Genomic DNA, 72089 nt, shown 5'->3' on the forward strand with positions numbered 1-72089 from the left:
ACTCCCTTCTATGACTTGTCGACGAGTACACGTGTCTCGTCGACGACGACACGTGTCTCGTCGACGACGACACGTGGCCAGCAGTCTATATATGCTTAAATCAAATTTTAGCAAGAATTTCACTTCTCTCCCTCACTTTCTCTCTCTAAATTCGGCCCTTCCTCCTTCTCTCTTTGATTTCGGCTCCGTTTTAGCCCGTTTTGACGATCAGAAGTTATTATAATGATCTAGGGGTAATTCTCTACAAGTTGATTAGAACGGATTGTTGATTTGTAGTCCTTGGGTACCACCCTAAAATCAGGGCAAGTGAGTTATTTTAGGGTTTAAATGATTATTTGGAATATATAGACCCAGGAAATGTGTTAGATGATAAATATACTGGGGTTGAGTTGATTGAACTGGGGGTAATGCGATTTTAGGGTTTGGAGTTCTAAACGTCACGAGCATGGTTTAGGATTTTCAGTAGACTTCTTAGGAAGGTAAGGAGATAGATTAAGTCAACTATTTTCAGAAAATTAATCATTGAATATACAGTATTTGTTTCATAAAGGTATATATATATATATATATGAATTAGTATAGTTTTTGGGAATACTGATGTTAATTTAAGGAAACTTTAAAAACAAATTTAATATTATTTTGTCAACAAAATATGTTTTCTCAGGCTAGATAATATATTACAGAGTAGTACTCACTTGTGTGTGGCATAAGTATAAATTTTACTGTAAATAATTGTATGTCAGAATATTTTATGAATTCACAGCACAAGCATGATTTGACAACAGTTTTTAGAAAAACTATAAACAGTACAGAAATTATATTTTCAGTATATTATGATATTAAGCCAAAGCAAATGTCATGATGATCAACCCGCGCGGATGCCATGATATTCAGCCGGCGCAGATGCCGTGACTAGATATGTTTATAAAAAATATTCAGAAATTGTATTATTATGACATATTTTACACAAAATCATGAAACAACATTATTACAGTTATTAATGAATTATATTATACTGTAACAGAACCCTGATGGACTAAGTATGTTATGAGCACGGTACCATTGCTAGCTAGTCAGATCAGATAGTGTAACCCCTGTGTGCCGACTTGAGAAGTGTTACAAAGAGTAGGATGGGTGGACTAGGTTGGTGTTAGCTGACAGTGCAACCACACTATTCAGAAAGTGCTGGGTCGGAGGCCGATTAGCCCCGAAGTGTTGCAGAAAGCAAGATACCCACTGTGTGCCGACCCGAGAAGTGTTGTAGAGAGTAGGATGGGCGGACCAGGTTGGGTGGGCAATCATGCGTAATTATGTCATGTTTGACTTAACCTGGTTTAACCTGGTAGGTCAACCATGGTTAAGTTCAACCCTTGGACCGCACAACCCGATCATGCAGGGTTAATTAATGATTTAGCCTTCCATCCAAGGTATAATTTCAGTAATATACATATATAGCATATGATTTATATGTATACATAAATTCAGTATGATACAGTATGTTAAGTTGATTTACGATTTATTCAGATTTATACAGAATAGTTTTACCTGACTTGTCAAATGTAGTTAAACTAAGTACATATTTTCCTTGCTTATCAGATACAATTTATCACGAACAGTATATGTTTATAACACAATAATACTCATGTTGTCACACACTGATATTAGTCTATCTCCCTTACTGAGAGGTGTCTCACCCCAACAATACAAACATTTCAAGAAACCCAGATAAATGAGCGGAGCGAGCTCCGAGATAGAGGAGACTGATAGTGTTACCCTAGCTAAAGGATAAGTAGTTGGGTTGAGATCAGGATGGATTTTTGGGGTATGACCCTAGGATATTTATGGTTATTTTTGGGATGTATATGTGTATTTTTTGTTATAGTAAAACTCTAGTATTGTATAATTGCCTTTAGGTTATCCATAACCCCCGATGCGGTTACAAGAGTTACTATTGATGTCCTACATAACCACCTTGAATCACCTGTAACCCCCTTAAGCATAATAGCGAGTCACCTATAACTCCTTTAAGCATAATGGCGAGTCACCTATAACCCCCTTAAGCATAATGGTGAGTAACCCATAACCCCCCTAAGCATAATGGTGAGTCATACATAACCTCTCTTAACATAATGACACGCTCATAAATGTCAAACTAAAGGGGAGTCAGCCTTCACCACTATAAAAAGGGGATCTTAGGAGGAGGTAAGCATCTCATTCTCACTTACTCTCCATTTACTGTTACAATCTAAACCTTCAATTCCCTAACTTAGGCATCGTAGTGATCACCCGGAGTACACCTGCGATCTTCCAAGTCATTCTTATTTGATTCCTTTCAAGTGGTCGTGGTTAAAGGACGGTTTTACAAAAATCATACGATTCTTGGTAGCAACAATAATTATTATTTTTTATTGCTGCTATTAATATTTTTTATCCTTAAAAACAATTGTTATTTTTTTTTATTTACTATTGTTGTTCTTGTTGTTATTATTATTTTACAATAATAAGAATTATTTTTATGGTTGTTATTATTGCTTGTTAGTATTTCTTATTAGTTTTATAATAATTATTATCTTTAAAATAATTATTAATTTTTTCCTTTTTATTATTAATATTGTTCTTGTTATTAATATTATTTTTTTATTTTTTTATTTTTTTATTTTATTAGTAATAAATACTATTATTAGTTGTTATTTTTTTTACAATAATAAGAACAATTATTATTATTATTATTTATTTTTCTTTTACTATTTTTATTATTATTTTCATAATATCATATATTATTAGTGTAATCATTATTTTTTATTATTTTATAATAATTATTATCCTTAAAATAATTATTAATATTATGATTTTTTATTATTATTGCTCTAGTTGTTATTATTATTTTACAACAATAAATATTATTTTTATTTTAGTTATTATTAATTGTTTTTATTTTTTATTATTTTTAAAATATTTATTATCCTTAAAATAATTATTATTATTTTAGCTTTTTTTATCATTAATAATGCTCTTTTTTTTTATTTTACAATAATAGATGCTATTTATTATTATTGCAAATATCATCAATTTTTATTATAATAATAATTAGTATTATTAACCTTTGTTGTTGTTTTAAAATTTTGTTTATTATAAAACGATAATTCTATGGAATGAAAATCGATTACAGCTTATTTAGACTGAAATTGTGATTTTTCTATTCACATGAATTATATTCGAGTTAGAATACAATTCCATCCTTAATTGTACAAATTATATGTAAAAACATAATTTTATCCAAAAATTTTTATTTCATTTCAGATTTGATTTTACAAATCAAAGGAGAGTTACTATTTCAATTTCACTCAAATCAAAGAGGGGTATTTCATTCACTAACTTTGTCAGAAATTCATGCATTGTGAATGGGAGATAAATTAATTATCCATTTTTATTCATTAGAAAACTTATTTGCCCTCAACTTATCCTTATAAATTAATTGTGAGTGAGCACTTTTATAATTAAAACTTTTCTAGTCTTACAAAGAGGCATATTCAAAACAAAGCCTATGTATGTACTCCATAGCCTCAAATTGATGTGTCCACAATTTTCAATTTTCAATTATTCAAGAGATAATGGGGGAGATTAAGGATGGGCATAGTTTGATTAATCAAATCATATCTCGCAAATCGAAGTTTTAATTTGTTATAAAATACAAATTAAAATCGAACCATTTAAAACGGTTAACAAAATTTTAGTTAATCAATTTTTAAACTAATTTTGATAATTAACCAAACTTAACAAAATAATGTTTTGTTCTTTTATAATGTGAACATGTAAATTTAAAATGTTTATCATTAAAATTTAGGCATCAATTTAGTGCAATGTAGCTTTTCTAATTTAAATTATTAAAATGTTTTATGATCAATATAATATTATATATATTTATAATATATCTATTCGTTTTGGTTCCATTAAGTGTGGTTGTTGAATGAATTAAATTGAAATTGAATCGATAATTTTAAAAATCAAAATTTAGAAGAAAAATTAAATTAAAAAATAATTAATTAATCAATTTTTTTGATTTAGTTTGGTTTGATTTTACGATTTTGTTTGATTTTTCGATGCCCAATCCTTGGAGACACGTAAAGTTTGGGATCCGTTTGATATCGTTTCTGTTTTTAATTTTTTATTTGTTATTTTTGTTTCTCCACAATGAAGAAACAAATTATAAAAACAAGTTTGTTTATACTGTCAATTGTCTATTTCTATTGCTCGTTTTTAGTTGTTTGGCAAAAAATTGAAAACCAAATTTTTGGTATTCAGTTGTTTTGTCAACATGTTACCAAAATTTTTAATATTTAGAAATAGTTTTTTTTTATGAAATTATTCATTTTATATACTTTTAAATTAAAATCAAAATTAAATGATCATATGAATTTAAAAATAGTTAAAAATATACATAAATGTCAAAAAATAATAATAAAGTCAATTACAAAATACTTTTATCATTTTTTCAATTGCCGTACCAATAAAATTTTTATTATAAAGTAAATTTAAAAGTAGAATAATTAAGTAAAATAATTATAATAAATTTTATTTTTACTATAGTAATTTTTTAATGCATATTATTTGTAATTTTATTATTTTAATCATATGTTCATAATATTATTTGATTTAAATATGAAAATGAAGATGTTTAATTAAGTCTTTAATTTATATTAGTTTTAAAATGTTATCAAACAAGTTTCTGATTTTTAATTTTTAATTTTTAATTTTTATTTCTCTATTTTTTTACGACTCCTAAAATTATGATGTTAAATATGATACATAAATGTTGTAAATAAAATATGACCTTGGACTGTTGATTGGTCGGTGGAGTTCCAGTTGGAGGATACGATGGGCCGGTGCCGCCGGTCCCTGTAACTGCCGAACAAAAGGATCACCCGTGAACTGAGTGCGGCAGTGGGAAAATAGTCACGAGATTTAAGGGCCCACCCGTTGTGGGACCCACCAGCACCAATCAAATCAACGTCCTACTCAAATTTCCCACCAATTTCTTTTTTCTTTTCAAAAGTTCATCTCTCGTTTTAATCCAATCTGGTGGTACGCAAAAGCCTCAAAGAATGAAGAGCTATGACCCCGCAAGACCATGAATTGCGGGAGTTTTATGTGAGTCAGTGGGACCGTGAATGATAATGGTGATGTGTCCCGAGAGTTGGGTTTGTCTAACGTCTAATTGATGCACGAAAGTCGTGTTCGCATCTGAACTTTACCCTAATTAGAGAGACCTTATGGCAAAGGACGCTGATCCATAGGTTTAGTACCGTATTAGAAAATTCAAAGGGCTCGTTGGTAGCTAAAATTCCTATGTAATCTAAAAAAAAATAATGAATGAAGAACTATGATTCTTAGAAAAGGTTGCATATTTGATTACCTATTTTGGTTTGACAAAACTTATTAGAATAAGGGGAAAAAAAAAAACAATTAACATAACTTTATATTTTATATATATATATATATATATTTTTTAAAATTCACACAAACTCAAATTTAAGAGTTATCTTAGATATAGGGTTAGAGTGTTTGAATTTCAATCTTATTTTTCACGATTCAAATCGTCTTATCCTATGTTTGAAGAGGTGTTTAATTTGAATTTATATTTGAATCTGAATAAAGTGTAACATAAAATTGTATTAAAATTTGTCCAAATATTTTTAAATTCAAATCTAAGTTTTGAATATGAGATCATGCACCCAAACATTGTATTATAATTTTTATTTTACCTTAAATTTCTAAATACTTGCCTAAGACTTGAATTAATTTGGATATAAAACTTTAAGCATCAAATTGTCATGTGTAAGAGATTGTTTAATTGGTATTATTCCTACTTTTTATCTTCTATTTTTGTTATAGTATAATAAAGAAATAGGTGTCTTTGATGATTATTTTGCTTATGTTATATACAATTTAGTTATATTATAATAGGTATCAAATTGGTTTTTTTGTTTATGTGAATGGCTTGAAAACAATAATAGGGACATTTTTTTTTTTAACCAAAGTTATACAGCGTCGGAAATAGTTTATTCCGCGTGCATTACTAATTTGCTAGTACTTAGCAATTAGAAGCTTAATTAATTACATCTTTCTCTCTCTTATTATTATTATTATTATTTAAAAAATTGGGCAAAAGAAGCTGACATAATGTAAGGAAGTATTTGTATATTTTTGACAAATCTTAAAAAAAGTTATTAAAATTCTTAAAATCTCAATGAAAATTTTTGAAAATTTTGAAATCTCATTAACCCTAGGTTCCAAAAATACCAAAATCAGACTTAAAATTTGCTAAAAAGATAAAGAACTTTCTCAAAAAATTGTCGTTTTATATAATATGAGGAAAGATTTGTATCTTTTTGACAAATCTAAAAGAAAGTTTTTAGAATTCTTAAAATCTCACTAAAAATTTTGGAATCTCATTAGCCTCCCATGACCCTAAGTTTCAAAAATGCCCAAACCAGACTTAAAATTTGTTAAAAAGATAAAAACTTTCTCAAAAAATTGTCTTTTTATATAATATAAGGAAATATTTATACTTTTTTTACAAATCTTAAGAAAAGTTCTTAAAATTCTTAAAATCTCAATAAAAATTTTTGAAAATTTTTAAATCTCATGAGAGAAAAGTGTCTTTTCCTAAGAAAATGTCTAAAAAAAAAAAAGGAGAATTGTTATGTGAAGATGAGGGTGGAAATCCGGAATGAAGGCATTGATGAAGGGGTGGAATGCCCACCAAATCATTAGTTATTGTGGTTTTGGTATGAACAAAAAAAAAAGGGGAGGGGGTGGGAGGATGATCAATAAATGAGATGTATGGTAAGCACTAAGTAGTTGGGTTTAGGCAAACTTTAATCATTGGATGTGTTCTTCCTATTGAATTGTGGATAATGTGTGGGCAAGAGGGATTGCATTTCCCTACTAACCCATTGACTTTCAATTGTGTGTTTGGTTGACGCCATTTTAAAAGTTCTTACACAAAATGCTCATCACATTTTTATTTTGGGTGTGTTTGGATCAAAAAATTCTTTTTGATAACAAAATGATAATAGAAAAAAAAAATATTTTTTTTTTATATTTTTTCTATCTTCCAAACGGGCCCTTCGTATTTGTTTGGATGCCGAAAAATCTTTGTCATTCCTGTGGGTGAAAGATTTCCATGAAGCATACATTTCACATTTTCATAATTATCCGTGAGTAAGTTTTAAGAGAATTCCATTTTCATTAGAATTACTTTAATATCGTAAAACATAATATTTTTATACTTTCATTTTAAAATAATAAATTATTAATAAAACAAAAGCAATATTATGATTTTATTATAATAATATAATATTGTGTAATGACTAATATTTAGTTAACCTCAATTGTTTTAGTTAATTGGGCTATTGAATATTTTAAATTTATAACTGTTCAAGATCTACATTTTGAATCAAATATTAACCCGCAAATCTTGTATATATTATTGAGAATAAAAATACTCTCATGAGACTAACCTCTTATTCACATAGAAGAAATTTCAAAAATTGTACAAATTATTAATAAACAAAACTAAATAAATTCAGGAGACTTGTTCCACCATATTGTCCGTATGCTTATTGTTTAGATAGGGGTGACAAAATGGGTTAACAGGCCGAGTTCGAGCGGGTCATAAATGGGTTGGGGTTAAAGGAGTTCAACTTCGGGTTGACCCATTTATTAATAAGTGACTCCTATGTAAACCCAAACCAACCCATTTAATAAACGGGTCACCCGTTTAAAAAATATAATTTTTTATTTTAAAATTTTTGAAACATTTCATATAAAATGACATTTTTTTTTAAAACACTCCTTCATTTTATTTTTAAACGGGTCATTGGGTGACTCGACCAGAACCTACCTAACCTTTTAATAAACACGTCAGGTTCGGGTTGATTTGTTTATAAATAAATCAGCTTGTATTAAACCCAAATTTGATTTAAAAGGACGAGTCACAGGTCACCCGTCGAGTTTCGACCCTTTTTGCCACCTCCTATGTTTAAATATAAAATACATGATAAATGGATCTTCCACCTTATACATTCAATGATACTAAATGTAGAAACTTTTGTTAGATGTTACATGTCTAAAAAACAAACACATAAATAACATGAAGGACTTATTTATAATTTTTCTTAAAAATTTGTGATGCCCAAAAACTATCTTTATTAATGATCTGAACTGGTGGTAATGCATTTATGCTTAATTTTAGTAATTAAAAATTTTGTTTAAGCAAGAAATTTTTTTTATTTTTATTGTAATTGTTTTCTATGTAAAATTTTATTAAAAATAAAATTTTAAAAATAACTGCTAATGACATGTGACATCAAATTTTTATATTGTATACATATTTTTTCTCATTTTTTAATAATTAAATACAAAAGCCAATCCGTTCATATTTTTTCTGTTTTTTTTCTCCCATATTTTTTTTAAAATTTAAATCCAAGAGAGAGAGAAAGTGAGGAGTTCATATAATATATATATATATATTAAAAAATTTACTTTCACTTTTATTTTTAAAAAAATGAAAATAAACAAAATATATACTAAATTCATGAATACAAATTTAACTTTATACATCATTAATATTTATTTATTCTTATTATATTAAAAATAAAATTTTATTTTTAATAATATTTAATATATACGAAAAAATATAATAAAAAATAATTATTCTCTTAATTTTCTTTTTCTAAACAAACGGACCCAAAAGAAAAAGTAAAAGGTAATGTGACCACAACTTCACTCTATAAATACATACGCATGTCGTCTCTGCCACGCCAAGAAACAAATCAGACAGCCCTAGCTCCTGACAATGGAGTTGTTGAGAAATACCAAAAGAATCCAAGTAAAAACCCCATACTCCTTTTTCCTCTCTCTCTCTCTCTACTTTCCAGATTTTCTTTTCTCACCAACCAAACAGATCGTTATTAGTTCGCATTATTTTTCCTGTCCGTACTAGTGTTCTTGTTAATTAGTTGTTGTCACATGTGCTCTGTTTTCTGGATTTTCCCCTGTTAGTACTCAATCTCCTGTACCAGTACCTACCCCCTTCTAACAAGATCGTTACCTCAACTTAATTTCTTCAAAATCCGAACTACTTTACCTCATTTTCCCCCCGCTGTCCGATCCACAGCATCCCTAACTGGGTTTTCTCATAAACCCATAAAACGCATCAATGCTTCGTTTTTATTTTACAGTAGCAGTATGTAACTTTTGGGTTTTTCTTTCGAAACGCTAATTATTATTGCTTCGATTTGATTTTTCACAGGCGATTCAGACAGTTCAACTGGTTCTTTTGGCGGCAGTACTAGTGGGTAGTGTAATAAGAGGATGCGAAGGCAGAAAAGGGAAGAGCGCCGATGGTTCCTACTCCCTGCAGTACACAGCACTGAACTGCAGAGCCCATTCTGCGGCCATCACTGAATTCGGGGGGGTCGGCGACGGGAAGACGCTGAACACGGAGGCGTTTGAAAAAGCGGTGAAGGAGCTGAGCAAGTACGGGGCGAGCGGCGGCGCTCAGCTGTTGGTTCCCGCCGGGAGGTGGCTGACGGGCAGCTTCAACCTCACCAGTCACTTCACTCTGTTTCTCCACAAGGACGCCGTTCTTCTTGCTTCTCAGGTTAGTCTCTTTTCGCATTCATTTCTCCCTCGCCCAACTCCCCCACTTCAATTAATTAGTTTGCTTTCTTTTGCCCTTCTCAATCTTTATTATTTAGTTATTTGCTGGTAGAAAAGTTTGAGGCTGCCATTTTCTCTTGCTTTCTAGTTTCCTTTGTGTGGTCAAAATATGCTTTTAAAAAGATGTGAAAAATATCTTGACAAAAATTTCTCATTCATAATTTAATGAGTTTAGTAACTTTCTAATAATTAGAGGATACTAAGCTTTCAATTATTAAAATACAAAATATAACTTATCTTTCTCTGATATACTCGTGAGTCCAAATTTCTCTCCTAAAAAATTATCTCCTTAGGGAAGGTGGGCTGACCTTCGCATACTCTACTTATTGCTTCTAAAAGTTCAAACCCACATTTGTAAACTAAAAATTCTAAATTCTAGTTATGGGATGCTCATTAGAAGATTATTTTTTTTTCTTTCATAGGTTAGACATCTCTGATCTCTTACGCCCATTAAGATTTGATAAAAAATAATAACTTTTCATAAGAATTCAAAATTTTGATGAACCCATCTTTTGAGGTTTGCCAAGAAAATATAAACTATTCTTCTCTTTTTACAAAGAGACGAGTGTTTTGGGAGGCGTTTATCTCTTTTTGACAAACCCCACAAAGGTTTATGAATGTTTGTGATATTTTTAAAATTTTAAGAAAAAAAGTATTTATTTTTTTGTCAAAATGTGAGCGTCTTTTATCCTAAATATAAAGTAAAATTAAATAGGCTAATCAGTTCAAATTTTAGATAAAGCAAAGTCCAAATAGGGATGTTCTTATATTATTGACTCGGATGAAAAGAGATTTTTGTGATTAGGTAGGCATCTAATCTTAATTAAATAATTAATAATTTATAAGTTGAGAAAAAGGGGAGGTGTGAGTGTGACGAGGGACAATATTGAATTTGGGAAGTGATAAGAGTTACTTTCTCGTGAGTCGTGACGTGCATCTGGACAAATGGGGCATCTCAATAATTATATTCTCAACTCTTATTATTATTATTATTAGAAAATTTGCTGATCATGAAATAAACCAGAGTTTAGGAGAGTATAAACATAATTAGAATTTTTTTTATTGGATAAAAAGAGTAAATCAAACTAGGTTAACTTAGATAAGCATTCTATGCAGGACAAAATACATAATTTTAAGTTTCCATTTGAAATTTAGAAAATATTAAGTAAATGATGAGAAATATAACATTTTTATATTTAGTTGTCAAGAAAAATAAATAAAAATAAAAATAAAACTTACACTATTGATATTTAGGCTTTCTTAATTTTTAATCATATTAAAATAAATTTTTATTTTTTATAATATTTTATATAGAAAGAAAATATAAGAAAAAAATAAGTTTTCTTTCTTATTTCCTTCTTCTTTTTTTCTTGAATAAAATTTTTGATCAAAACAAACCCTAAATATAAATGGAATATATATATATACATATATAAGAGAGTCGAAAAAATAGTTATCATCATGATAATATGATTTATTTTGTATTCCTTGTATTTTCGTCGAACACAATATATCATTGAAATATACATTTTAATGTATGATAAGTTTTTAAAAATTAGGGCAAAACATACCCACTTCTCTCGTGAGATTTAAAAAATATTGTAGGCACTCTTAAAGCTTAAAAAATGTCCCGTGCCAAAAAGACGTAGACATTTTATAAAAAAAATCTTATCTTTTTACATGTTTCTCTTTTTCTTTTTGGCAAACTTTAAGATTAAAAATCTTTAAAAATTGCAAAAAGTAGAGAGTTGAGGAGCAGGCATAAATTGCATGCTGGTTTTTTGCAAATATTACTTCAGCTAATTTTTAGTTTAACGAGCGCAAAACATCTCTCATGCGTGCCACGTGGATCGATGGCATTGGTTCACTGGTTTTAGGACATCGACGGATGGCCGCTGACCAAAGCATTGCCATCGTACGGCCGAGGAAGGGACACGAAGAAGCAAGAACGGTACCGGAGTTTAATATTTGGTTCCAACCTGACCGACGTCGTCATTACCGGTAATCCTAATCATCATCATTAATTAATTTTTTCTTAATCGTCTTTCCTAGTTGCACTAGTATTACTTATAATCAACATGCAACTTAAAATGCGATTGGACGGCTGCGATCAATGTATCTCAGGCAACAATGGCACCATCGACGGCCAGGGTGCAATCTGGTGGTCCAAGTTTCACCACCTCCCCTACACTCGCCCTTACCTGATTGAACTCATGTACTCTGATAACATTCAGATCTCCAATCTGACGCTCATCAACTCTCCATCTTGGAACATTCACCCTGTCTACAGCAGGTGATCCTTCCTCAAATTTTTTTTTTTTTAATATTAAGTAAAATTAATTAAATAGTATAATTTTTTAAAAATCAAGTGAATTATATTTGACTAATTAATATTTGTTGCAGTAATATTCTTGTGCAAGGCATCACCATCTGGGCTCCCGTAAAGTCCCCAAACACCGACGGCATCAATCCAGGTTAGCATCCTCACCGCTTGATCATCTGACTTTTAATTCTCAAACCAATCGATCAACGGTCACTCTACCCAGTTGTTACGGTGGTCCAGATTCATGCACAAACATCAGAATAGAAGACTGCTACGTCGTCTCCGGTGACGACTGCGTTGCCCTGAAGAGCGGTTGGGACGAGTACGGCATCGCATACGGCATGCCCACCGCCCAGGTCACCATCCGCCGCCTCACCTGCTTTTCCCCGTACAGCGCCGCGATCGCCATCGGCAGCGAGATGTCGGGCGGCATCCAGGACGTGAGGGCGGAGGACATCGTGGCCGTCAGCACAGAATCAGGGGTCAGGATCAAGACAGCGGCGGGGAGAGGAGCGTACGTGAAGGACGTGTACGTGCAGAGAATGAGGATGAAAACCATGAAGTGGGTGTTCCTGATGGGCGGGAACTATAACTCGCACGCCGACGGCAAGTACGATCCGAAGGCGTTGCCGGAGATTAAAGGGGTGAATTTTAGGGACGTGGTGGCGGAGAACGTGACGGTGGCGGGGAGATTAGAGGGGATTCCGGGGGATTCGTTCACCGGAATCTGCATGTCGAATGTGACGATAGGGATGGCGGCGAAGGCGAAGAAGGTGCCGTGGGTTTGCAGCGACGTGGCGGGGGTGTCGAACGGGGTGACTCCGACGCCGTGCCCTCCGATGGGCGGGCGGGGGCCGGAAATTTGCGAGTTTCCGGCGGATAAGCTTCCGATTGATACGGTGGAGCTGAAGAGGTGTTCGTATCCATGAATTTTGAAGAAGGGCGGGTGCGTTGGAAAACAGGGGGTGGGAAGAAAGGTGTTGCTGCTGATGGGGTTGATCATCACTATATGTAGAATTAATGGAGTAGTAGAATTATAATATATATATATATATATATATATATATATATATATATATATATATATATATATATATATATATGGATGTAGCTGGATGAAAGTTGTACCTTTGCTTTTTCTTTTAAATAAACTAAGAAAAAAGAAAGATTAGCAAATGGCATTTGCTAAATGAATATTATTTTTTTTATTTTTTTTATTTTTTAACAACTATGGCAATGTCTAAGTTATTAAATTGTTACACCATATTTCATTCAAAGTTAAGCCTCTTTTATTCATGAAAATCGCCCCTCTATTATTTTTTTACCCTAATATATTGAATATATTCATTTCTTAATTTATCATTTACAGTTATATTACTTAACATCTTCATTTTCCTAATATTTACTTTTTAGATATATTATTTCGTAGTTAGTCAAATATTATTATTGGCCTTATAATTGACCTATAAACTTTATATTTTTTTTATTCCAGCAGTATTTTACAATCACACAATCCGCCTAAAACAATTTTTTTGTTTCCTCATATTTTAATTCTATGTATTAAATTTCCTCCAATTTCTCTTTCAACTTGCATTATAGATTCAAGATATTAAAAATGTAGTGCCCTATTAATTTCTCGACTATTCTTTGTCTAATATTCCTCCTATAATTAAAATTATATTTATCCATTTTGCATTAAAATCTCATGATTTAAAAACTTTTCTTTCTATTCCTAACTGAAATTTCACCCCACATTTGATTTAATTAATTATGATAATATCATTTACGAATAACATATACCAAAACACCTCACTTTGGATACTACTTCATCCTTCCCTAATGCAAAAATAAACAATTAATGTGCACCCTTGTGATTGAAAATTAAATTCTCGTTGCAATGATGAATGTAGAGATAATGTTTTAATATTTAAGTAGAGAATAGTTTTAAAGAACAAAAAAATCGAGACCATTATTTCGATGATTAGTTGAGTGCCGGAGGGCTTCAAACAGTCTTTTTTGGCCCCTACTCAAAATTTGAAATAAGAATGTGGTGGATTTTAAAATGCGTTTTAATCATAAAAATAAAAATGATTCTGAATAAAACACACAAATATACATATATTTTGTTGCCGTAAAACGAGGTCAAATATTTTTTGACAGAAAACTTCCGTTTAGAAAGATAGAAGATTACATCATTCATTCCCATTTCTCCACATGCAACAATGCATCTCTTATCAACCCAAGTAAGCTAAGAGAAAGGTGGCAAGTCATTCAACAGCATTTCTCATTACATATTCAAGATCACATGAAGAAGAAAAGGATGAGTTTAGATGAGCCAATCTGAATAGTTCTACGTATTTCTACTTTAAACATGAGAAAAATCGGAGCAGAATTTTAGATCAAAGGGTGTACAGATCTCCCATGTACTCCTACTCCTACTCCTAGTAAAGATGGCACAGAAACATATTCCTGGACTCGGTGTGCCGAGCACCAGATCCTATGCCTACAACCGAAAGCAAGATCCCAAGCAGATGAGGACTTGAGCTAATATGGAGATTCTGCCGAGGAAATCTAGAGAATCTTGCTGCTTCAACTATGTCATCCTGCAAGTCGAGGATCTATATAAATGTTGAACCAGCTATAACGATGGTTTTTAAGCAATCTCCATGTTTCCATCATCCTCCCCTCTCCCCTAACCTCTATTTCTAAACAATCATGATGGACATTATAATGTATTTTTGGTAAACACTGGAGTTCGTCTCTAATTGTATACAACAGGTTATTACACATTTCTCACTGAATTAGGTCAGGATTGAATTCTACAGATTCCCTCCAGATGAGCTCCTTGATATTCTCTTCGGTAAATGACGGTTGCTCAAAATCAAAACAGAAAGGCCTTGGGCAAACAGGCTCCTCATTGATATCATGAAGAGGTGCCAAGTATGGGTGGCAGAGTGCCTCATCAACTGCAAACAATCCAGAAAAAAAAAAATCAAACGTCAATACACAAAACAGAGAGAAGGATTATCGATATGCAAATTCACCCTGTATAAAAACATTAGCATAAAATTATAAAGATATAAGTTTAGAATTCATTTTAGATATGACTAATTTAACACGTATATGACTGGTTATCAATGGGTAAGGTAGATTACTAAAGACCTTGAATTCTGCGGGGATTCAAACATGATACAGATGCTCCTGGAGGTACTTATACAGTTATACTGGCTAATGCTACCATTGACCTAGGCCCCTGGGGCTCAATTTGGAAACTACTTGTTTTCCCAAGTATCATTTTAATTGACCATAAAATTGAGTGTCGAATTCTGTCTTAGCCATTATTTTTCCAAGAAACTGATCATTTACAAAATTCTGGTTTGTTGCCTGCCAAAAAATTGGATAACCCACCCCCCCACACCCAAAGGAAAAAAAATGTTAAAATCACCGTTCTTAAATTTCTCACTACTGTAAAAATCAATCTTGCAAAGAGATGCAGTACTGAAAGAGGAAACTGTCAATCCACCTGTAATGCGCCTGGTTGGATCAAATACAAGCATTTTCTCTAGCAAATCAACAACACCAGATGATGAGTTAGGAAATCTTGCAGAGAATTGCTGCTTAGGGAATTGTGGAAGCTGTTTAACATATCTTCGAGCATTATCACTTCGAAGGAATCCAAGACTGGAGTCATCAGGTGAACCTATGAGCTTTTCAAGACAAAAAAAAAAGCACATTTGTCAGACACTGAAGCCATATCCCAAGTAAACAAACATGGATTTAACCTTTTAAGAAAGCCTCCATCATTGCTCAATTGTCATATATGTAGAGATGGTCAAAACATTAGCAAGAGCAAAAAAATGGAAGGGAATATACACAATTTTTTTATGGTGGTCATTCAGGAGTGTACATTCCACTTCATTTTTGTGAAATTTGAAGTAATCAAACTACTTGAAGGAGAGTGGAAGAAGGAAATGGAGATACTTTTGATTCCCCAACCATTGGCCCCCTTCTTCCAACTCTCCTAGCTTAAGTTGGTAGAGTGATCTAAAGTAAAGCAAATTTGGTGCCTTCTGTCAATTCCCTACAAGAAAAGAAAATTCCCAGAAATAATACCTCTGTAATAAGCCTCAGCTGATGAACATAATCTTTTCCAGGGAACAGGGGTTGCCTTGTCATAATTTCACCAAGTATGCATCCTACTGACCAAATATCAATTGCTGCAGTGTACTCCGAACAATTAAGAAGCAATTCTGGTGCTCGATACCAACGAGTGACGACATATTCAGTCATGAAATCAGTTTCAGACGTCGTCCTTGCCAAGCCAAAGTCTCCTATCTTAAGGTCACAATTTGCATTCAGAAATAAATTGCTAGGTTTTAGGTCACGATGCAAAACATTTGCTGAATGAACATATTTAAGTCCTCGCAACAACTGATACAGGAAATACTGCAAGAGTACCATGCAAGTTATCAATAAGAAGTACAAAGTGGCAGTTGTACAAGCCATAAAATAATAAAAATAGATAATATGCGGATGAAAATTTGACAAAGGTGAATTTGACACTGAATAAATACAAAAATGTGGAAAGTGGTGGAACTTTAACATCTCAGAACAGCCAAAGCTAGACAAAGCCTAAATTCAGAATATCAGTCAGAAGAAGAGATAAAAATCAAAGACATTGTTCTGAGAGCCTTGGAGTAATATGCAATGCTATCTTTAAAAACAGGGGAATAATATTCATTCAATCATTCTGGATGTAAACCCAATTTGGCATCATTAAGAATTGTTTGATGTGTAAACGGAACAGCAAACAGCAAAGCAAAATATTTCCTTCCTTTCTTCAGCCCACATTTATTTCCTTATATTTCAATTCATTATTTTGTACAGTTAGCATATATTTAGTTTACATGTATAGGGCTTGACAGATTATAGTTTACTTGTATACGGCTAGAATCATGCTAGACCTTATTTACTTTCCATGTATAGCATTCTTGTAAAGTCGATATATAATATACAGAACTCAAGGCCAATTCATTCAGCCATTCACAAAATATTTGACATGGTATCAGAGCCAGCCGACTCCTAAGCTTTTTTTTCCTCTTCGATATTTTGTCTTCTCGGTTTCGTGGCTGTTGGGGTTTTGTTTTCTCTTCTGGAATTTTTTCTCTATTCTTTCGGTACTTCTGTGGCTGCGTGGTTGTCAGCACAGCAGGTTTCTGGGTTGCCATTTATTCCTTCAGTTTATGTCCTTGTGATTCTCAGCAAGCAGGCAACAGTTTTCTATTGCTGTTTGTGACTTTCGGCAAGCAGGCACAGCAGGTTTCTGGTTTGCCACTTATTTCTCCAGTTTCTGTTGCTGTTTGTGACTCTCAGCAAGCAGGCAACAGCTTTCTGTTGCTGTTTCTGGCACTTATCTTCTCTGAACAGCAGGTTTTTGGTTCAAGATTTAATTTTTAGTGCAGTTTTTTGGTTCAAGATTTAATTTTTTAGTGCAGGGAGGTTGTTCTTGGTTTTTCTTTGTACCTGCGTTGTTTATTTTGGGCTTCTAGACTTTCTGGTGGTCTGTTTCTTTCGGCAGAGTCTGTTTTTTTGGGGCTTCTCAATTTTCTCCATTATTTAGCATGGACTCCGCACCTGTGTGTGCCAAGTTTACAGGCAACAATTATTCTACGTGGGCTTTTCAGTTTGAACTTTTCCTAAAGGGAAAAGATCTTTAGGGTCATATTGATGGCACGGATTGTGCACCTAATCCTGATAAGTCCAAGGAGTCCGAAGCTTGTCCTTTGTGGGCTGTGCTTGATGCTCGGATTATGTCTTGGCTTCTTGGCTCGATTGAGCCACATATTGTCCCTAACTTGCGACCTTATCGCACCGCTCAATCCATGTGGACTTATTTAAAAACAGTATATCATCAAGATAACGGTGCCCGTCGTTTTTAGTTAGAGCATGCAATTGTGTCATGGTCCGCCTCTTTTCACACCGTTGTGAAGGGCCGTGCGGCGCTAGCTAAAGCACTCTTGCTTAACTAGCCAGCCTATGGTTTACCAACATTCATCCACAAAACACTTTTATTAACATTCATTCAGATAGCAGCGGAAATAATAATCAATTCATGAAAGCCGTGGCAACCAAGCAGTAAATATTGAAGCAAACGTAATTCATTAACAAATCCTCCGTTGACATGTTGTACTTAGCGAGGGAGGCAAGTAGGCTAAGCACGTTGACAATTGCTAGTGAGTTTTACAATGATTGATGAACACTCACCCTCCCCTAAAGAGATTTTTATGTAATTATCATCCTGACACTAGGAAACATCAAAGTGACCGAGGAATCATACTGCCTTATTTGGCTTACAAAGACTCTACTAGCAGAAAATAACCCTACACTAGTATTTACATGATGGAAACCCATCCCAAGCACACGAGATAAGCGGTCACAGGCAAGCATAATGCCCTGAACAAGCTTAGCTCGTGACAAATTGCCATGTTTCAACATGACAATCATTCCATCCAAGACTATTATTCGAGGTTTCTAACTCGTTGGAATGAATATTCTGATCTGGTTAATGCGGATGTTCCTGTGACTTCTCTTCCCATTATTCAACGTCTTCACGAGACTAGTCGTCGTAATTAGTTTCTTATGAAACTCCGCCCTAAGTATGAATCTGTTTGCTTGTCTCTGCTAAATCACTCTCGTGTTCCTTCTCTAGATGTTTGTTTTGGTGAGAGTTACTCCATGAAGAACAACGACTTAGTACTCAAGTTACTTTGGCACAATCTCATGGTAGTTCTGAGTCTGTCCCTGTGGCTTATGCTGCTCAACAATGAGGACCACCTACACATTCTAACACTTTGCAGTGTTTTTGCTGCAAAGAATTTGGGCATATCGCTGCCAATTGTTTCAATAAATTCTACTCTTATTGCAAGAAGAAGGGTCACATTATCAAAGAATGTCGTATCCACCCGCAGAATCGTCAAGCGCAGGCATTCCAGACTTCTGTTAGTGTACCTCCCATAGCGACGTTTGCGGCTCCCGGCTCTTCTTCAGGTGACTTCTCTGTTCCTGCATCTCCTCCAGCGAATTACTGCACACCCAAAATGGTGCAATAGATGCTAATTTCGGCATTATCAGCAATGGGGCTCCAGGGTAACAATTCCACTAATCTCCGGTATGTGAACTCGGGTGCCTCGAATCACATGACAAATAATATCACTACCTTGTGTCATGTTTGGCCCTACACTGGTCAATCTTCTATTCAGACTGCCAATGGCAGTTCTTTGCCAATAGCTGCTGTCGGAGATGCCTATTCTAAGTTCACTAATGTGTTTCTTGCTCCTCAGCTTTCCACAAATCTTATTTCTGTTGGTTAATTAGTTGATAACAATTGTGCTGTCAATTTTTTTGGTAATGGTTGTGTTGTGTAGGACCAGGTATCGAGGGAGCCAATCGCGAAGGGACCTAAAGTGGGGCGCTTGTTTCCACTACTTTTGCCTGTTCTAGCACGTTCTCCAGTTTCTTCTATTAAGTATTTTGCTTGTAATAATGTTTCTGATCTTAGTATGGTGTGACGTCATCATTTAGGCCATCCCAATACTCAAATCTTATCTCAAGTATTGAACTCTGGTTTACTTGGTAATAAAGAACGTTCTTCTTTATCTCTTGAGTGTGCCTCTTGCAAACTTGGTAAAAGCAAAACTCTTCCCTTCCCTTTGCATGCTAGTAGAGCTTCTTAGTGTTTGGAGCTTATCCATAGTGATGTTTGAGGACCTACCGCGGTTAGTTCACTTGAAAAATTTAAATACTATGTGACATTCATTGATGATCATAAAAGATTTACTTGGGTCTACTTTCTTCGCTCTAAATCTGAGGTTTTTCGTACTTTCATTGAGTTTTTAGCGTATGTTGACAATCAATTTTCTGCTTCTATTTAAGACATTACACACAGATTCTGGTGGTGAATATGTGTCTACTAAGTTTCAGGCATTTTTGACTTCTAAAGGCATTATGCATTATTCATTAACGTTCATGTCCTGCTACTCCCCAACAGAATGGAGTACCCGAACGGAAAAATCATCATCTCCTAGATGTGGTCCGTACTCTTTTGCAGGAATCCTCTGCTCCATCCTTGTTCTAGGTTAAGGCTCTAAAAACTCCTACTTACTTGATTAATCGTTTACCTTCTCAAGTCCTACTCATAAAGTCTCCCTATTTCCATTTATATGATAAGAAACCTAGTTACGATAACCTTCGTACCTTTGGTTGTGTATGTTTTGTTCATTTACCTCCTCATGAGCGACATAATTTATCTGCTCAATTTGTTCAATGTGCATTCTTGGGATACAATGTGTGTCAAAAGGGATTTGTTTGCTATGATCCTACATTACATCGTACACGCATTTCTAGTAATGTTATTTTCTTTGAAAATCAACATTTCTTTCCTGTGTCCTCTGTACCCTCCTCTCCTACTATGATTCTCCCCTCCTTTGAGGAGCAGTTCTCAGATCCTCATCCAGTCAGTTCTCGTTTTAAACCAGGTATTGTGTATACACAGCGCCCTTGCCCATAGTCTCTTCTAGTTGCTCATCCGATATCTGACCCTACCACACTCCAGATTCAGTCAATTGCAGCACCTTCAGAGCCTTTGGTACATCGCTCTTCTCGAAGTGTCTGTACCCCCAAACAGGTATGGGTTTCCCTCTTCAAGTTCTGGTAACTCTGTTCCAGCTCTTACTGCTGCATTGTCCAATTTAGATATTCCCACTTCCTACTTACACGTTGCCAAGCATGATGGCTATTGACAAGCTATGCAAGAAGAAATTGCCGCTCTAGAGGCCAATCACACCTGGGACATTGAGCCTTGTCCTCCCACCATTGTTCCTCTGGGTTGTAAATGGGTTTACTCAATCAAGGTCCGTTTTGATGGAAATTTGGATCGTTACAAAGCTCGCCTTGTTGCACTTGGGGATAATCAGAAATATGGTGTCAATTATAAAGGGACCTTTGCTCATGTGGCTAAGATGACTACTGTTTGTACGATTCTGGCTATTGCTGCTTCCAGTGAGTGGCCACTACATCAGATGGATGTCAAGAATGCTTTTCATCATGGGGATCTTAAAGAGTGTATTTATATGAAGCCACCCATGGGCTTGTTTCCCTCTCTTTATGGTCTCAAACAAGCTCCGAGGGCTTGGTTTGATAAATTCCGCACCACTTTATTACAATTTTCATTCAAGCAGAGTAAGTATGACACTTAATTGTTTCTTCAGAAATCCGACATGGGTATTGTTGTTCTTTTGGTTTATGTTGATGATATTGTGATTACTGGTTTTGATTCCTCTTTACTTGCTCAGCTCAAGACTCCTCTCTCAGAGTCCTTTCATATGAAAGATCTTGGGTCTCACATATTTTCTGGGTCTTGAGGTGAATCGTAGTCCCTCAAGTATTTCACTCAATCAACATAAGTATGTTAGTGACTTGGTGGCCACAGCTGGCCTTCAAAAGGGTACTTTTGTTGATACTCCCATGAAATTAAACGTCAAGCTTCGCAAAGAGGAGGGTGATTTACTTGCTGATCCCAGTTTACACCAGAAGTTGGTGGATAGTCTTGTCTATCTCGCCATTACTAGACTAGACATTTCTTTAGCTGTACAACAAGTCAGCTAGTTTCTTCAGACTCCTCGTCATCTTCATTTGACTGCTGTCCGTAGGATCATATGCTATGTTCGGGGCACTTCTGCCCGTGGTTTATTCTTCCCTGTAGGCAATTCTACTCGTATTGCTGCTTCTAGCAATGTTGATTGGGCTGGTTGTGCAAATACACGTCGCTCCATCGCTGGTTGGTGTGTGTTCTTAGGTGATGCATTGATCTCTTGGAAGAGTACAAAGCAAGATAGAGTTTCTGTGTCATCGATGGAATCTGATTACCGGACGATGTCTCTTGCTTGTTCTGAAATTATTTGGCTTCGAGGCTTGCTTGCTGAGCTAGATTTTTCTGAGACCGATCCTACACCTCTACATACCGATAATACAAGTGCTATCCAGATCACGGCCAATCCTGTCTATCATGAGCGCACAAAGCATATTGAAATCGATTATCACTCTATCCGTGAAGCATTTGAAGATCGTGTTATCACTCTTCCACACATTTCCACTGAATTACAAATTGTGGATATCTTCACCAAGGCTTTCACTCGTCATCGACATTGCTTCCTAAGTAGAAAATTGATGCTTGTTGATCAACCCGCATCAATTTGAGGGGGGCTATCAACTGAACAGCAAACAGCAAGGCAAAAGATTTCTTTCCTTTCTTCAGCCTACATTTATTTCCTTATATTTCAATTCGTTATATTGTACAGTTAGCATATATTTAGTTTACATGTATAGGGCTTGACAGATTATAGTTTACTTGTATAAGGCTAGAATCATGTTAGACCTTATTTACTTTCCATGTATAGCATTCTTGTAAAGTTTATATATAATATACAGAACTCAAGGCCAATTCATTCAGCCATTCACAAAATATTTGACATGATGGTGTTATCACTGCATTCAACATTTATTGCACTTTCATTAATGAATTAAGATTTGTAGTACCTGTTCCAGAATCTCTATCAAAATGATCATAAATAAACTGTCTCATTCATTCATTAACTTTAAATTCAAAAAGTCTTAAGCCTTCTACAGGACAAGTATCTTATTCTCAGAGACCATTAGAGCTTCAAAGACATGATTCTAGCGATCCTGGTGTTCAAAATCAAGTAGATACTCCTTATGAGACCTAGTTATACCATTGAAATTGCTACTTGAGGACCAACAACTTAAAAGCTCAGTTTCTAAACTAGACAATATCTGTTCCAGAATGGCCAAAATAGTAACCACTAGCAACTATTCCCAGTTTCCAACCAAAAAAATAAAAGATAAATTATTTGTGCCACTTATCTTGTTACACTTTTGGTTTAGTGTTAACCAATATTTATAAATAATCCAGAAGCACTCTATTTAGGAGTTAGCAGATTACAAAATTCTACATTCTCAGTATGTGAAGTTAATCAACATATGAAAAAACTAAGTTGACAGATCATTGTGACATGATATAAGATAATCTGTAAGATTTAATAAAATTTCCTGGTGCCAAACCCGACAATGATCATCCATTAATGGTTGATTGGAGCGTATTATCTGATGAAGATCAGTGTCCATCAATTCATAAACAATGTATACATCATTAAAGTTCTCTCTCTGTGGAGGCCGTATAATGTCTTTTATGGAAATAACCTGCAGTAGAGAAAGAATAGACCAATAAACCTACAAATTCACTACACAAAAAACATTATCCACCCTAAAAACTGCAGGAAAACAGTGCCACCACATGCAATGCAGATGAATATGTGAATCAATCTGTACTCAAGATAGTAATAGCAGGAATGCAGTACTCTTTAGAAACATAGTCAGGAAAACATAAAGCAGAATTGTCAAATGAAGAGCTTCACCATCAATGATATGTTTGATAGTGTTGAAGAGCATAGGAAAATAGGATAAAGTATGGTATTTAACCCCAAAAACAAATGATGGCATTCAGCAAATAAGGTAGCAAGTGGTAAGCGCTTAACACTCTATAACACTTTAGGCAAATTCATTTGGTAGTTTAGCCTGTCATCATGTTGCATGAAATCCAAGAAAAAAATAGCATTAAGTCACTTCAAAACACTTTAGGCACATGCATCCGGTACAACAAAGTACAAGTGACTTCCAGCATTTGTCTGTTTCCTTTTAGCAACTCTGTTTTTGTCGTGGTCCTGTGGACTGAGCCACAGAAGATTGGTGAATCACTCCTAAGGTAATCATAGCAATAGTGTATTGTCTGCTGAAGTATTCTTTGGCATTGTTAGTACAAAGAATTAAAGCAAGAAAATGAAAATGACTTAATATTCGAACAAAGGGCTCATAGTATGTTTATTGACCTAAGAAGCAAACAGGGCACAATGATGTTTTCCCAACATGACTCGCACTCTAAATTAGACATAAGACTCAAACTAGGAACTGACAGGTTCAACTTCTCGAAGGAAAGGTGATCAACACAATAATGAATCTAAAGAAGCATGGCTGCAGCAAATGAAACAGTGGAAGATGACATATAATCCAAGTTTAAATTTCTCAAGCTTCATGTCCTTTGTCAATTGTCCTCCTCATCTTTAAATTCTAAAAACAATAGAATAAGTAAAGAAGATAAAATAATAACACATGATTTCATAAGTTTACTGATAAACATAAGATTAAAGAAAAAAATTAGGAAAGCAAGATTTACTGTCCCTATCCACCAACTGTAGTAGTCGACACTGCAATAGGTAACTTGAGGTAATGTATCGCAACACTAAGTCTTGAAAAGAGTTAGGTGTACCTATCATATGTTTAGTGGCAACAGAATCTATAACCCACGTATTAAAATATGCAGTTGATGACAAACAAGCTGTAGGTTTACCTATCTAAGCAAGATATGCCTGCTTAGAATATTCATCCAGAAGTATTTATACAATTCATTGATCTCCAACTGTTAAAGAGATAATAGGAGCAAAACAAGTGACATTGTCCGTTGCTCTCCAAACATCGAAGGTACATTTGGTTCATAAGCTAGGCTAAGGATTGTTAGCCCATGTTTGGTGCAACACACTAAATAGAATAGGATTGGCCAAGGTGGAACTATTAGTCATTTACGTGGGATAACCTCCCCTCCCCCCCCCCCCCCCCCAAAAAAAAAAAAAAAAAATCGGGCAGCCCCAGCTTAGCAACCAAATCCGATGCCTCAATCACTTCCTTCCAGGTTGAATCCAAGGTCCTCTACCCAACAGCTGACACCGAGATCAGCGACGGGAAGCTGCACATGGTGGTGCAGAAATCAGCATCAATGTCGTCAAGATCTGGTTCTCCTCCTCCTACAACAAGTATTCCATGACTCCTAGGATGTTGAATCTGATGGGTTTGGAGATCTACTCTGTACAATCATCGTGGGAGCTGATGCTGAAAGCTTCAAACAAGAATTTCCAACCCCCAACAACACCCTCCCCGGCACAATTGCCTTCTTCAGAAGTCTTCCATCCCCTCAATTTATAGGTTTTTTGCCATAGTTGAAAGTCTGGCAGCAATTATTCTCATTGAAGTGGGATTACTGGGAGTTGGGATGCAGGTAATGGGAGGGAAAACATGGACGAGGAAACCTGAGCTCTGGAGGAGAGGAGCATGATCCAGAGCCCACTTCACCACCTCCATCTCCTCCTCCTCAGTCCTGATGCTCCCAATACTCCCTACGCCATTAGTAACAACAGGGATGCAAGCTGTTCATTCCTGATCTGAATTAGGAAAATAAAAATTAGGGTTGATTTTTGTGATGTGGGCTAATAATCGAAGAGGGAAGCCAAGCGGTTCATCCCAAATCTTTTGCCCATCATTGCTCAAACTCATCGGAGACTCTTCGGCTGCCGGGTTTGACGGATGAATAGCAGCAGTAGCTATTACTCAAATCCATTTTGTTGCAGAGAAACTTAAGAAGTAAAACAAGGCTTGCTACCCAAAACTAAAGGGTACTTTGGTCTTTTCAATAGTTAGCCTATTCTATGGGTCTTGCTATCCAAATATGGGACTAGATAATAATCCTAGCCAGTTCAGTCCAATCCAATTCTGTAAATCTTAACCAGCAAACCAAAGTTTTGTCTTCATGACTTAAACCCTATTTAGCACAAAACTAAAATTCAAAGTAATTAGTAATATGTAGTTTGTTATCATCAAAACTTTTACCAATGAAACTTTGGGGCTAACATAAACTTCAGCAGAGGGTGGCAACTCTGTACTTCCTAGAATCTGTGATAGGACTGATTCAAATTCAGGTCTCAAACTTGCCGAGACTCAAAGAGTCATTCCCACTGTTTCTACTATTGAATAATTGGGTAAAATGGAAGACCCAACTTCAATGATAGGTCTCTCCCTCTATTTCTAGTATATGTCAAGTGCAATTCCAATGACCATAATACCCTTACTAACTTACACTTATTACTAACAAAACTCTAGCACATAATAATAATAATAATAATAATAATAATAATAATAATAATAATAATAATAATGCTAAATGACTAAATAACCATTAAAACTTCCCCTTAAGCTGCATATATATCATATGTTCCTAGCTTGTTACAAATGAATTTCACACGAGCAGCTCCCAAGGCTTTAGTGAAGGCATATATACCATATGCTCCTAACTTGTTACAAATGAATTTCACACAAGCACCTCCCAAGGCTTTAGTGAACAAATCAGCAAGCTGAAACTCAGACTTCACATGAGTGGTTGTAATGAGCTTCTGTACAAGTTTCACCTAAATAAAGTGACAACAAACTTCAATGTGCTCTAATACCATGTTAGATTACCACTTTACCTAAAATCTAAATGTATTAGGTTGCCAACAATGTATGTCAAGCCTTAACACTCCTCCACGCATGCAGCACGAGAGCAGGTGGAGAGATAAACACAATATAGATAACATCATTATAGGGAATACAATAATTTTTTTAAACAACACATAATAAACACGGGCAACAGGACTAGAACCCAAAACCTCCTAGTAACCTACTCTGATACCATGTCAAATAATTGGGTAAAATGGAAGACCTAACTTCAACGATAGGCCTCTCCTCTATTTATAACATATGTCTAGTACAATTCCAATGACCATTATACCCTTACTAACTCGCACATATTACTAATAAAACTCTTAACACATAATAATAATAATCCTAAATGACTAAATAACTGTTAACATCTACATCTCACAAACTTTAGTAGTTATAGGTGTGAGGTGAGTAGAGTCCACCGCCAATTTGTGGGCCCCACGACAAAAGAATAATGAGGAAAAGAGAAGAAAAGATTGAAGAAGGTGGTAGATGGTGTAAATTTGGTCAAAAAGGGATGGCAGTTGTTATTACTCCACACAGTACTACTACAGTACTCATATTTTGATTATAAATAGGTTCATCCCATCTCATTTCAATCACCCCCAAAAACTTAGAATTCCTTGTATTTTGAAGGCTTGTTAGCCAATTTAGTACTTGAGCGTGGAGAGAGAATTTGAGAGTTCTTTTGTATTGTTGTATTCTCCTCATTTGATTAAATGAATTGCTTCTAGCTACTCCATGGTTTTTCTCTCCAAATTGGAGAGTTTTCCACATAAAATTCTCAGTGTTGTATTTGTATGGCTTGTTCTTCATTGTCTTTCCCTATATTAATTCAATCTTGATTTGGGTATAAAATAAGTGGTATCAGATAAAGCTAAATTTGTTACTGTTTACGTATATGTTACTATTCACGTATACGGATACTGTTCAACCACTTTCCCAACAATTGGTATCAGAGTCATATATTTGATTTAGAGAAAGATGGCAAGCGAAGACAGAAGTACAAGCGGTTCCAAAGCTACAACCATTGTAGTTTCAAACACAAAGTTTGAAGTCAAAAAATTTTATGGAAGTAATAGCTTTGGAATGTGGCAATGTGAAGTTATGGATGTCCTTAATCAACAAGGACTAAACATAACGTTGGAAGATAAACCGAATGACATGAAGGAAGTAGACTAGAAGCAACTAAATTGAACAGCTTGCGGGACGATTCGACTGTTCCTCACGAAAGATGTCAAGTACGCCATCATGAGAGAAAACATAGCCAAGACGCTATGGCAGAAGCTGGTAGACAAATACATGATGAAGAGCATCCAAAATAGGCTGCCTTTGAAAAAGAAGCTCTTTCAATTCCAATACAAGGAAGGTACGTCTATGATCGATCATTTGAACGTTATGAACAAATTGCTAGCTGATTTGTTAAATTTAGATGAAGAAATTAAAATGAAGATAAAGTTATTATTTTGCTAAACTCCTTGCCTAATCCTTATGAGCATTTTGTAACCACCATAATGTATGGGAAAGATACTCTTTCTTTTAAGGATGTCTCAGATGCATTGATGAATCAAGAAGTCCGTAAAAAGGATAAAGAATTTGAAAATAATGCATCGGAAGCTATGGTGGTACGGGGGAGGTCCAAAAGCCGCAAAACATCCAAAAGGAACAACTCTCGCTCCAAATCGAGAGTAGTTTCTTCGAATGGAAGAAGATTCCTTGCTAAGTATGAATGCGGATTTTGTCACAACAAAGGCCATTGGAAGAAGGATTGCCTTAAATTGAAGCACAAGGAGAAGCAAAATGCGAGCGCCAGCACAAGTGCTAATGTAGTTGATGAATCTGATGAGGATATAGACAATAGCACTAATCTCCACAACAGAATGTCAGCTTGATGAATAGATCCTAGATTCAGGATGCACCCACCATATGACGTACAATAAAAGCTATTTCACTAGTCTTGAAACAGTAGATGGTGGAAAAGTACTCATGGGAGACAACCATCCATGCCAAAAGAAAGGAGTTGGTGCTATCTGATTGGAGCTGCATAATGGAACAACTCTAAAGCTAACAAATGTATGGTATGTACCTAACTTGAAAAAGAATTTTGTTTCAGTAGGTTATTTAGATACCAAAGGATTCAAAATCACCATTGAAAATGGAGTTATGAAAGTGATTAAAGGTGCTTTTATTGTTCTAAAGAGCACAAGGAGAAATAACCTATATTTTTTGCAAGGACAAATAGTTGTAGGTGGAGCCAACACCGCCATGGAAAAATCAGAAGGAGACACTTCTGATACTACAAGGCTTTGGCACATGCGACTTGGACATGCCAATTGAAAAGCTATGCAAGGGCTAGCAAAACCAAGCTTGTTGAAAGGTGCCAAAACTTATAAATTATAATTTTGTGAACATTGTGTACTTGAAAAACAAACAAGAGTGAAGTTTGGTACTGCTGTCCACCAAACAAAAGGCATTCTTGACTATGTACATACTAATGTGTGGGGTCTCAACTAAGACTTCGTCATTAGGCGGCAAACATTGGTTCGTCACTTTTGTAGATGACTTCTCTAGAAGACTTTGGGTGTATACCATGAAGCATAAAGATGAAGTCCTGAATGTGTTCTTAGCTTGGAAGAAGATGATTGACAACCATACAGGAAGAAAGATCAAGTGCCTACGATCAGTCAATGGTGGAGAATACTATTATGATCCGTTTCGGAAGTTTTGCAAAGATGAAGGAATCAGGAGGCATTTCACCATGAAGGGAACTCCACAACAAAATGGCATAGCAGAAATAATGTATCGCACTTTGCTGGAAAAGGTGAGATGAATGCCATCCAGCACTAGTTTGGGTAAGGCGTATTGGGCGGAAGCTATTACATACGCCAACTATATCATCAACAGATTCCCATCCATAGTAAGAAGGAAAAACACCCATTGAGGTATAAATTGGAAAACCTACTACTGATTATGATTCCTTACGTATTTTTGGTTGTCCAACTCAGTGATTTGAAAAGCGTAATTGAGGCGCACCTTGAGGCGATTTTGGCCTAAAACACACCAAGGCGTAAGTGAAAATGCATAAGTCCACAAAGACATATGCTTCAGGTGAGAAGGTGTACGCCTCAGTAAAAAAAGCTCGCCTTTTTACGCCTCAGATGCTAGGCATACGCCTTTTGGGATTCTTGGTTTAAAACATATATTTAAAAAGCTAGAACCCACAAAACACCTGAAACCCTATCATCCCTCACTCTCCTGTGAAGCTTCTTCTCCTCTGCTCTCTCGACGAAAGCCTCTGCTCTCTCTTCAAAGCCTCCAATATTCTCCTCTCTCAATGATTCCTCTCGACGAAGCCTCCAGTCTTCTCCTCTCTCAAAGATTCCTCTGGACGAACCTATAGATCTCTCGACGAAGCCTCCAGTCTTCTCCGACAAGTCGAAGAAGCTTCCGTAGCTTTCCTCCAGCTCCTTCTCCCTCTCCGACGACTCAACAAAGCTTCTGTAGCTTTCCTCCAGCACCTTCTCCCTCTCTGACGATTTCTCCAAGCTTCTCGTCCCTCTCTGACGAGTCATGGACCTTTCCAATTTGATCTACCTCTGTTCATTTAGTTTTATATTCTTAGAAATTAACAGATGACTTTAATTTGGATTTTTCTATTAATTTGGCCTTTTCTATTCTTTTGATAATGTGGCTCATGCTTATTTTTTAATATGTATTATTTGTTTTTGTTATCTAAAATTGGCTTATATGATAATTAAAAATTATGTTTTTATTTTTTTCTCCATTATTCTAAATTTTTTCTTATTTTTTTACTATATATAAATTGATTTTATTTATTAATTAATTTAAAAAATGCAGTCCCAACGCCTTGAGGCTTACGCCTCGCCTCAAGGAGGGTAAAACGTCTCGCCTAACGCCTTCGCCTTTTAAAACACTGGTCCAACTTATTACCATGTAACTGATGGTAAGCTTGATCCTCGAGCAAAAGAAGCCATTTTTCTTTACTTATGAGTGGTGTGAAAGGTTACAAGTTATGGAGTAAAGAAGCGAAAAAGGTAAAATTTAGTAGGGATGTCATTTTTGACGAAAGTCGAATGTTCAGGAAAATAAAAGAAGATGCACCCATGGAAAAGACTAACAAAGGTAATTTGCAAGATGTAGAAATCAGAAAGGCCATTATAAAACCTCAATTTGAATATACTCCTCTAGTCACAAAAGAAAATGATGAAGGAGACGATGAAGAGGAGGAACCAACAGAAGAGCTACAACAGCAAGAAGAGTCTATTGCAACCAAGCAACCTAGAAGAGAGATTAAGAAGCCAACGCGGTATACAGAGACATTGCTGCGTATGCCTTGCCTGTAGTTGAAAATGATATTCCTTCCAGATATAAAGAAGCCGGTGCATGTTCTAAAAATGTGGAATGGAATAAAGCCATGAATGAAGAAATGCAATCTCTTCAAAAGAATGATACCTAGGAGCTTGTAAAGTTGCCCAAAGGAAAGAAAGCAATTGGTTGCAAATGGGTCCTTACCAAGAAGGAAGATCCAAGTAAGAAAGAGAAAGTTAGATTCAAAGCTTGGTTGGTGGCAAAAGGATATGCTCAAAAGGAGGGAATTGATTATAATGAAGTTTTCTCTCCAGTAGTGAAACATTCCTCTATTCGAATTTTTCTATCCATGGTCAATTCGGTTTGAATTTGGTTCAACTTGAAGTGATGACGACTTTCTTACATGGAGATCTTGAAGAAGAAATTTAAATGACGCAACCCGATGGCTTCAAGACAAAAGGCAAAGAAAACTGGGTGTCCAAGTTGAAAAGGACTTTGTATGGTTTGAAACAATCTCCAACGCAATGGTATAAGAAGTTTGATCAATTTATGAAATACCATGGCTACATAAGAAGCCAATATGGTCATTGTGTTTATCTTCAGAAATTGAATGATGGTTATTTGCTCTTGTATGTTGATGACATGTTGATTGCAGCCAAAAGTACAATGGAGATTGAAGAATTGAAGACCAAATTGAAAATGAAATTTGAGATGAAAAATCTCGGTGAAGCGAAGAAAATTCTTGGAATGGAAATCACTCGTGACAAGGAAAAGGGTGTTGTGTGCCTAACCCAGAAGCAATATTTGAAGAAGGTACTACAAAAATTTGGCATGAAAGAAAATACAAAAGCAGCAAGTACTCCTCTAGCTCTCCATTTTAAACTCAGTGCAAAACTGTCTCCAAGCACTGATAAAAAAAGAAGAGATATGGAACGAATACCATATGCTAGTTTGGTGGGAAGTCTCATGTATTTGATGGTATGTATTGGACCTAATATTTCTCAAGTTGTTGGTGTAATTAGTAGATATATGCATAATCCAGGTAAAAAAGCATTGAGAAGCAGTTAAGTGGGTTTTGAGGTATCTTAAAGGTACCATCAATATTGGTTTTAAATTTGGAAAAGATCCTTGTAGTTTAGATAACTTTCTTGTTGGATATGTAGATTCAAATTATGCAGGTGATCTAGATAATAGAAGATCTATTACAAGATATTTGTTTACTTTGGCAAAGGGACCAGTCAACAAAAAAAGGTGATGGTGTACTGTAATAATCAAAGTGCTATCCATTTAGCAAAGAATCAGGTTTATCATGCTAGAACTAAGCACATTGATGTAAGGTATCACTTTCTTCGCGATATAATGAATAATGGACAGTTTCGACTCCAGAAATAGACACAAAGGAGAATTCCCTGCCAATATGTTGACCAAGGTAGTAAATGGATCTAAGTTCAACCATTGCTTGAACTTAGCCAATATTGTAAATGTCTAAAAAAGAATGAAGAGCAGCAAGAGGCTTGAACTGGAGGGGGAAAAAAGCAAAAGTTCGAATTTTTGAAAGGAAATCTTAAAGATTAGAAACATCCCAAATTGGTAGTTAGGGGGAGATTTGTGAGGTAAGTAGAGCACACCATCAATTTGTGGGCCCCACAACAAAAGAATAGTGAGGAAAAGAGAATAGAAGATTGAAGAAGGTGGTAAATGGTGTAAATTTGGTCAAAAAGGGGTGGCAGTTGTTACTACTGCGGTACTGCACATTACTACTACAATACCGCATAGTACTACTACAGTACTCATATTTTGATTATAAATAGGTTCATCCCATCTCATTCAATCATCCCCAAAAACTTAGAATTCCTTGTATTTTGTAGGCTTGTTAGCCAATTTTGTATTTGAGTGTGAAGAGAGAATTTGAGGGTTCTTTCGTATTGTTGTATTCTCCTCATTTGATTTAGTGAATTGCTTCTAGCTGCTCCGTGGTTTTTCTCTCCAAATTGGAGAGTTTTCCACGTAAAATTCTCAGTGTTGTATTTGTATGACTTGTTCTTCATTGCCTTTCTCCATATCAATTTGACCTTGAATTAGGTATAAAATAAGTGGTATCAGATAAAGCTGAATTTGTTATTGTTTATGTATATGTTACTATTCACGTATACGGATACTATTCAACCACGCTCCCAACAATAGGTTGCACATGTGCTACATCTCAACTATGTATTCAGTGGAACTCTTATTTCCTTGTTACAACTAAAAATACTCCAAGTGAAGATGCGAGTCAAATTACTAGAATAAAAAAGTGTCATTATCCGTATCTCCTTAGCAGCATCAAAAGATTCAAAAGATGCATCACATTCTAGCAATCCAGGTTTCATGAAGTTAAACAATAAAGAAACCATTAAATATATCCTCCTGAAATCATCACTAGGACCCAATTGAATAAGAAGTTCACACTGACCTCAGTCAATTAAATAAATCTTAAATACCATAGACTAATGCAAATGGTTATTACCATTTAGTTATTCTGTTGTAATTTGTAGCAATGTGGAAGGAACTAGACTTCTCAGGGTTCCATCACAAAGGCTTAATGACAAAAATGCTCCATATAACCAACAACCTAGAAAAATAAATATACAACATGCGGGTAGAAATAGACAACTCATATCCACATGTGGTTTCACAAAACCCAATCTTCAACAAGCAAGAACACAAGAAATCCAATTTTCAGACATCAAAAAGGCACACCCAAGGACAAACTTTCTCAAAAACATGCTCTTTAGGTCAAGACGAACAGAATGGAACCAACCCGCAGCGAAGAAAAAGACCAAAGGAAGCTTCATATGCCAAAGCATGGTGTCTTTCTGTCAGAGTACGACCAGTGTGTGAGGGCACATGTGCCAACAGCTGCTGATGATCTTCCAGGATTTGGCAGACCAGCACACTTTGAGAATGGCTACAGTTTTAGTTTTCCAAAAATCAACCCAAACTACTACCTATAATAGAGGGAAAAATGAGATAGATTTTTTACTACATTCCCAATAAAGGCATAGTGAGAGGAAGGCTATTTTGTTTAAGGTTAGAGCATTGTGACTGCTAGGAAATAACACAGATTTGGATGGCAATGGCAGATTTAGGGGTTTAGGTCTTTAGAATTGATGCTTTGATACCATGATGAAGAATATAGATAGGAGACAAAGACGAGAAGATTGTTTGTAGTAGTTGGAGAATCCAATGAGTGATTAAGCCTCACTCTATTTATGATACCCCATATACATAAAAGGGTAAAAGAATGCCCTTAACAACATGGTAACTCTGTAACTGAGAGTATTCAAGCTTTCAAAAGGGAACAAAAGCAAAATATAAAATTACTACACCATAAGTAACCATTTTATATTAGCACACAATCCAAAATTTGTATCCTAATGAAAGAAATTCCCTCCAAGCGTCTGTAAACATCCCATTGTGCTTGAAATTTGAAAATTTGAAAATTGAAATGAGCCGATCTTACATTCAACATTGCTATATTCTGCATTACACATTGGACTGCCTTAGGAATTAAAGAACATACTGTAGCTTTCTATGATAACTCATGTATAATGACATCCATACAACCCACTAGATTTCAGTTCTATATCTATAGTGAACTTAACAGATTAATGAAACTTACAAATAAAGTGGTATTCATTTGGAACTCTCTAATCAGAAATGAACTCAACAAGTCATCACTTCAAAAGAAATGCTTCTTGATCTATTGATCTCAGGGGCCACACAACTTATTTTCTCTAGTCAATATAGATGAACAAGAATCATAACATGAGTAAGACTGAGCACCTGCTGTTTTACAGAAGCTATAGCTGATAGCCAATGCCATGGTTTTAAAACCCAGACCAATGACCCACCTAGTGAAGCCACCACGTTGGTCAGACCAGTGGGTCGAACCGGCGGTCGAACCAATAATGTAAGCATCACATTATAATATATTTATTTATATATTATTAATCTATATACTAGAAAAATAATATAACCCCAATCTCATATAAATATTTTATATAAGATTAATTAAAGTCATTAGCTAATTAAAATCAAGATAATCTAGAAACTATCTAAATAAAATTTGTATTTGTCTTCTTATTTTTTGAAATATTGTTTAGAAGTTATTACTATATATAATTTAATTTATTAATATTTATATGAGTGCATGATGTTTTGCATTTCTATTTACATATATGTAGATAGATATATATATATATATAATCCATTGAGAGACAAAAAATAATCTAGCCTGGTGCTAAGGGTGGAGCGCCCCAGGAAGGAGGTTACAGTTTCAAGCCCACTACACACTCAAATGCCAGCAATTTTTCTCTTATTCAGTGAGCAGCCAGGTTGACCGGCCTTTGACCCTGGTTCCGGTTCATGCCAGTTCGAACTAAGTCAGACGAGTCAACACCAGTTTGCTTCGTTTCTGATTCTAGAGTGCTGACAGGACCAGCATGATGACCGATTCTGGTTGAACTGGGTTGAACCGGCTGGCCTGGTCCAGTTTAAAAACCATGGCTAGTGCCTACTTAAGTTCTCTATTGACAACAGCCACACACCACATTTTGACTGTGGCTTGACTCACCTCAGGTACTTGCCATGGGGACTAATTGCTGCCACATCTTCGCCAGCAATCTCCCCTTCCCCCAGCATTTGCCAAATGCCAGGAGTCAAGCCCATGACCTCGCCAGGATATTTGGGTCAAGTTGATACTCAGCATGTATATCAAGCCCATGCATGATAGCTTCCCACACATGAAAAGACTCCCTTGTCGCTAACAAATGCCAACTCCTAACATGAGGTTTGACCAAAGAATCATCGAAGAGCATGTCACTCTTGAATGGCATTTATTTATGATGTGTCATTTTTATTTGGCTGAGGTGGTCATTTTCTTTAATGGTTGATTGTGTCTCAAATGCAACAGTTCGTTCAAAAAGCTCCCACACCAGATCAGCCATCTAGGAGGGCATGATGTACAGTACACCCCACCTCTACATTTGGAGAGGCTGTCTCCTATACTTAAACCTATGACCTTCAAGTTTGGTCGAAGATAGGGGACAATAAGAAAATTAAGGAAACAAGAACCACAAAAGACACAACAAGTGAATGGAGATTGAGAAGCTCAAACCACCGACAGTGAAGATTATCAAGAGAACCTGGTAAAGATTCCCTACATTTGGGATATAGTCTTAATAATCTCATTTCTGATCATTGGCCATGCCTCCTGAACCACGTTCATCAATTCTCTGATTTACTTTTGAATGCAGCCACTCTGTTCACATGGCACTCAAACCCAAAGCTGGAGACCTGACCTCCTCATCTTTTTCCTCCCCTTCTTCCTCTTCTTAATCCTTTTCTAGATTCTCTACATCCTTGATTATTGCTCTCCTCTGCTGCATCTGATCGAAATCAGATAGTCCTGGTTTGTGGCAAGACAGACCACCAAATTGCAGCAGAACAACTATATCCCAAATGTGAACCAATATGAACCAAAGAACAATACAGATTACGCAAAAAGAAAGGGAAAAAAAAATCCAATCATGTCAAACATTAAAAGGAAAAGGAATGTTGTGCACCACCGAGCATCTTATATGAGTTATACCATGGCTTCCATCGAACATGGCCAAATATAAACCATTATGAGCCTACTCTGCTGCCACCTCAAAGCAACCCCCTGCAGCATCTTCACCATCGCTGGAACAGAAAATTTCACTATTCATTCAAGCAAGAACAACAAGCTTTTCCTCCTCACTATGGAGCTTGAGCATTCATCATGTGTGTGTGTGTGTGTGTGTATGAGTGTGTGTGTGTGTGTGAGAGAGAGAGAACATATTTCAAAAGCCGCATCAACAAAACAAAAAATATACCATTAAAATTGCAACATAAGAGCCTTGTATCACTGTGCCATCACATGGCTTGTGGTCCAACCTCACATTGAGAATAGGCCTTGAGCTAGAAATAATAACTATCTTAGTAACTGAAATGTAATTTTTTTGGGTGAGGCACCAAGGCAGAATATTCAAATAGGTTAGGGACCAGCTGATCATTTAACTCCAATAACAGCACTAGTTTGAGTTCTGCAGAAATTACCATAAGCTGAAGCGAAGTTCATCAAAAGATAGACATGAAACTATTCATTGCACATAAAGAGAAAAACGTTATTAACAAGATTATAAGAAAAAATGGAGTATTTATCAAACCTATAAAACCACACATTGACAGCAGTATAATGATTGAACTCAAATAAAGGTGGAAAATGCAAAGGAACCAGCATGATCACATGCAGTTGACAGGATCTAGAGTTTGGTAAGTAACTAAACTTACATTTTCATGATTCATGTGACGAAGAAGTTTGATTTCTCGTAAGGTCCTTTTGGCATCTATACGGTTGTCAAATGCATTGCCAACCTTCTTAATGGCAACCTCTTCACGTGTCTCTGAATTTACAGCAGCACTAAAGAAGACAACAAAAAATCATATATTTCCTCCACGTTGTTGATAAAAAACAGAAAATGATGTCAAATAGGCGTAATACAAATAGAACAGGGTGCAAGACTAAGAAACTACATGTCATAAATCCACAAAAAAAGTAAAATGATTGTTAGAAAAGAAGGTAAGACATTTTTTGTTCACCTAAAAGCATGCATTGTTCAATTATGGATCCAGGAAATAAATGCAGAAACCTGATCAAATGTTTTTTATGAAAGATAAAGCAACCTGGAGATCAAAACTGATGAAAAAGGGGTTGGCAGTACATTTATCTTTCAAGAAGTCAAGAATGGTGTCAAGGTTCTAAATGAAATTTAATAAAAAATCAAAAGATTTTGAGACTGAAACTGCCAAGGTTGTCATTGTCATGGAGTTTGTTTGGGATGCACTGTCTTACGCGTAGCAGGCTAGCTCAACAAAGAAGCTGCTTCTCTGTCGTGGTAGGTGGGGAATATTGGGTTACAACCTCACCATGCTTAATAAGGTGCATTTGAAGGGAATGAAAAAATGGGGCCTTTGAAGGCACAACTTCTGTTGTAGCCTCAAGCATATGTTTCTGTTCTTGCTATTTTTCCTGGATACCTTTATACAGATACCATGAGGGCTGGATGGTTTTATGCAACTTGTGCTACTGGAGTTCCTTACCTACACTGCTAGTCAGATAAATTCTTTTTGATTTATCAAAAGAAGTTTTTGTCATATTTATTCAATGATGGTAAATGGAAGAATGAGGAAAATTTTCTGAAGCTTCTTTCTCAGAAAAAAAAAAAAAAAATGCATAAGTGTGCTTCTATTGCACTGTAAACTGTTATTTAATAGCTCTGTTCTTCTCCTATTTTGGATAGAGCCCCTCCCTTTCTCCACTGTTTCTTTAGAGATCACATCTTTAATCCGTCCTGTAACTGAGTGCAACGACGCAATCTCAATAATATTTGGTTTTGAGTCTTTTGACTCCGGTGCTTTTATTGTGTCAAGGCTTGATATACCTTGTTGGCCTGCAACCTAACAGCTTAAACTTTTAGGTATAGTGGAAATCTAAAGTGGTATCAAAGCTGGTTACCAAAAGGGACCTAGGTTCTAGCCTTGTTGCATTGTGTGGTATTTAAAAAATTATTATATTTTCTATCATGTGTATTAGATTATTGTGCGTCTATCTCTCCATGTGCTGTCGGGCTGCACATGTGAAGGAGTGTTAAGGCTTGATATAAATTGTTGCCCATAACCTAATAGCTTAAACTTTTAAGTAAAGTGATAGTATAACAATGGACTGGAAAAGAAAAACATAAGCATGGAGTAGGAATTATTGTAGACAAAAACTTAAAAGATAGCGTTGTTGATGTAAACAGAGTAAAGGATAGAATATAAAATTCTAGATGGTATTAGGCCAAGAGATATTAAATATCATTAGTGCTTATGCTCCTCAAGTAGGCTTAGCAGAAAATCTTAAGAGACAATTTTGGGAAGGTATGGATAGTTATACAAGGCATTCCAGGGACTGAGAAAATATTCATAAGAGGAGATCTAAATGGATATGTTGGAAGGGATAATAAAGGTTATGAGAGGATACATAGAGGATATGGATATGAAGACAAAAATGAGCCTGGGGAGATGATCTTAGACTTCACTATGTCATATGATTTTATTATAATGAATACTTGCTTTAAGAAGAAAGAAGACCACTTAATAACCTTTAAAGGTAGACAAAATAGAAGTCAAATAGATATTTTTTTTTTTAACTAGGAGGGTAGATCGTTTATCATGCAAGGATTGTAAAGTTAATTCAAGTGAAAGCCTAACCACACAACATAGAGTCTTACTGTTAGATATATGTATTAAAAAATGGAAGAAAAAGGATAAAATAAATCAGTGTAAGAGAATTAGGTGGTGGAACCTAAAGGGAGAAAATATAATAAAATTTAAAGATAAAATCATCAAAGATGGGGATTGGACTATAGAGGATGGGATAGATACAAATACTCTTTGGAGTATATTAGCTAGCTCTATTAAAGACATAGCAAAAGATATTTTAGGTGAATCAAGGGAAAGATTCACGAATAACAAAGAAAGTTGGTGGTGGGATAAAGATGTCCAAAAGGCAGTAAAAAAAAAAAAGAATTTGGTATAAAACATGGCAAAAATGTAGTAACATGGATAACTTTGAAAAGTATAAAGAGGCGAGAAAAGATGCAACAAAGGCCGTTAGCGAAGCTAAACACGGATCATCTAATAGTTTGTATAATAGATTAGATACAAAAGAAGGAGAAAGAGATATATTTAAACTTGCTAAAGCTATAGAAAGGAAGAGTAAGGACTTAGGAAATGTAAAATGCATAAAAAGTGAGGATGATATTGTCTTGGTTAAGGACAAAGACATAAAAGATAGATGGTGAAGTTACTTTAGTAAGTTATTTAAAGAAAACCTAATGGAAGGCTTAAACTTAGAATTGACCAATGAGGAAAAGACTAAAAATATGAGATTTATTCGCAAAATTAGAGTTAATGAAGTTAAGTTTGAACTAAAAAATATGAAAAATGGAAAAGGTATAGAACCGAATAACATCCCAATTGAAGTTTGGAAATGCTTATGTGATAACGGAATTATAGAATTAACTAATTTATTTAACACAATTATAAAAACTAAGAAAATGCTAGATGAATGGAGGAAAATCACTTTAATACCTATATACAAAAATAAAAAAGATATTCAAAATTGTAATAACTATTGTGGAATTAAACTTATGAATCATATGATGAAACTGTGGGAAAGGGTAGTTGAAAAAAGATTAAGGCTAGAAACGAGGGTCTCAGAAAATCAATTTGATTTTATGCGTGGGGGATCTACCACAGAAGCTATATATCTTTTAAGAAGATTAATGGAAAAGTTTAGGGAAAAGAAGAGGGACTTGCATATGGTATTTACTATTTATTAACTTAGAGAAAGCATATTATAGGGTACCTAGAGAAGTTCTATGGTGGGTTTTAGAAAAAAAAAAAAAAAAAAAAGGTATATGTAGTAGGTAAAATTATTTAATTAAGGATATGTACAATGGAGTAATGACTAGTGTAAGGACTATAGATGGAGAAACTAGAGAATTTCCAATCACCATAGGTGTACATCAAGAATCTGCTTTGAGCCCTTATCTCTTTGCTTTAGTGATGGACCAACTGAATAAGAACATTCAAAATGAGGTGTCATGGTGTATGTTGTTTGTAGATGATATTGCATTGATTGATAAAACTAGGGGCGGAGTAGAGGCTAATTTAGAATTATGGAGAGAAGCTTTGGAATCTAGAGGCTTTAGGATAAGTAGAAATAAGATACAATATATGAAATGTAATTTCATTAGTGGTCGGAGGAATATTTGAGACAAAGTTAAACTTGATGATGAAGAAATAAATAGCATTTGTAGATTTCGATACCTTGGATCTATTATGCAAGCTGAAGGAGAAATTGAAGATGATGTAATGCATAAAGTTAAAGCAAGTTGGGTAAAATGGAGAAGTGTTTCAAGTGTGCTTTGTAATCATAGAATACCCTTAAAATTAAATGGAAAGTTTTATAGGACGACGCTAAGACCAGCTATGCTATATGGATCAGAATGTTGGGTGGCGAAAAAATAAAATATCCAAAATGTAAAAGTTGTCAAGATGAGAATACTTAGATAAATGAGTGGTATAACAGTGAAAGATAAATTAAGGAATGAATATATTCGTGATAAGTTCGGTGTAACTCCTATAAAAGAAAAGATAAGGGAGGGACGACTCAGATGGTTTGGGCACTTGCAACGTAGGCCACATAGTGCGCCAGTGAGTAAAAGCGAGCTAGATACTGTGGGGGGTAGTAAAAGGGGTAGGGTGTTGGGCTTTTGTGGAGCCTAGTAGTGTTAAATTTGGATGATGACCTGACCTTTATTTAATGAGAGATTTCTATCCTAAGGCTCAATCCATGAGTGCTGCGGCTTGGGCCGTAAGGCACAAGTCGTACTTGTGGGGGTCCAGGGGCAACGCCCACGAGAAAATTTTTTTTAAGCCCATTCGGAACGGAACCCTATGCGCAACATATAAAAGGATTGCTTTTGGGTGATTAGGGTTTGTGATCAAACTCGCGAGAGAACGAGAGGAAGAGTATTGTACCGCTACACTCTCTGTAATATTTCTCCCTGATAATAATGAAATCCCTGCAACTCCGTGGACGTAGGCAAAATTGCCGAACCACGTAAATACTGTCTTGTGCGTGTGATTCATTTTTCTTTGGTGTGTATTCTTTCTCTATTTTGTTTCTCACAGGTTTCGGAATTTGTTTTTAATTCCCAACATAGGGGTAGACCTAAAATAAGTTGGAATGAGATAGTGAATAAGGATTTAATAGCCCTAAATTTATCAAAAGAAATTGTCCATGATCGCATAAATTGGAAGAAAAGGATTCATATAGCTGACCCCACCTAATGGGACTTAAGGCTTGATTTTTTTGTTGTTGTTGTTGTCATTGGTAGTCTAACAATAAGAAATCAAAATTTCCTCAGAGACAAATGCAATATCAAAATACAAATATATATACCACAGGTCCACAATAGGAGTTTTCATTCATTAAATGTTAATCGACATTGATGATATTTACCCTTAAAATTTTACGAAAGGTGACTATCTAAGAGAAATTTCCAAATATTCATATTGAAATGCGTCAATATTCAATGATAATTGAGCTGCAAATAATGAAAACTATACAATGATATTATAGTACTTTAGCCCCCTTTTGGAACTACTTGAAAGTAAGTACTTATTGAAAAAAGTACTTTAAGTACTTGTATAAATTTTTTTTTTAAAAAAAATACTGTTTTGCTTGCATGAAGACAAGTAGTTATTGTAAAAATTACTTTTTTATAGCAAAAATAAGTACTTTTGAGAAGTAGGTAGGGACTACACCCCCGTTTGGAACGTCTTCAAAAATATGTACTTTTTTAGAAAGTACTTTTAATAAGTACTTATGTCAATAAGTAGTGTTTGGTTTTACACTTAAATAAGTACTTATTCCAAAAAATACTTTTCCAAACTACTTATTTTTAAAAGGAAAATAAATATTTTCTGAAAAAGTAATTTTTTTGAAAAAACACTTTTTGAAGAAGTACTTATAATAAGTAATCTCAGTCTATTTTTATTGCTTATAAGTAGTTATTGTTCTTAGGCACTAGCAAACTTGTAAAATTAAATAGCTTACGGCCATTGAGGTCATTTTGTTAATTAAAAATATTATTAAATTAATACTATCATAAACATAAATTAATAAAAATAATATTATTAATTTGAAAATAATAATCAAGTATTTGTTTTATTTAATATAAAATATTTAAAATATCAATTAAAAATGTTAAGTTAACATAAAATATTAATTATGTCGTTAATTATAAAATATTAAAAATGTTAAATAAAATTTTAATTGAAAATTTAATTACTTTGATAATTAGAAAATATTCAAAATTTTATTTAAGTTTTTATTAGAAAATATTTGGAAGGTCAATTAGAAAAGTTAATTATTTTGTTCATTATAAAATTAAAAAAAATTAATTGAAAATATTAATCAATATATTTTAATTAAAAGTTTAATTATTTTTTAATTATACAATATTTAAAATATATAATAAATGTGTCAATTAAAATTTTTAATTAGAATATTAAAATTTTCAATTAAAAATATTAATTAACATAAATATTAATTAATTTTTATTTATAAATATTAATTGTGAAATATTAATAAAACTGTTAACATAATTTAATTATTAGAAAATATTTAAAATTATAACTAAAATTTTTACTTAAAAATGTTAACATAATCTACTAAGTATTATTTTTGTACTATAATGAATTAATTATATGTGCAAATATAATAGTATTATTCTCAAAATAATAAATTTATAATGTATATTCACACAATAGTTATAATAAAAGTGAGTTACCAATAGTATTATAATCAGCACTTTCTTTTTACACAATCAAACAATACTTACGACCTTCAACACTTTTCTAATTCAATACTTATCATCAATACTTTATCACGTAAATACTTTTTCAGAAAAGTAAATTTTATAAGTGGTTCCAAACAATCCTGAGACACAAACTCAGTAGTAAAATTTACATTTATGGATCCACATTCGTCACATAGTCATACTCAAGGTTGCCACCTATAATAGAAAATTGCATAATGCAATCAAAGCTATTAGATAAACAACTAAAGGGCCAAACAAGAGTATTTCCAAAATGATAAACCAACCTAAAGAATCTTAGGCGAGTTTGCAAAAGCCAAATAAATTGTAAGCCTTAGAAAATTGAAAATCTCTAAACTGTCGGCTACCATAATGAAAACAGAAACTCAGAGACGACATATAGATATTCCCATCAGTTATTCAGCCTTCAACAAGAACACCAGAGCATATTGCAAAACTCTAAATGCTTCCTGGCATCAGTTATTTCATTTTTTACACCGGAAAAAGTGAAGCAACATCAGCATGACAGCAAATTCGTCCAAGCAATGATAAAAGGTCCCCATAAAGGGAAACCTAAGTGAAAGTTCATCAAGAGTAAACAAAGCAAGAATAGTAAAAATACAAGAATGAAACTAGTCCCCAAACCACAAATTCAGAAAGAAATTTCCTGAGACATCATTAAAACCTAAAACATCGAGCTCTTAGGCTCTGAACTAACAATGTATACCAAACCACCTTTCACCACAGGCGTGGCCCAGCCAAAATTGCAGGCTAAAAAGGTAAACAAACTCTGAATAACACCCATTAGCGGTAAAAATTAACAATACCCATCATAATATAATCCACAAAAAACACAAGAAACAAGAATTGAACCCAAAGACCTCCTGGTTACCAAAGCTCTAAATATGATGGTTAGGTACCACTAGACCTAAAGCAGATAAGTTGTGATCTAACAATGTTATATAGGACAGGTCCAACAGGAAGGGGGGTTCGGATGGATCATTTTGACCCAATTTAGAGACCAATTTCCAAGAATAGGGTCAAAGGATTGTTGAGTCCTAAACCCAAATTTGTATAGTTTAGTTGTGGTAGGTTTAGGTATATTTAGGGGTTTGTTTGTGGTACATGTGTCTCAGGGGTTTATTTGTAATTTCATGTATCTTGTAATTTCACCTTTCCTATAACTAGGGTACAAAACCATGTAAGAGCTACTTATTGATGAATTTGAAATTGAAGTGAACGTGTGAGAGTTTTCCCCTCATTTTCTTCTTCCTCCTCTTTTCTTCCTTCTTCCTTCTTCCCCTCTCCTCTCCCAGGTCTCCCTACTCTCCCCAGGCAGAACCTTTACTGCTGTTCCGTAACAGAGCTGCAGAGGATCACCCTTCTCTCCTCTCTCTCTCTCTCCCTCTCCCAAACTCTCTCTTGGCAGTAATCCTACATTGCTGTCCTGCATCATTTGGTATGAGAGTCTGGTTGGTTCAATTCCACAATCTCCACTGTTGTAAGTTACATGAACCAGAGACCCCTTTGATCCAACTCCATTCCCACCCTCAATTCTTTTGTCATTACTACAATTCTCAAAGATCAGAATAATCCTACAAAGACATACAAAGCACTCCACAAACCAGACACCTGTACTGTTCGTCATCTGCAAGTATCCTCTAAAATACAGCCCCTGTGTTTCGAACTCTCACTTTTCCATCACCTTCTTGCGGCACCTCTACTATCATTACAAAAAAAAAAAGAGAGAGAAAGAGACCCCCAAATTTTCATTACCATTTGACAAGGCGTGTATCCCCACAACTGGAGAAATATTCCAGAGTCATCAGCCCTTCAAAATCCCAAGCTTCCTGTGCTTTCATCACACCACCACCACAATTGCAATCACCACCCTCTGATCTACCTATGCAATAATTTTCATTGCCGGAAGGTCATGTCGTGTGACTCATGCGCCTCACGCACCAGCAACGTGCATGTGAGAAAATTTTACACTGTTCTGCAACGTCCAAAACCATAAGGTATGTGCTTCCAACCACAATATTATGCTTCTTCCTGGGAAAAAAAAAACTGTAAATTTTTTATGAAGTTCGATAGAAAGTTGACGGGATCCACCAGTACTACCAACCTCATAATCTGCCACTTGTTTGTTGTTTAAGAGGGTTTTTTAAATTTTAATGAGATACTTTGCAACTAAGGAGAAATTGAAGATAGTTCTTGAAAAATTGAGAGCCAAGTTTTTGATTTTGCATGAATAGAATGAGAATTGTTGGCAAATTGTGATAAAGGTCCTTAGTGCTACAGAGTTGCATACAATCAACAACATGGTGGCTAATCTCGAGTTGCCTGCAAAAGTGGAATTGTTATCTGACAAGAAACAAAATATGGAGAACATCTTGCAGACTTCTACTGATGCTTTGAATATGCTAACAACTAAAGTTGCAACCTTGCGTAAGAAGCCCATTGGTTGTCCAATAAACAGGAAAGTGGCAAAGCTGCTATTGCTCCTTGTACTTTTGAATTACATGAAAGCTAAAGTAACCATTTCAATAAAGAAGTCAAACATTTTGGATTTTAATGGAGATGGTTCTCCTGATGAATTTAATGATTGGGTGTATTCTCCGGAGTACTGTTCCAAATGGTATGACATGAATGAGGCTCAAAGTTGTATTGGATGAATAAAATTGAATGCAAATGCTTGAATTTAGTGGATTAAACTTCAAGAGATCTTTAGAAGAAGGAGATTTGACAAGATTAGAAAATGGGATAAGATGAAGTGAGCCGTAGAGGAGCAATTTGTACCTTCCAATTACAAGCTTCATCCACAACTCTTTGATTTGAAACAAGAAGAAAAGACAGTGGCAGATTACACTAGTAGGTTCTATCATTTGGCTACTCCAGCTGACATAGTCTAGAGAAAGGATGTGGTGATAGCTTTGCACCGGAAAGGGTTGAAGCCAACTGTTACCTCCAAGCTTGCTGCATATTCTCTCAATATATTGGGGATATAGTACAGTTTGACACTCAAATTGAAGAGGATATGCAGCATAATCCTCCTAGGGCTACATCAACCCTTTTGTTTGAGAAGAGCACTAGTGCAGTTATGCAAGAGAAGTGAGTAGGAATTCAGGTTATTATCCTTTGTCGACTTATGAGCATCCCAAAACAACATCAAAGGTCCAACCATCAATCAAGTGCTTCAAATGTTAGAGCTACACAATGGCGTAACCAAGTCATGGCTAGTGGAGAAAAAGAACATGATACTGTTCATTCTTTTACCTGTTCTCTCTTCCCACAAGGTTGAGGAAAAAGAAGATTGGAAAGAAACCAGCATCTTTCAAACTCGAGTGATTTATCATAAGCAGCTCTATGCTTTGATTGTTGATTGTGGTAGTTGTACAAATGTAGTTTCAGAAGAAGCTGTGAAGAAATTAAATTAAAAATTGGAATTTGAACTTCATCCTGATCCATACAGAAATGACGGTTGTTTGCTTACCTTCAAGATTGGTTCAATTGTGAAGATAATGCAATATGATACCCTTCCTCTCAAGATTATTATATCCTTCGGGACTCTCCATGGTTCTTCTATAGGAGGGTTAAGCATCAGCCTATGAAAATTCCTATACCCTCTCCATCAACAAGAACAAGTTGATGCCAACTGAGCTTTTTGAAATTGGTCTCCCTCCCTCCCTGCCTCCCTCTTTCTCTCTCTCTCTTCCTTTTTTTTTTATTTTTGTCTGTCCCATAATAATTTGCAAGGCATAGAGTTCTCTCACTTTTCCATCCTATCATCATACATACATATGTACGTACATACATATATATGCACATACATATATACGCACATACATTCATATGTAAATACATGGTCCATGAAAGTATTGAAATTCCCATCAAAGTCGCGGCTTTCCACTACCTTCGAAATGGAAATGACAGTCAATTTTCATCAAAATTTCCATGAATCAATCAAAAGTAATCAAAAACTTTAATTTTTTAACGAATTTTTCTGATATTTTGACTATGGAACAATTTTTTTTTTCCCCAATTGAAAAATTATATACTAAAAAGTCTTAACTGAAATTTTTCTCTTCGAAATTCTTTTTTTTTTTTTAAATGAAAACAAATATTCTTTTTTTTAAATGAAAACATAGATCTTAGCTACAGTATTTTATTCTATCTTTTAGGTCTTAATTAGCTGTATTTGCATAATAACTAATATTAACTAGCTGATGAACGTCATTTATATAAATCGAGTATGAATATCTTTAGTATGGTTATTATATTACAGTTATCATACATTATACAGCATAAACATGCCATTGATGTATTTTGTTTATAATATATTAGTTTTAATTTTAAATCTTGCATTATATGTCTATTAACATTTTCTAAAGTATCGCTGAGAAAATCTCCATGCTTAACAATTACTTTCCATCATTTTTTAAAATCAAAATCAAAATCAACATAAAAATTTATGTAAATTTGAAGCCCTGAAAATTTAATTGAAAATTAAAATTTAATCATTGTACATGTTTTTTTTTTTGTGTAAATTTCAGGAATTATTTTTCTACATTTTCAGTAAATAAAATTTGATTGGGTGAGATTTCAGTGCATGAATTGCAGCATGTTGAATTTTCGGTTTTCAAAAAGGCAATCTTTGTTGTTCAGAGGATGTAAAATCCAAACATCAACTTCAACATCATTAAATAGAGTCCTGTCCCACTTGCATATGACAAATCTATATATCTGAAATCCAAAAGAATAGAAAACAACGCAGAGTTGGCATTTGACAATTCAAACAAGAGGGGCTCCCAAACTCTAAGGTTTTGATCCCAAAACAACAAAGGAAATATTGCTCATGGGCACAGTTGACAGGAATGAGAAATTCCATGCAAAGAAAATGAGACAGCACATGCAAGCAATGATCTCCAAGTACAATGGATACATCAGCTTGTTGGAAATCAGATCCATGTGACAATATGTGTCCTGATTTAATAGGGGAAGAACCCTTCGCATTTGCCCTTGGTGTGATCTGAATTATTTTGAACCCAAGGTAAAACTTTTTTATTTCGACAGAAGCACACCCATGCACACAAGCTTCCAACTCTTGGTGCGGCCAACTGCTTCCTTTGTTTGCTAGAAATTTGATACCTTTCTCTCTCTCTCTCTCTGATTTTGCATAGAGACCACAGCAAAACCCAGAAATAAATAAATAAATAAAAATTAAAAAAAAAAACAGAAAGAAACTTTTGTTTTTAATTTTTGATTTGAAATAAATGGAACAGCAAAGAGAGAAACACAATGAAACATGCCTTTATGACTGGATGATGCCTGTCCGACGGGACCCTTGTTCTTTTTCTAAGTACAGCAAGAATCGTCTAATTTAAATCAATTTACGGTTGCTTTTTCTTGACTTGGCTAACAAAGTTTTTACCGCAATCATTTCTTGTACACACACTATAGATGCAAAATCTTTCACATTCTGATTGGGGCAAAATTTTCATACCCAATTCACGATGAATCAAACAGATACAACTCAATAGCTCATAAAGCTAATAACATACACATCAATAGCTTTTAGTTTCCCCAGCAAAAGACACACTATGAAGTATAAACGAGTCAACAATTCAATATAATATTAACACGATCATCAAAAACACATAAAACTCACCAGAATTCTAACCCCCCATAATCAGACAAAGACTATATATATATTCAACAATCAGAATTCACATAGCACGTACAAGTCAAATAGGAAAAAAAAAAATCAAAATCACGAAAAATTTCGACAGCGAGAACAGAAAAGCTCAAACCCAGAAAAAATCTCACCAAACGATGCCATAAGCACCTCGACCCACAGGCCGCATCGGTGGGACGTACTTTCTTGAAAGTTCGAAGAGGTTACCGTAGACATTATACTGAACGTAGCGTCCACCATGAGTAGGAACTCCCTTGGTATCAGCTAAAGCAGAGCTCGACTCCACAGACATGTCTGGAGCCGAAAGAAGCTCCGGATCCCCTAAACAAGAACTGGGTTCTTCTTGGTCAGTTAGCGCGAAGAACCCAAAAGCAAGAAAGGATTCGTCGCAAAAGCTTGGCGGAATTGCCGCTAACTTGGCTTGGCAACTAAATTCGGGGATATCTTTTCTATAGCTGCAGAGCTTTTTGACATTTCTTCGTCGAGGGAGAGAGAGAGAGAGAATTATGTGCAAATGGGTTGACTGGTTAACTGGAAATGCTTCGGTGGCCCGTGAAGGCGTGAGGAAATTTGTTGGGGTTGAAGAAGGCGATGCGCAGTGTTCTCATCGCCGTTGAATGTTGACGATGATGGTTACTTAATCGCCCACCATTAATCCTGAATTTATTTTAACTATTCTTTGATGCGATTAGACATTTTTTTAAGAAAAAAATATTTGTTTTGTATTATTAGGCTAACATCAAGTAACATTTGAAATATATTTCATATCTAAAATTTAAATTTAGATAAATTTTAATAAATTTACATTTGACTTCAAGTCTAATGGATAGGACAAGTTAATTTTTTAGTTAACTGTACAATAGCATATAAGAATAGTGTACTGGATAGAATGAAATTGAATTTGTTACTCAATTTTATTCATTCAACTTTTTATCTGGGTAAGAATGAATATCATAATACAAAGATTAAAATAAATAATATGTAATTTTAAAATTTATTGCTATATTTTATGTGATGTTCTAACATAATGTATACCCAAGCAACTTTACGTCCACTTATTTTTATGTTTACTATATCTTAATCTCTCAAATTAAGGTAAGAGCATTATTAGAACTTGTATGCTGACAAGGATGTAGTTGTATTACTTGGTTGATATTCTTCACGAGGAGTTCATCCCACCAACCTCATTCAACTGGTGAGTGGGTTAAGTGAGGAGGGAAGGGAGAAAGAATAACATATTTTATAGGCAAAGCTTTGATTACTATTGGTGAATAATTTTGGTACTAATTACAAGAAAATTTGGTTATTTCCCTTGATTAATTTCTAAGAAAATAACTTCAAGATAAAGAGTTTTTGTAATAAACTCATTGAACATATTAGTTACTTGGATCCTAAATAACCTTCTTTCTTATTTTTTTAGTAACAACGATGGAATTTGTGTATTTAATACTCATACATTATTCTTAAAAAGATTTAAGAGAACAGGTTGAGACCATGTTATGGTAGATTTAGCCCTTACTAGATCGACAAAAGGTTACTAGGCTTTTGCTTCCATTCTATAAGAATCTAGTGGTCCTTGAGTTATGCAAAGAAAGCCAGATTTGTGGTGGCTCCTTAAGTAGCAAACATGGAAGCCCATGATCTAGCTCATAAGGTCTACCAGACTCAAGGTCCATGTAGTTAGTTTTTTTTTTTTTTTTCTCTCTCTCTCTCTCTCTCTCTTTTTGGGCAAAAGATACTCACATTTCCAGAAATTTGACAAAAAAACAGAAATTTTCTTTGAGATTTCAAAAATGTCACAAATTTCCCCAAAGGTTTCAAAAATGTTATAGACTTCCCTTGAGATTTGCTAAAAAGACACAAACTTCCCCTAAAAAAAAAATTGTTGTTTTACAAAATACAAGGGGAAGTTTATGTCTTTTTGATAAATTTCAAGATAAGTTCTCGGGATTTTTAAAATTTCATGAGAGGTCTGTAGAATTTTTGAAATCTTAGGGGAGGTGATTATCTTTTTGTTAAGCCTCGAAGCCTCGGGAAAGGCTAGTGTCTTTTGCCCTTTTTTTTTTGTTTTTGCCTCTATTGCTCTTGCTCTTTTCCTTTAGGCTTGATTTTGTTATTTAGTTTGTTCATTGCTTACTAAAGAGAGAAGGGGGGGGGTGCTCAAACTAAGAAAATTTATGCTTTACTTTTAGAGACTATATATATATATAAGTGTTAATGCACATTCCTCCACTGAGTCTTCATAAGAGATGAAGATGAAGGTTGTATGTTGACACTAATGTAGATAATAGATAAGATGAAACTGTTTTTAAAAGCCAATAAGCGTAACTCTACTATATCTTTCTTCTTCTTTTTCTCAAAAGACAACTCATATAAGCCCAAGAAAAAAAAGGGGGGGTGGGGGGGAGAATGACCCATTCTACCAAAATAGATTGGCTACTTATGAACAATTTAAGAGGGAAATTGATATAGGAGAAAAAAGAGTTAAATGGTTGTGTTACCATCTACAAGCAATATCAAGGTTAAAATAACTTCATCCAGTAATTATGAAGTTGGTACAATGAAAGGATATTTGTAAACTTGGAATAAGTTATGTATTAAAGGTGGTCCATATGCCAAGGCAGTGATAAGTGATGACCTTGCATGACACTTCTAAGTATAAGGTGATCTCTTTGGACAAAAGCTCGTGAGAGGAAGGAGGATCAAGCACTCATTAGCATGACAGAATTACCTACAAAATGTCTAATGAGTATAAGAATCAACATGATTTTCAGTAATTAATGACACTCATTTGTTGACACAGTATTACATGATTTATTCTAGAATTATTCATGAGTTAGATTGGGTCAATTTAGCTCAAATTTCAAACCAAACAGATTAGGTTAGTTTGAGAAAAAACTCAAACACAAGTCGAAGAGTATTGGATGTGGTTTGGATTAATTTAATATTTTTGTGGGTTGGTTTAAGTTGGTTGTCACGCCCCAGACTCGACAATGGGACCCAAGGTGTGATGTAGTAACCTAACCTATCCATGTATTATACAAAACAATCATGATACTATAATGAATAAGGGTTTGACCCCGTGGGGTTCCCGTACACCCTATACACATTCACATACATGACATATACGCAGCGAAAAAGTTCATTCCATACATACATCGTACCATACCAGAGTCTATACAAATAGAGTCTAAGCTCCATAATACAAAACATAACCCAGGGTGTCAGCAATACCCCAAAACGACAACCCTGTTACAATCCAAGTACTTACAAAAGTACCCAACGCAGTAAACCGACTACCATGCCCCCAACACTAGGACGCTAGTTCCGGTTACTCGAAACACCTGAAAACATGTACGTACGATAGGGATGAGACAAATCTCAATAAGGCAGAATCAGGTTATATTTGTGTGTGGCATATGAGTGTTATCATGACATAAAACATACATAGTTCAGTTCCAGTATTTTTACAAAACAGTTCTAGTATAGTTCTCAACACACACATGATCAAGCAACTCGGTGTCGTCACACCCTTCGGCACGAAGCCGGCCCGCATTACACGGTGTCCCCAACACATGGCGTAGCCCAGGCTCCCATGGCATCGTACCGATACATCTGGTGGATCCACATCCTTCAGTGATTAGCCAGTAAGAGGCGATATTTCACGCCCTTAGATATAGAGTCGGACACTCTTGCTACTGGCAGGTGGTATTTCACACCCTCGGATATAGAGCCAGACACTCTTTCACAACCTGGAACAATTCGAAACACACGTTCATATATCTCATTTAAGCAAATCACAAATCAATGCATATTCATATAACAGTTCATTCCACACTCATTTGGTAATCACAAAATCATGATTTTCAAAATACAGTTTAAAACAAGTCAAGGCACAGTCATCTCCATAACACAATATATTCAACAATATATCAATAGTTTTCCAATGAAACCAGAGATACAACCCAATGCCCCCTTTTTCCCAAAACTGTAACATGAAAATCCTGTAATTTTTACCCATTAGATTTCCCTAAATAAGTAGCCAAAACATGCACAGGATCATGAACCACAGTTCTATCGAATCCGATTTAAAAAATAACTGATATAAACAGAATCCCCTTATCTTTCCCCGAAAATCCAAACCCGAACTCTACGGCTCCTAAACAACGAACCGAGTTCCCAAAAACTATAAGTCATAGTATAATAATTACTTACAATCTTACTCTCTACAGATCTACCGAAACAGAAATGAAAACCAAGCCTTACCTCGATTTTTGGGTCAAAACCCGAAGACCTTAAAATGAAGATCCGTTCCACAAAATACATAGAGATTCCTTCCTTGATCCTCGCAGTAATGTCGGATCATCGATTTTAACAACGATCGACGAAGAAATCTATAGAGAAAGAATGGAGCTTCGATTTCTAGAGACACAGAGAGAGAGAGAGAGAGAGAGAGAGAGAGAGAGAGAGAATTTTGATAACTTAGCTTCTAAGCAACCCAAAAGGATATTTATAGCAACTTGGGTCTGGCCAACCTCATCGACATGGCGGCGTCTTCGTTGATGAGCCAACGAAGGAAATTCGTCAACGTTGCAGTGACCTTGTTGACAACGTCGACGAGCCTGAGATTTTCGAATTTTCCAAAATCTCTCGGCTTCTCCTCACCGACGAACCCCTGCATTTCGTCGCCGAACAGTAGAAGGACCTTTGTCGATGAAGCCTGCTCAAAATACTATTTTACCCTTTTCTTATTTATTTATTCCATATCTCACATGTCGGGTTCTTACATTGGCGTTTAAACAAATAACATAGAAAAGCATTAGTAAATTTTAAATTTTTTACAAAATATATGTAAGTGACTTAAGTCTCCAGTGGTTTGAAACATAGAGATTGCCCTTGAAAATATTTCTCTAAAGCAACCTTAACCTCAAAGCAACACCCATAATATGTGATATTTGGCCTTCTCTTCTTTTACTTTGGTAGTTTCTTTTACTTTTTTGCCATTATATTCAAGTTGGGTTTGGTAAATAGTTTGCACCCTAATACGTCATCTAACCTACATGTTTGATTTATGTAAAATTACAATCGCAAATCAATCCAAACACTTCAAAAATATCATACTTCATAGGTGGTTTTGTGGGTTAGGTTGAATTGGTTGGACCGATCACTTATATGAACATTCCTAAATTTCTCCTTTCTTTTATTGGCTAGTTATTGTAATGGTATACAATGCTCTCATATTCTTATTGGATTTTATAGGTGACCATGCCAAATTTTGCTAGGGTTCATAGGCTTAAGATGCCTTTATCATCCTACACACTTGGAGTGAATTTGGAATTTTTCCGGGCATCTCGTTTTCTTTTGGGTTAATGGTGGCATCCATTTCAACTATGATTCGGTTTTATTCCATGAAACAAAAGTAAAGTAATAAAAATAGTCAACCATAAGCATTCAATTTTTTTTATTGATAAAACCGAACAAAAAAAAAAAGTTTTCATGTTAAATTTCTATATCTAGTTTTCTATCTCAATTTTTGATATTATTTTTCAAAATTTTTGACAATAATATCAAATATATATCTAGAAAAACGTGATAAGAGGAGAAAAAAATGGAAAGTTAAAATTGAAGTATAGAGTGTTGAATAATAAATGTAGTTTAAATTGGTGAATGGGTTTCGAATATAAATGAAACACTCGATATTGAAATTTGAAAAATAAACTATTTTAGTCATTTGATATGTGACCGCATACATACATGTGTGTGATATAGTACTAGAGAAATAAAAAAACTATATCATACAATCGAGCTTATAAACGCATGTTATACCAAATCAACAATGAGAAAATAAAATCTTTGATTAAATTAGAGATAATCTAACACTAATTAAGACGTACCAAAAAAAAATAATTTCCTGAATTAATATCGCTAAAGTTCAAGCCATATTTGAAAAAGGAATTTGTATTTATTTAAATTTTTAACACTATTTTGTTATTGTGTACTCCTTAAGCTTAAAGCTAATTAGAGTCGGAGTGTGCAAACGGTCGGTTCTTCCAAATTCGATTAATTAACCGAATTAGCTGAATGTTTCGGTTAACACTAATCCCTAACCAAACCGATCAAATTAATTGCTGTAATCAGATCATACCTGACCGAACAACTTTTCGGGTAATTCGGTTAACCGAATTTGACCGAATAATTTTAAAACTAATTATAAAAACATAATATGATTGCAAATTTTGTTTCTGGTTTACCAATTCCAGCTTAATTAATTATTATTTTTATTAATAAAAGAGATATTTTAATATTAAACATTTAGGATTTAACATATATCATATATTAATATTATTAATTTATATTTAATTATTAATTAATTAGTAATTCGAGTAATTCGGTTAATTGAATTAAAAATTCTCCATACTCGAATCAAAAATCGAATACTCGAAATTATCCATATCTAAAACTGAACCGAACCTATATATTAACTGAACCAAACCGAACCTATATATTAACTGAACCAAATCGATCGAACTCAGTCGATTAATTTGATTAATTCGGTTAAACCCAAATTATACTTTTCTAAAGTTTAACTGAATTCTATGACAAAGATGTAAAGATTGAAAGCCTTTATCATGTAGTTTTTGTACTTTTATTTTAGGTGGGTGGGGTGGGTGGGAGGTTGGTTGGTGGGCGTGCCTCTTTCAATCTTTCTATAAGAGATTTCACATGCGTGTGAAGATTTATTAATTTGTTATTTCTTTCTTATCGAGAGAGGTGGGGCATTCACTAAACCCATGTTGAAGGATTTTTAATTTTTGAAGAGACATTCACCTACCAAGTCTCCAATGAAAAATTTGTTTGAAAAAAAATTTAAAAATTTATGTTTTTCTTCTATTTTATTACAAGAAAAATTTAATTCAATATAATTAAAAAAGCTAAATGTTAATTATATGTAAATTTTTTTTTTTACTCATTACTTTATTGTATATTTTATTTGATTTTTTTATTTAAAGCAAAAATTAATTCCTTCATATTTTTATTTTTAAAAATATTTTAAAGGTTTCAAATATAACCTAAAAATTTTGGGAAATGAAGAACAAGAGCAATAGAGAATTGTAGAATCCACTCCGTTGTGAATTTTTTTATTTTTTATTTTTTGTTTTTGAATATTTATAAAAATATATTTTTTTAAAAAAAATTGTATTCATATTAAAAAGATAGAAAATAAAAAAAATTAATTTTTTTTAATTTCATATAAATATTATAAATTTTAAAAAAAGCATACTACAAACTATCTATCTAGTTCATGAGATCTTTGACCATATATATATATATATATATATATATATATTTACATGTTATTTTTAAATTAATAATTTAAAATATGACAAAATAAATTGTACACATTTATAATATATTTTTATTGATAAATTGTAAACATTTATATTTTTTTATTTCTTGTTGGTTTGCTTATCAATTCAATTAATCAATATCTAAATAAATGACTTAAAAGAATAGTAGTTCTTCCGTAAACTTTATAAATATTGTATCTCTTTTGAGTCCAGCCAATCGCTACTCAAACTTGATACGTGAGGTCAAAAAGAGTATCTTATGTTCATGTCGAATGTGGAATGCATGTTTTTATGATTGTTGAAAATGTTAGCAGCACGATTGTGAAAGTAAAACGTCCAATTAATTTATGTTTCTTCCTATGCATTTAATGAATGCGATTTTCTTTTTAAAAGCGTCTAATAAATATGTATCTTAAATTTTTTTAAAAAAAGTTTTAAAAATTCTTGGTTGAATCTTCTAATTTTATTTTGTTTTTAAATTCAAAATCACAAAAAAAAAAAGATTGGGATTGTGGAGGCAATAAAGAGATCCTTATTATGCTTTAGATATATTTTCAAAATGAATTAATGTTATATTTTCATAATTTAGTTTACCTTTAAGTGTTAAAATATTAAATATTATTTATAAAAAAATATTTTGTTTAAAAATTACAAAATACTAACATGAGACACTAATATAACACAACATAAATATAGGGATTAGGGATGTGAAAATTCTTTAAAGAATATAAGATACAAATGACATTAATACTCTAATTAAAAAGTATGACAAGCATTGAATTTTAATATTTACATAACATTATTGATAGAAGGGGAGGTTAGGCGAAATGGTAAGGTTGTCATCGTGTGACCTGTAGGTCATGGGTTTGAGGTGTGGAAACAGTCTCTTATAAAAATATAAGGTAAGGTTTGTGTACTATAGACCTATTGTGGTCCACACATTTCTCAGACCTCGCATGAGTGAGAACTTTGTGTACCAGACTGTCTTTTTTTTTTTTAAATAACATTATCGATAAAAAACTAATAATTAAATTTTTATGATTTTTTATTTTATAAAAATCTCAATATATGACTTCTTCTAAAAAAATTATTAACACCAGAAGAATTTACCTACTTTATTTTGAGATGTACATTTTATTTAATATTTATAATACCATTGTATTTATTCTATATTTTAAAAGAAAATGAAATGATTGGATATTGAATTCCTATGACAAAAATATTTGTACAAGTAAAATGATTTATGCTATCAATACTTCTATAGAAATGTTAACTCTATAGAAATTTTCGCTTAAAAACAATGATAATTTTGCCTTCAAATTAATTTATAAAACCATCTTTCAAAAATTTTTAATTTTTCTTTTAAAAGATAAGGTATTTTTATATAAAAAATAATTATGTATATATATAAATAATAATATAAATAACAAGTAAACTCTTTTGTAATTCTATTCAAATTAAAAAGAAAAATATTTTAACCCAAACGGGCCCTAAAATTTCCCTAGGCGCAGACTCACATACAAAAGTTTGAAGTCAATGCCAGTCAATTCCTAATATATTTATACTGCCAAATGCCAATTGCCCATTATACGTGTGGACAAAATTAATAAAAACAAATGATTCAACGCCTTGAACGTCTTTTAGCTTTGATCATTTATTTGTTTTGATTTTGACCATGAACAATGAGCCATCAAAATTCAAAAGTTTAGATTATGAAATTGGCATTTCCAAAGTCCAATATCATGACTTGAGAACTTCATACAATGGGGTTTGACTGATTACAGGGTAACCATAGAGGCTAGTGTGATGTATATGCAAAAAAAACCAAGACATGGAAGCCGCAGTTTTAAGTAGTTTGAACATTTGAAATCGACGCCAAGTAAAATACTTGATGAGCTTGAATGAAATGGTGAGGAAAGACTTAATAGCTCATAAGCTAATAAATGACATTGTTCTTCCATCAAATGAATTAGTATAAAATGATTCATACAGTCAACTCTGTTTAGCGGGACTTAAGACTTGTTGTTATTATTATTTTATATGCATAATATATCTTGATTTGACTTGATAAGTGAAAAGATGCTCTAACCTATTGGGCAAAAGATACTCACCTTCTCTTATGTTTGTCAAAAAGACGAGAATTATCTCCTTTGAACTTTTTTTAAATCTCCGTTCAAGTTTAAATTTATGACGCTCACATCTTTTCATCTCCAAAAAAATAATTTTTTTTTTCAATTATGTCCTCAATTAGGAGCTACTAACTTTCTACATGTAACATGGTTGACACTTTTTTTTTTTCTTTTCCATTTTGCCTTTATTTATATATCTTTTAAAATAATTTTTAAAAAATAAAAAAAATTTAGTTGCACCCTCAATTAGGAGCTATTAGCTTCCTACACATGATGTGACTGAATTTTTTTTTTTTCCTTTTTTGCCCTTATTTACATAACGCCTTTAAAAATATTCTTTTTCCTATTTTGCCCTTAATTATATGTTGCCAGTATGGTACAATTTGCCTTTGAAAATTATTATTTGCTTTTTGCCCTTAATTATATATTGCAGCATGGTTCAATATGGACTCTGACCATAGCCACCTATAAGGAATCAAACAAGAGAGGCTTGGAGGACCTGGGTGTACTTCGAGGGATTGCTCCAATACCTAAGTTAGGGATTGTGAGAGGATAAGATTGCATTATTAAAAAAGAAAATATGAGAATAAGATGCTTACCTCCTCTCAAAATACCCCTTTTATAGTAGTAAATGTCATATCTCTATTAATTTCAATATTTATGGTCAACTATTTAAAGGAGGGAGGTTTTGATCTAATTTAAAGGTATTTATAATGGGGAGTAATGGTAGTTCCTTGAATTTGATATTTAATTGATATACCTTATTAATTTTGGCTACGTCAAATAACAATATAATTTCTTATATAACTAATCTTAATTAATATACTAAAATTAATTTATTTTTGAGAATAGACATTTCGCAAATCAAATATAAAATTAGTTGTTATCATACTCTCTTATTTTTTTTAACTTTGAACTCGATTCGGTCACCACTCCTTACCTTGTCCTTCTTTTGGAGAGCCAAATTACAACCCCATTGTGGACTCCTTTACTCCTTGAAGGATTTCCCTTTGCTCCACTCACTAACTAGCAAGTTTCCCATCATTGACAATAGCCACCCTTTCTACACTTTTTCCTTTTCTTCTTAATTCTCAAATTTGAAGTTGAAACAGTATTTTTTACCCTTCTCTACTATACTAAACTTACCCATACCACTCCCACGCCTTTTAAATGATACACCAAACTACTTGTTCATTGAACATCTTCTATGACATTAATCTTTCATTGAGCTAAACATAATTTCTTTATTTCAAATGATATTTCACTTGCTATCTTCTACGACCTCCACTCATTTGTTGCATTTTTATTACAACTACAAAAAATAGAACTTAGTAAAGGAAACTCTAGTACTTATGCACATAATGACTTTAGGATTCTGAATGTGGAAGGTTGAATTTGGAGATTGGGTGGTGAAACAAGGAAATATATGGGATGGTGTTAATCATGAAGATGAAATAAACACGATTAAGAAATGGAAATGTAGCTGGCTTGATTAATAAGATATAATATAAAATTGTATTAAAAGTTATTTAAATCTACCCATATTCAAATCAAAGGTCCCAAACTCATCCTCCCAAATGGGGAACTACCTAAAGATAACCAAAAAGGTCTGTAAATAAGGGTGTGTATTCTAAAAGTAAGTTTGGAATATATATATATTTCTAAAGTTGAAGTAAAGTAAACTATTTTTTTGTTCAAATAATAAACATAAATATTAAAAGCATAATTCAAATCAAATTTTACATAAAGAGCCTTGATTTAGAAAGCTTTGCAAGTGTCTAATTTAGCCAAAAATGTTCGTAAGTCACAAACTTGTGCATAAATTAAATTATAAAATATATATTTTTTAAAAATAATATTTTTTTTACAAAATTTCATTAAAAAAATAACATAAGAATTTTAAAAGCAAATTTATGATCCTTTTTAAGTTCTTTGCCATTAATTAAAAAATGTATCTCTTAATCAAAATTATAAGGTAAGAGATTCATAAATATTTTTCAAATCTATATGTATATATAGGAATGTCCTTATCTAGGTATTAATATATATACTTTTGTAGCAAGTGGTGTAACACATAAACACACAATACTAGCTGGCAAAACCCTACTTAATTATTGTCTCTCCTTTGGCAACTCATTTGGTTGAAGCATATTAAATTATTTCTGCCAATTTTTTCTTCTCTCTCTTTCTTTCTTTTTCTTTTTTATTTTTTTTTTGGGAAGGGTCAATAATTAAGTAACTAGGGTTTTGTTAGTTGGTATTGTGTATTCATGTGTTGCACCACTTGCTACAAAAGTATATAAATTAATACCTAGATAAGGACATTCCTATATCTACATATATATTTGAAAAATATTTATGAATGAGACCTCTTACCTTATAATTCTGGTTAAGAGACACATTTTTTAATTAATTGCAAAAAACTTAAAAAAGATCATGAACTTACTTTCAAAATTCTTATGTCATTTTTTTTAATGAAATTTTGTAATAAAATATCATTTTTTAAAAAAATTACATTTTATAATTTAATTTATGCACAAATTTGTGATTTGTGAACATTTTTGGCTAAATTAGATCCTTGCAAAGCTTTTTAAATAGAGGCTCTTTATGTAAAATTTGATTTGAATTATGCTTTTAATATTTATGTTTATTATTTGAACAAAAAAAAGTTTACTTTACTTCAACTTCAGAAAAAAAAAATATTCCAAACTTACTTTTGGAAAACACACCCATATTTACAGACCTTTTGTTGGGTTTCCCTCCTTGTGGGCCCAATGCTTTGAAAAAACTTTATCACTTTAATGTTTGTTGGCTTCCCAGTAAAAGCAAAATTGTTGTAGCATGCTTTTGAATTAAAAACCAAGCCACGCGCTACAGCAGCCGAGATCAGCCCCTTCGTCTTTCTTTCTCCATTTTTCTTACAGCAGCCTCTCCATTCTATTTTCACTCACGTCTGTAGCTTCCTCACACATGCAGCTAGCACCAGCGTCGGTCATCTTCTGCTGTAGCAACCTGCTGTTCCAACTGTGTATTGTCAACATATTGATTTTTTCTAGTTGTGCTTATTTTGGTTGTTCTTTGGAGCTTTGTTCAGAATATTTAGTGAGACATTTCCATCTTGCTACATTTGTTTATATACTCTTGTGTATTTATAAGGCTTATGCCTTTTGTATCCACTTTGTACAACATTTTGGTGATAGTGGATTTGGATTGCCGTGTCCCGTGGACGTACCTCAACATTTGAGGGAACCATGTTAAATTTTGCGTGTCTCATTTTTATTTATTATTTGCATTACGTCATTGATTTACTTGTGTGAATTGTTTTGCATATATAATATTTTTCCCAACAAATGGTATCAGAGCCATGTTATTTGTACGCATTAAATTTGTGTAAATCATGGATGGTAATGTTCGTCGTATGATTAGCTTCAATGGAAGCAATTGGGTAATTGGGAAAAAAAAAAATGCAAGACCTTTTATTTTTGCAAAGATTTGGATGGACCTATTGAGAGTGATAGTCAAAAGCCTAAAGACACGAGTGATGATGAGTGGAATATGCTTAATAGGAAAACCGTTGATGTTATCCGGCAATGGATTGATGATGGTGTTTTTCATCATGTTTCTATTGAAACTTTGACACATGAATTGTGGAAAAAATTAGAGAATCTTTATGATAGAAAGTCGGCTACAAATAAAGCTTTTCTTTTCTGAAAATTAGTGAACTTGAAATATAAAGATGGAGGTCTTATTACAAAGCATTTGAATGAAATGAAAAATATTATCAATTAGCTTGCTACTATGAAAATAGTTTTTGATGATGAATTGCAGGCCTTAATGCTTCTTAACTCTTTGCCGAAAAGTTGGGAGACTTTGGTTGTAACAGTTAGTAATTCGGCTCCCGATGAAATTGTTACTATGAACTAAGTAACTAGTAGCTTGTTGAATGAAAAAATTAGAAGAAAATCAGTTGGCTCTTCTCATTCAGAGGCATTTGTGACAGAAAAGCAGGGGAGAGGCAAAAGCAAAAGCAGATATTCTCACCGTAATGATAAATCAAGAGGCCGGTCTAGCTCAGTTTCGAAAAAAGATATTAAGTGCCACAATTCTCATAAAAGGGGCATATGAAGCGAGAGTGTAAAAAATTGAAATTCAAGGAGCAAAACAAAGAGAAAAAATTTGAGAAAAAGCATGAAGACACAACTTCAGTTGCATCTGATGGTGATCTTATGGTTGTTTGTGATGAAAGTTGCATTAATTTGACAAGTCAAGAGACTGATTGGGTTATTGATTCCGGTGTGTCATTCCATGTCACTTCTCGGGAAGATTTCTTCACTTCTTATTCCAAAGGAAATTATGGAGTTGTTCGTATGAGAAATGAAGGTTTGTCAAAAATTGTTGGCATGAGAAATATTTGTTTGGAAACAAATTTGGGATGCAAGTTGGTGCTCAAAGATGTAAGACATGTACCCGATATTCGACTAAATTTAATATCTATAGGAAAACTTGATGATGAAGGGTTTGACAATCATTTTGGTGATGGAGAATGGAAGCTCACAAAGGGTAATTTGGTGGTGGCTAAAGCCAAGAAGACTGGTACGCTCTATATGATGCAAGGTAAAATTGGTAATGGTATTGTGAATGCAATTGAGAGTCCCACTTCCACCGATTTGTGGAAGCTTGTATTCATTGTTTGGCAGGTAAGCAACATAGAGCTCCTTTTTGTACGAAATTTGTTACTAAAAAATCTAATGTTCTAGATTTGATACATTTTGATGTATGTAATCCTTTGAAAGTTAAATCTCATGGTGGGGCACTTAATTTTGTCACTTTTATTGATGATTGTTCAAGAAAATTTTGGGCTTACACTTTGAAATCTAAAGATCAAGTTTTAGATGTGTTTAAGCATTTTCAGGTTAACGTTGAAAGGGAGACTGGAAAGAAGGTGAAATGTGTGCGTTCAGATAATGGTGGAGAGTACATTGACCCATTTGATGCATATTGTTACAGCCAAGGCATTAGACATCAAAAGACCGTCAAGAAAACCCCCCAACAAAATGGAATTGCTGAAAGGGTGAACCGCACCATACTGGAGAGAATGAGATGTATGCTCTCTTATGTGAAGTTGCCAAAATCATTTTGGGGTGAAGTAATGAGGAAGGCAGTGGACTTGATTAATTTGTCTCCTTCAACTCCTTTACTTGGTGAAGTTCCTGAAAAAATTTGGAAAGGTAAGGATGTCACTTATGATCACTTGAAAGTATTTGGTTGTCGTGCATTTGTTCATATTGCAAAAGATGAAATATCCAAACTTGATGACAAGACAATGCAATGTACTTTTCTTGACTATGGGCATGATGAATTTGGATACAGATTGTGGGATCCGGTTGTCAAGAAAATTGTTAGAAGCCAAGATGTTGTATTTTTTAAAGATCAAATAATTTAAGAATTTGGCACGGTTGAACAACCACAATCTAATGGGAATGATTTTGTTGACTTAGAGTTACCTTCTCTACCTTTGGCACATGATGAAAATATGGACGATGTTCTTCCACCCCTTGAAGATGTTGGAAATGATGAAATTCCTAGTGATGTTGAAGATGAAAATGAGGGGGAGCAACAAGTTCAAAAACAAGCTCCATTGAGAAGATTTTCAAGAGAGCCAAGACCTTCAACTAAATATCCATCAAGTGACTATGTTACTCTAACAGGAACCATGAAAATAAAGTTGAATGGATGGAGGCTATGCAAGAGGAAATTAAGTCCATAGTTGACAATCACACTTATGATTTGGTTAAACTTCCTTCTAGAAAGAAAGCTTTGAAAAAAAAAAAGGGTTTTTAGGTTGAAAAATGATGGAAAGAATCTTCGGTACAAGGCTAGGCTTGTGGTAAAAAGGCTTTGGTTAGAAAAAGGGAATTGACTTTGATGAAATATTCTCACTGGTTGTGAAGATGTCATCTATTCGGGTTGTTCTTGGCATGACAACATACTTGAATTTAGAAGTTAAACAATTAGATGTGAAAACCGCTTTCTTACATGGTGACTTGGAAAATGAAATTTACATGGAACAACCGGAAGACTTCAAACAAAAAGGGAAAGAGAATTTAGTGTGCAATAAAAGAAAAAGATATATGGGTTGAAGCAAGCACCACTGAGATGCTACAAGAAATTTGATTCTTTCATGATTGATCATGGTTACTCAAAAACCTCTTCGGATGATTGTGTGTTTGTGAAAAAATTATTGGATGGTACTTATATTATTCTCTTACTCTATGTTGATGATATGCTCATTGTAGGACGGGATTTCTTGAAGATTGACAAGTTGGTTGGAATTGAGCAAGTGTTTTGCTATGAAATACTTGGGACTGGCAAAGCAAATTCTTGGCATGAGAATTGTTCATGATCGTGAAAAAGGGCAAATTTGGTTGTCTCAAGAAAGGTACATTGAAAAAGTGCTTCAGAGATTCAATATGGATAAAGCAAAACTCGTTAGTTGCCCACTTGCCAGTCACTTCAAGCTTAATACAAAACAAAGTCCTACAAGTGAGAAGGACAAGGAAGAGATGAAGAAAATTCCTTATGTTTCAGCTGTTGGTTCATTAATGTATGCAATGGTTTGCACAAGACTGAATTTTGCTCACGCCGTTGGAGTTGTTAGTCGGTTTTTTTATAATATGGGAAAGGAGCATTGGTTAGCGGTAAAATGGATTCTCCGATACCTTAGAGGCACTTCAAAGGTGTGTTTGTATTTTGGAAATGGTAAATTTATGCTCCATGAATTCACGAATGCCGACATGGCTGGTGATGTTGATTCTGGAAAATCCACTTCGAGTTATTTTAATGAATTTTGTAAGGGGATCTGTGGCATGACAATCTAAATTACAGAAATGTGTTGCTCTATACACTATGGAAGCTAAGTTTATTGCCATTATGGAGGCTTGCAAAGAATTGCTTGGTTGAAGAGATTCTTGAAAGAGTTGGGCATGGAACAAGAAAGACATGTTTTTTATTGTGATAGCCAATGTAAGAAATCGACTCGAGGTATGTAGATTCAATAAATGAAAAAGGGTAAAAAGGTAAAGTTTGCAGGTTTCGTTGATGAAGTCATTGTTCTCGTCAACGAAGGCCCTCATACTCTTCATCATCGAAATTTAGAGCTTCATCGACGAAGAGATACCAAACGTGTTGTAAAATATCAAAATAGGGTTCATCACCGAAGGAGTCGGTTCGTCGACGAAATGTATGGATGATTCGTCGACGAGGTTGGCCAGGTCAAAGGGGCTATAAATATCTATTTCTCTTGCTTAGTTTCTAAGAAACCTCAAACTCTCTCTCTCTCCTCGTCGCTCTCGCCCTCTTCTCGTCCTCGCTCTCCTTCTCTCTCCTCCTGCAATCCTCGTCTCTCGGCAACCTGTTCAATCTCTACGCTTCTCTCTCTCTCTCTCTCTCTCTCTCTCTCTCTCTCTCCCTCTATCTCTCCCTCTCTCTCTATCTAATCGATTCTTCATTTTTCATCACCTAATTCGACGATCTGACATTACTATGTGGATCAGGGGAGGAATCTCTTCGAGAATAGTGGATCAGAAAGTCGTTTCGAGGATTTTTGAGTTTTGACCCAAAATCGAGGTAAGGGTCGAATTTTAGTTTCGTTTCGATATATGTGTAGTAGTAAGAATTGTAGTAAAGTATAGTTCTTGGATGTTTAGGTTTTGGGAACTTGGTTCGTAGTTTTGGAGTCGTAGAGTTTGTAGTTTGGTATTCGGGAAAAGGTAAGGAGATTCTGTTTGTATCAGTTTATTTTGAAATCGGAATCATTAAACTTGTAGTTTACGATCGTTTGTATGTTTTGACTACTTATTTGGGAAAATCTATTGGGTAAAAACGCAGGATTTTCGGGTTACAGTTTTTGAAAAAATTTGGAGGTTTCGGGTATCATCTCTATTTTGTTGGAGAAATCGTATGTTGTATTAAAACTATAGTATTGAGATGACCGTACCCATATTTGTATTAAATTGTATTCTTGAACTGAAAATGATATGATTTGTTGTATAACAAATAAGTGTGGAATGAACTGTTGTATATAAATGTTCCAGGTTGTGTAAAAACAGCTAGGGGTGGCTAATTACTGTACGCTGTTGAGTATAGGGACATGAGTTCCAAAATTGTTCCAGGTTTATTAAATCAGCTAGGGGAGGCTAATTACCGTATGCTGAGGCCATGTCTTGGCTAATTACCATGGGCGAAAGTGTCCGACTCTATATCCGAAGGTGTGAAATATTGTCTGTTCTTTCCGGCTAGTCACCAATGGGTGTGCGCTACACCGTAGTGGCAATGGTATCACTGTGAGGCTTCGGTTATCGCAGTTTATCAGGTGCTCGTATTGGCAACGTGATCACTGTGAGGCTTCGGTTATTGTAGGGTAATTAGGTGCTTAGTGTGACGACACTGACCGTATGTTTGGTATCGTATGTAATGGAATGAACTTGTGGAAAATACTAGAATTATATTGAACTATATCGTATCGTATTGTATTGTGCTATGTTTTACGCAAAAATAACACTCTTATGCCACACACTGATATAACCTACTTTCTTCCTTACTAAGAGGTGTCTTACCCCGAATATACAAATATTTTTTAGGTCTTTCGAGTAGCCGAAACTAGCATTCTAGCGTCCAGAAGCGGGGGTGTTGGTTAGCTGCGTTTAGTACTTGTGTAAGTACGATTTTTGTAACCAGGTTGTCATTGTTGGGTTTTGTAGACACCCGGAGTATGTACTGTAATTTTAGGAACGTATATTCTAGTTTTGTATAGACTCTGGTATGGTATGATGTATGTATAGAAAGAACATTTTTCACTGCGTATTTGATGAGTATGGATAAGGATGTGAATGTGTATAGGGTGTACATGTACCCTACGGGGTCAAATCCTCATTTAGTGTAGTATCTTGTATGTTTAAATTGATACAGAGACAGGTTAAGTTACTAAAATCACACTTGTAGCCCATCTGCGGGTTTAGGGCGTGACAGCCAAAGTGCAATTCATTTGAGTAAGAATTCTATCTTCCATTCAAAGTTAAAACATATTGATGTTAGATATCATTGGATTCGGGATGTGTTGGATAAGAAATTGTTGGAACTTGACAAAATTCACACTGATGATAATGATTCAGATATGATGACAAAATCATTGTCTAGAGACAAGCATGTGAAGTGTTGAGTTTTGGCTGGATTGGTGGAGTCGTCCCTATAAGTCGGGAGGGGAGATTTGTTGGGTTTCCCTCCTTGTGGGACCCAATGCTTTGAAAAAGATTTATCACTTTAATGTTTGTTGGCTTCCCAGTAAAAGCAAAATTGCTGCAGCATGCTTTTGAATTAAAAACCAAGCCACGCGCTGCAGCAGTCGTGATCAGCCCCTTCGACTTTCTTTCTCCATTTTTCTTACAGTAGCCTCTCCATTCTATTTTCACTCACGTCTGTAGCTTCCTCACACATGCAGCTAGCACCAGCGCCGGTCATCTTCTGCTGTAGCAACCTGCTGTTCCGACTGTGTATTATCGACATATTGGTATTTTCTGATTGTGCTCATTTTGGTTGGTTCTTTGGAGCTTTGTTTAGAATATTTAGTAAGACATTTCCATCTTACTACATTTGTTTATACACTCTTGTATATTTGTAAGGCTTGTGCTTTTTGTATCCACTTTGTACAATATTTTGGTGATAGTGGATTTGGACTGTCGTGGCCCATGGACGTACCTCAACATTTGAGGGAACCACATTAAATTTTGTGTGTCTCATTTTTATTTATTATTTGCATTACACCATTGATTTACTTGTGGGAATTGTTTCACATATATAATATTTTTCTAAACACCTTTTTGGTTATCTTTGGGTAGTTCCCCAGTTGGAAGGATGAGTTTCAGACCTTTGATTTTAATATGAGTAGATTTGAACAAGTTTTAATACAACTTTATATTACATCTTATTCAAATAAAAACAATTCAAAATCTAAGGTCTCTCTAAACATGGGGTTAGTCTTGATCATCAATAAATCAAGCTAACTACCTTTCCATTTCTTAATCGTGTTTATTTCCTCTTCATGATTAACACCATCCCATATATTTCCTTATTTCACCACCCAATCTCCAAATTCAACCTTCCACATTCAGAATCCTGAAGTCATTCTGTGCATACATACTAGGGTTTCCTTTACTAAGTTCTATTTTTTGTAGTTGTGATTAAAATGTAACAAAGGAGTGGAGGTTGTAGAAGATAGCTAGTGAAATTTCATTTGAAATAGAGAAATAATGTTTGGTTGAATGAAAGATTAATTCCATAGAAGATGCTCACTGAACAAGTAGTTTGGAATATCATTCTAAAGTCCTGGGAATGGTATGGGTGTAAGAACCCGAACCGTGATATATGGGTTTATTTTGTAAAAGAGGGGTAAAAGTGGAAATTGTACAGACTTCGTCGACGAGGCCATAATTCGTCGACGAAGCTAGTGAAGAACTCGTCAACGAAATTCAGAGGCTCGTCGACGAGAAAAAGCCGAGGGGTTCAGGAAAATTTAAATATTAGGATTCGTCGACGAAATTCCCGTCTCGTCGACGAAATTTCTGAAGACTTCGTCGACGAGGACACCAATTCGTCGATGAAATCCCCTGAGTCAAAGGCTTATAAAAGGATATTTTGGGATTTCTTTGGGGCTAAGTTTCCCAAAAGCTCTCCCTCTCTTTCTAGAACTCTCCCCACACACTCTCTCTCTAGTTTTCTTCACCGTACATCGTCTAATTCGCAAATCCAAAGTTACAGCGAGGATCAGTGCATGATTCTTACGTTTCTAGAGGATCGGAATCTTGTTTTGGAGGATTTTGGGTTTCGGGCTAAAATTGAGGTAAGGCTTGACTTTCATTTTTGATTCGGTATATGTGTAGTAGTACGGATTGTAAGTATGTATTGTACTATGGTTTGTAGATTTTGGAGTCTCGGTTCATAGTTTTGAGGACCGTAGAGTTCGTAGTTGGATTTCGGGTTAAGGTAAGGGGATTCTGTTTATATCAGTTCATTTTCAAAATCAGGATCGGTAAGCTTGTAGGCTATGATCATATGTATGTTTTGGCTACTTATTTGGGGAAATCTATTGGATAAAAATGCGGGATTTTTGGGTTATAGTTTTCAGGAAAATGGGGGATTTTGGGTATCATCTCTACTTTGTTTGGAAAACCCTTTGTCTTTTTTAAACTGTATTATTGAGGTGACCGTAATTCATATTTGCATAAACTGTATACTTGAAATTGTAAATGATATAATTTGTCGTAAACCAAATAAGCGTGGTATGTATTGTTGTATGAAATTGTTCCAGGTATTTGTAAAACAGTTACGTGGCGGCTAATTATCGTACGCTGAAATGTATAGGAACGTGAGTTCCAAAATGATTCCAGGGATTTGTAAAACAGCCAGGTATTGGGTAGTTACCGTGGCGAGAGTGGCCGACTTTATATCCAGGGTGTGAAATATCACCAGTATGTTTCGGCTGGTCACTGAAGGGTGTGTTCTACACCATTTGTAGCAATGGATTCACTATGGGCTTGAGATCGTCACAGTGTAGTTTTGCATGCGGCAATGTAATCGTGGTGAGATTAGGTGACCTTGTGTAGCTGCGTATATAGCAATGTAATCACTATTAGGCATGAGTCGTAGATCTTCGTAGTTGCATGTGTAGTAATGTAATCGCTGTGAGACTAGGTGACCTTGTGTAGTTGCGTATGGAGCAATGTAATCGCTATTAGGCCTTAATCGTCGCAGCGTAGTTGCGTATGTAGCAATGTAATCGTTGTGAGACGAGGTGACCTTGTGTAGTTGCGAACTAGTGTGACGACACTGACCGTATGTATGTATGTATGTTTTGGGTATCGTATGTACTGGAATGGTTTTGAGAAAATATTGGAACTGTATGGAACTGTATGTATATGTATGAAACTGTATGAATTGTTTCAAACTGTATCGTATGTATAGTGTTTTGAAGTATGTAAAATGACACTGGTATGCCACACACTGATATAACTTGTTTTCTCCCTTACTGATAGGTGTCTTACCCCGAATATATATAAATATTTTTCAAGTCCTTCGGGTAGCCGAAACTAGCATCCTAGTGTCCGAAAGCGAGGAGTGTTGTTTAACTACTGCTAGCACCTGTTAGGTACGAGTTTTGGTATCCAGGTTGTCGGGATGGTTTTGTAGACACCTGGGGTATGTTTTGTATATGGGAAGGTATATCCTAACTTGTATAGACTCTGGTATGATACTGGTGATGTATAAAAGACCGTATTTTGCTGCATATTTTGATGAGTATGGACGTATGTATGTATGTAAATAGGGCATCCGTTCACCCCACGGGGTCGGACCCTCTTTGTATGTGGTATCATGTATGTTTAATTGATATAGAGACAAGTTAGGTTACTTTATTCACACCTAGGACCCATTTTCGGGTTCGGGGCGTGACAATGGGTAAGTTTAGTATAGTAGAGAAGGGGAAAAAAACTATTTCAACTTCAAATTTGAGAATTAAGAAGTAAAGGAAAAAATGTAGAAAGGTTGGCTATTGTCAATGATGCGAAAATTGCTAGTTATTGAGTGGAGCAAAGGGAAATCCTTCAAGGAGTAAAGGAGTCCGTTATAATTTGAGCTCCAAAAGAAGGAAAGAGTAAGGAGTGGTGACAGAATCGAGTTCAAAGAAAATCGAAATAAGAGAGGATGGTAAAGAACTAATGTTATATTTGGTTTGCGAAATGTTTGTTCATAGAAATATATTAGTTTTAGAAGATTAGTTAAAATTAGTTATATAATAAATTATATTTTTATTTGATATAACCAAAATTAATAGGGTATATCAATCAAAGATCAAAGTTAAGGAATTACCATTACTCCCCGTTATAAATACCTTTAAATTAGATCAAAACCTCCTCCCTTCTTGGAGGAGCCATTTTTTTTTCTTTTTCTTTGTAATCGTTTGTTCAAATTTAACCCAATCCATCATATATATATATATATATATATATATATATATATATATATGTATAAAGAGAGAGAGAGAGAGAGAGAGAGAGAGAGAGAGAGAGAGAGAGAGAGAAGAAGAAGAAGAAGAAGAAGAAGAAGAAGAAGAAGAAGAAGAAGAAGAAGGTTGTTCAAATTCAGCCCAATCCATCATTAAAAAGAGAGAAAGAGAGAGAAAAAAAATAAGGAATATAATAATACATACGTACATATATCTTTATCTGTTTAAAACAAGATGAGGAACTAAGGGAAATGGCCCATCTAATGAGCACCACTTATGAGACTTGAAGATACCCACTTGATGAGTACAACTCATGAGGTAACAAAGAAGTGAGCACAACTAACCAAAAATAGCCCATCTGATGAGCACCATTCATGAGACCCAAATACACCTACTTGATGAGCATAGCTCATAAGACAACAAAGAAGTGAGAATGACTTGCAAAAATGATCCATCTAACGAGTACTGCTCATGAGGCCCGAAGACGCCCACTTGATGAACACAACTCATAAGGCAACAAAGAAGTGAGCACGACTCACCAAAAATGGCCC

The 72089-nt window shown here is 34.4% G+C and overlaps 2 protein-coding genes across 2 annotated transcripts; one reads left to right on the plus strand and one right to left on the minus strand.

The window, feature by feature from the left end:
• Positions 1-8780: 8780 nt before the first annotated feature.
• Positions 8781-13225, plus strand: LOC131166932 (probable polygalacturonase). The gene is made up of 6 exons (XM_058125580.1): positions 8781-8893; positions 9317-9667; positions 11604-11727; positions 11851-12019; positions 12130-12200; positions 12290-13225. Exons 1-6 carry the CDS (start codon positions 8861-8863, stop codon positions 12976-12978), a joined length of 1437 nt encoding a protein of 478 aa, XP_057981563.1. The 5' UTR covers positions 8781-8860; the 3' UTR covers positions 12979-13225.
• Positions 13226-14307: 1082 nt separating this feature from the next.
• LOC131165850 (mitogen-activated protein kinase homolog MMK2) lies at positions 14308-49734 on the minus strand. The gene is made up of 6 exons (XM_058123971.1): positions 49138-49734; positions 37169-37298; positions 23186-23323; positions 16163-16495; positions 15573-15756; positions 14308-15015 (listed from the first exon to the last, which is right to left on the minus strand). Exons 1-6 carry the CDS (start codon positions 49296-49298, stop codon positions 14843-14845), a joined length of 1119 nt encoding a protein of 372 aa, XP_057979954.1. The 5' UTR covers positions 49299-49734; the 3' UTR covers positions 14308-14842.
• Between the last annotated feature and the right edge of the window lie 22355 nt (positions 49735-72089).

The sequence above is a fragment of the Malania oleifera genome, chromosome 10 (genome assembly GCF_029873635.1).
Source record: "Malania oleifera isolate guangnan ecotype guangnan chromosome 10, ASM2987363v1, whole genome shotgun sequence".
In the NCBI taxonomy this organism is placed as follows: Eukaryota; Viridiplantae; Streptophyta; class Magnoliopsida; order Santalales; family Ximeniaceae; genus Malania; species Malania oleifera.

Bases quoted from the DNA above. Each gene is read 5' to 3' on its own strand.
- LOC131165850 (XM_058123971.1), bottom strand. From the start codon at position 49,298: ATGTCTGTGGAGTCGAGCTCTGCTTTAGCTGATACCAAGGGAGTTCCT. The intron at 23,324-37,168 runs GTAAGTTTAGTT...TCTCTACTGCAG, and splicing joins GTCACATGAATCATGAAAAT to GTTATTTCCATAAAAGACAT. The intron at 16,496-23,185 runs GTTTGGCACCAG...GTACTCTTGCAG, and splicing joins TAATGGATGATCATTGTCGG to TATTTCCTGTATCAGTTGTT.
- LOC131166932 (XM_058125580.1), top strand. From the start codon at position 8,861: ATGGAGTTGTTGAGAAATACCAAAAGAATCCAA. The intron at 11,728-11,850 runs GTAATCCTAATC...AATGTATCTCAG, and splicing joins GACCGACGTCGTCATTACCG to GCAACAATGGCACCATCGAC. The intron at 12,201-12,289 runs GTTAGCATCCTC...ACGGTGGTCCAG, and splicing joins CACCGACGGCATCAATCCAG to ATTCATGCACAAACATCAGA.